The following is a 72,089-nucleotide window of genomic DNA, read 5'->3' as shown; positions in this document are numbered from 1 at the left end:
CTGATCTCTCCCTTCAGCAGTCTCTCCATAGCATCCTCAGTGGCCACATCCAGAGGAAGCTCTCCTTCACTGTTCACCGCCCCCACACGTGCACCGTGCTCTATCAGGTACCTGCAACATACACACATGTTATAAAGGTTCCTACACACAGAACGGTTCCCACACCCAGAAAGGTTCCTACACACAGAACGGTTACTACACCAAGCACAGAACGGTTCCCACACCCAGGAAGGGTCCTACACACAGAACGGTTCCTACACCAAGCACAGAATGGTTCCTAGTCTATGCAGAAAGGTACCTAGTCCACACAGAAAGGTTCCTAGTCTACGCAGAAAGGTTCCTACTCCACGCAGAAAGGTTCCTACTCCACGCAGAAAGGTTCCTACTCCACGCAGAAAGGTTCCTACTCCACGCAGAAAGGTTCCTACTCCACGCAGAAAGGTTCCTAGTCTACGCAGAAAGGTTCCTAGTCTACGCAGAAAGGTTCCTAGTCTACGCAGAAAGGTTCCTAGTCTACACAGAAAGGTTTCTAGTCCACACAGAAAGGGTCCCTAGTCCACACAGAAAGGTTCCTAGTCCACACAGAAAGGTTCCTAGTCTACACAGCTATACTTGCACACAGAGAGAACGAGCTGGGGAATTGAAGTTCATCAGATATGATCATCAGCTGTGTAGATCTGTTAGTGCTGACGTTACCTCTCATGGTCATGCTATTCGCTGCCAAACGGTGTGACCATGACCACATGAGTTGGCTATAACAGCACAAACAGATACCGATCAGCTATCAGGCTCCAGTACACACTCAAAGTGACACATTTTGGTATACTATTGTATAGTAATATTACACAGCATCACATCTATGTCAATGCATTGTAAAGTGCAGTAGTGTTTCTTATCCTGTTGCTGGGGACACAAATGGGTGTACATTGTTGTTTTTTTTGCCCTAAAACGAACACACCTGATTTCACTAATCAAAGGCTTGATGATGAGTTGATTAGTGGAATCGTCTGTGTAGTACTAGGGGGGGGGAATCTACAATGTGCATCCATTTGGGTCCCCAGGACGAAGACACACAGGTATGATGTAAACATTGGAGAAGAGAGAGGACCCACTTGGTGATCTGTATGAACCCGCAGGAGGCAGCAGCGTGGAGGGGAGTCCATCCCTCATTGTCCCCCCTGTTCACATCACTCCCACTCTCCACCAGGAACTGGACCATCTCTGCATTCTCATCTATACACGCCTGGAGAAGACAGGACACACATGATCAAATGCTGAATCAGACAGGAGACACACGATCAAACGCTGAATCAGACAGGAGACACACGATCAAACGCTGAATCAGACAGGAGACACACGATCAAACGCTGAATCAGACAGGAGACACATGATCAAACGCTGAATCAGACAGGAGACACATGATCAAACGCTGAATCAGACAGGAGACACATGATCAAATGCTGAATCAAACAGGACAGGAGACACGATCAAATGCTGAATCAGACAGGACAGGAGACACGTGATCAAACGCTGAATCAGACAGGAGACACGTGATCAAACGCTGAATCAGACAGGGCAGGAGACACGTGATCAAACGCTGAATCTTGACACATTGATTAAAACCCTTTTTCTCATCCTAGAGATTGGCCATAGATATTTGATGTTCCAATGTCTAAGTGGGTTAGTGGGCTGGAGCATGGTGCTAGAAACACCAGGGTTGTTGGATCAACTCCAAGATGAATAAATACGGTCACTATCAATGTTTGAATTTGTGTCTCTTTGGATTAAAATAATCAGCTAAATTAGCATATTTCTTCTTCTGGACTAATTTGGACTATATGGGGCAGCAGTCTGCCTACAGATGACTATATAGGGCAATAGCCTGACTATGCAGGGCAGTAGTCTGACTATGCAGGGCAGTAGTCTGACTATGCAGGGCAGTAGTCTGACTATGCAGGGCAGTAGTCTGACTATGCAGGGCAGTAGTCTGCCTACAGAGGACTATGTAGGGCAATAGTCTGCCTACAGAGGACTATGTAGGGCAGTAGTCTGCCTACAGATGACTATGTAGGACAGTAGTCTGCCTAATGTGGACTATATGGGGCAGTAGTCTGCCTACAGAGGACTATGTAGGGCAGTACTCTGACTATGTAGGGCAGTAGTCTGCCTACCGTGGACTACGTAGGGCAGTAGTCTCTCTACCGTGGACTATGTAGGGTAGTAGTCTGCCTACCGTGGACTATGTAGGGTAGTAGTCTGCCTACTGTGGACTAGGTAGGCCAGTAGTCGGCCTACTGTGGACTATATAGGGCAGTAGTCTGACTATGTAGGGCAGTAGTCTGACTATATGGGGCAGTAGTCTGCCTACAGAGGACTATGTAGGGCAGTAGTCTGCCTAATTTGGACTATATGGGGCAGTAGTCTGCCTACAGAGGACTATGTAGGGCAGTAGTCTGACTATGTAGGGCAGTAGTCTGCCTACTGTGGACTACGTAGGCCAGTAGTCGGCCTACTGTGGACTATATAGGGCAGTAGTCTGACTATGTAGGGCAGTAGTCTGACTATATGGGGCAGTAGTCTGCCTACAGAGGACTATGTAGGGCAGTAGTCTGCCTAATGTGGACTATATGGGGCAGTAGTCTGCCTACAGAGGACTATGTAGGGCAATAGCCTGACTATGCAGGGCAGTAGTCGACTATGTAGGGCAGTAGTCTGCCTACAGAGGACTATGTAGGGCAGTAGTCAGCCTACGGTGGACTATGTAGGGCAGTAGTCTGCCTAACGTGGACTATGCAGGGCAGAAGTCTGCCTACCGTGGACTATGTAGGGCAGTAGTCTGCCTAACGTGGACTATGCAGGGCAGAAGTCTGACTATGTAGGGCAGTAGTCTGCCTAACGTGGACTATGCAGGGCAGAAGTCTGACTATGTAGGGCAGTAGTCTGCCTACCGTGGACTATGTAGGGCAGTAGTCTGACTATGTAGGGCAGTAGTCTGCCTACCGTGGACTATATAGGGCAGTAGTCTGACTATGTAGGGCAGTAGTCAGCCTACTGTGGACTATATAGGGCAGTAGTCTGACTACGTAGGGCAGTAGTCTGCCTCCGGTGGACTACGTAGGCCAGTAGTCGGCCTACTGTGGACTATATAGGGCAGTAGTCTGACTATGTAGGGCAGTAGTCTGACTACGTAGGGCAGTAGTCTGACTACGTAGGGCAGTAGTCTGCCTACTGTGGACTATATAGGGCAGTAGTCTGGCTACTGTGGACTACATAGGACAGTAGTCTGCCTACTGTGGACTATATAGGGCAGTAGTCTGTCAACCATGGACTATGTAGGGCAGTAGTCTGTCTACTGTGGACTACGTAGGGCAGTAGTCTGCCTACTGTGGACTACGTAGGGCAGTAGTCTGCCTACTGTGGACTACGTAGGGCAGTAGTCTGCCTACTGTGGAGTATATAGGGCAGAAGTCTGACTATGTAAGGCAGCATTCTGACTATGTAGGGCAGCAGTCTGACTATGTAGGGCAGTAGTCTGACTACTGTGGAGTATATAGGGCAGTAGTCTGACTATGTAGTGCAGTAGTCTGACTATGTAGGGCAGCAGTCTGACTATGTAGGGCAGCAGTCTGACTATGTAGGGCAGTAGTCTGCCTACCGTGGACTATGTAGGGCAGTAGTCTGACTACTGTGGAGTATATAGGGCAGAAGTCTGACTATGTAAGGCAGCATTCTGACTATGTAGGGCAGCAGTCTGACTATGTAGGGCAGTAGTCTGACTACTGTGGAGTATATAGGGCAGTAGTCTGACTATGTAGTGCAGTAGTCTGACTATGTAGGGCAGCAGTCTGACTATGTAGGGCAGCAGTCTGACTATGTAGGGCAGTAGTCTGACTACTGTGGAGTATATAGGGCAGTAGTCTGACTATGTAGGGCAGTAGTCTGACTATGTAGGGCAGCAGTCTGACTATGTAGGGCAGTAGTCTTACTATGTAGGGCAGTAGTCTGACTATGTAGGGCAGTAGTCTGACTACTTAGCAGACACGAGTAAGTGTTTCTGTTTTATTTCCAGCTATCCAGGAGTGTGCCCACTTGATTAGCGGGCACCCCTGGACAGCTGACTTTGGGTAGGTAGCTCATTAAAAAAACAGACACTTATAAAAACTGTGTTTGTCTGTGGGTAGAAGGTACTAGGTAGACAGAGACATTCTGTTTGACACACCTGGCAGAAAGACAGCTGTTACCAAGAGATTTTAGATTTGATTCCAAAAGGTTCATAACAGAGGAGAAGCATGTCTAATTGTTGCCTTGCCCATTTTTTATCCATTGGTTTATTTTTCTATATTTGTCAGAGACCATGCCCAACAAATATAGCTCCAGATGTAGCTACATACAGTAGTTCATTTCCATCTGCAGGGGAAATAGCATGCAGGGTATGATTTGGGACGCAACCCTAACAGTCCTATGTCCAAGAACTTATCTAAAAGCTAACTGGTGTTGTTGTTGAGACCAGATCGCACTGCGCTATGGGTAATAACAACCCATGCCTTATCTGTCCTGTATAGATAGACTGGGGCCAGAAGAACTAGCATGAATTAGGGCCGAGCTGCGACACATCCACAATCTCTCTTTTCAAATGTGATAGCAGTATAATGTAGAAACTCCCGACCTCACACTAAACCACTAACTCCTGATCTCACACTAAACCACTAAACCATTAACTCCTGATCTCACACTAAACCACTAACTCCTGATCTCACACTAAACCACTAAACCATTAACTCCTGATCTCACACTAAACCATTAACTCCTGATCTCACACTAAACCATTAACTCCTGATCTCACACTAAACCACTAACTCCCGACCTCACACTAAACCACTAAACCATTAACTCCTGATCTCACACTAAACCATTAACTCCTGATCTCACACTAAACCACTAAACCACTAACTCCTGATCTCACACTAAACCACTAACTCCTGATCTCACACTAAACCATTAACTCCTGATCTCACACTAAACCATTAACTCCTGATCTCACACTAAACCATTAACTCCTGATCTCACACTAAACCACTAACTCCCGACCTCACACTAAACCACTAAACCATTAACTCCTGATCTCACACTAAACCACTAACTCCTGATCTCACACTAAACCATTAACTCCTGATCTCACACTAAACCATTAACTCCTGATCTCACACTAAACCATTAACTCCTGATCTCACACTAAACCATTAACTCCTGATCTCACACTAAACCATTAACTCCTGATCTCACACTAAACCATTAACTCCTGATCTCACACTAAACCATTAACTCCTGATCTCACACTAAACCATTAACTCCTGATCTCACACTAAACCATTAACTCCTGATCTCACACTAAACCATTAACTCCTGATCTCACACTTGCCTACGGAGCTGTGAGGGGAACGGCACCTCCGTACCTTCAGGCTCTGATCAGGCCCTACACCCAAACAAGGGCACTGCGTTCATCCACCTCTGGCCTGCTCGCCTCCCTACCTCTGAGGAAGTACAGTTCCCGCTCAGCCCAGTCAAAACTGTTCGCTGCTCTGGCACCCCAATGGTGGAACAAACTCCCTCACGACGCCAGGTCAGCGGAGTCAATCACCACCTTCCGGAGACCCCTGAAACCCCACCTCTTTAAGGAATACCTAGGATAGGATAAAGTAATCCTTCTAACCCCCCCCCCCCCCCCCCCCCCCCCCTTAAAAGATTTAGATGCACTATTGTAAAGTGGTTGTTCCACTGGATATCATAAGGTGAATGCACCAATTTGTAAGTCGCTCTGGATAAGAGCGTCTGCTAAATGACTTAAATGTAATGTAATGTAAATGTAAACCACTAACTCCTGATCTCACACTAAACCACTAAACCATTAACTCCTGATCTCACACTAAACCACTAAACCACTAACTCCTGATCTCACACTAAACCACTAACTCCTGATCTCACACTAAACCACTAAACCATTAACTCCTGATCTCACACTAAACCACTAAACCATTAACTCCTGATCTCACACTAAACCACTAAACCATTAACTCCTGATCTCACACTAAACCACTAAACCATTAACTCCTGATCTCACACTAAACCACTAAACCATTAACTCCTGATCTCACACTAAACCACTAACTCCTGATCTCACACTAAACCACTAAACCATTAACTCCTGATCTCACACTAAACCACTAAACCACTAACTCCTGATCTCACACTAAACCACTAACTCCTGATCTCACACTAAACCACTAAACCACTAACTCCTGATCTCACACTAAACCATTAACTCCTGATCTCACACTAAACCACTAAACCATTAACTCCTGATCTCACACTAAACCATTAACTCCTGATCTCACACTAAACCATTAACTCCTGATCTCACACTAAACCATTAACTCCTGATCTCACACTAAACCACTAAACCACTAACTTCTGATCTCACACTAAACCACTAAACCATTAACTCCTGATCTCACACTAAACCATTAACTCCTGATCTCACACTAAACCACTAAACCATTAACTCCTGATCTCACACTAAACCATTAACTCCTGATCTCACACTAAACCATTAACTCCTGATCTCACACTAAACCATTAACTCCTGATCTCACACTAAACCACTAACTCCTGATCTCACACTAAACCATTAACTCCTGATCTCACACTAAACCCACTAAACCATTAACTCCCGATCTCACACTAAACCACAGACAGACATCACACTAAAGTTTAAACCACTGACTCCAGCTTCCGGACATCCCTGGTCTGCTCTGTCATCAGACTGGGTAGGCCCAACCGTCCGTAAAGCCATTCATAAGAAGCTTTCTTTTTTAAAAATCAACCAATTACAAAGCTATTTATGTCCCCTCCCTCGTTGACGAAGTGAGATAATTGGTTGACTGGAATAACAATGTAAACCTCTATAGCCACATCCGTTGGAGGACTCCTCAGGACTGGGGTGGTTCTCTGGGGTGGTTCTCTGGGGTGGTTCTCTGGGGTGGTTCTCTGGGGTGGTCGTCTGGGGTGGTCGTCTGGGGTGGTCGTCTGGGGTGGTCGTCTGGGGTGGTCCTCTGGGGTGGTCCTCTGGGGTGGTTCTCTGGGGTGGTTCTCTGGGGTGGTTCTCTGGGGTGGTTCTCTGGGGTGGTCCTCTGGGGTGGTCCTCTGGGGTGGTCCTCTGGGGTGGTCCTCTGGGGTGGTTCTCTGGGGTGGTTCTCTGGGGTGGTTCTCTGGGGTGGTTCTCTGGGGTGGTCCTCTGGGGTGGTTGTCTGGGGTGGTTGTCTGGGGTGGTTGTCTGGGGTGGTCGTCTGGGGTGGTCGTCTGGGGTGGTTCTCTGGGGTGGTTCTCTGGGGTGGTCGTCTGGGGTGGTCGTCTGGGGTGGTCGTCTGGGGTGGTCGTCTGGGGTGGTCGTCTGGGGTGGTCGTCTGGGGTGGTTCTCTGGGGTGGTTCTCTGGGGTGGTTGTCTGGGGTGGTTCTCTGCTGGCTGAACTAGACTAGAGCCTCGTAAAACCCAGTACTCATTTGCTGCAGAGAGAGAGAGAGAGGGGGGGGGGACCCACTACTTAACTACAGGCTAGTAGTCTACTCCCATCCCAGCTAGCTGAATGGACAGAGGACATTTCTCTTCTTTTCCACTGCTCCTTGTTGTGCATGTGGTTGTGCTACAGAGAGTTTTCTACCACTGGTTCAGTGGTTCCTACATTGGGTCATCAAGTGACTCATTCGTTGTGGAAATGGCCTTTTGACAACAGCAGTCAGAACGAGAATGTTTTCCATTTCTTCATCTGAAATCCCCAAAGTCCCCACCATGGGGATTTGGCAAGGAGGAACAGACAGACAGACAGAGAGAGAGAGAGACAGAGAGAGAGACGGAGAGAGAGAAACAGAGAGAGAGACAGAGAGAGAGAGAGAGAGAGAGAGAGAGAGAGAGAGAGAGAGAGAGAGAGAGAGAGAGAGAGACAGAGAGAGAGAAACAGAGAGAGAGACAGAGAGAGAGAGAGAGAGAGAGAGAGAGAGGAGGGGGCAGAGGACGGGGCAGAGAGGAGTGGGCAGAGGGGAGCGAGAGAAAGGAGAGGGAGAGAGAGAAAGACGTGAGGAGAGCGAGGGAGAAGACAGAGAGGCTTTGGACGGAAGGGATGGAAAGTTTGGGCCTATTTAATGCCGGTTGCCAGGCAACTAGTGAGCAACAGGGTAGAAAGGGATGAACAGCAGGGGAATGACCACACTGGGTGACAGCAGGACCAACATATAGTCTACTTCCAAAATGGCACCCTACTCCCCATATAAGGCCCTTAAGACTCTGGTCAAAAGTAGTGTCCTATATAGGGGTCCATTTGGGACGCAGACATAGCCTAGAGAGCAGAGCACTTCAACGTGTGGTGTTGTGAAAGCCAGGCTAATCTACTATAACTGATTATGATCATACTGATTGTGTCGCTGAAGGGGGAACACAAATAGCCTAGTCCACTGCAGTGACAATACACATAGCGTAGTCTACTGCAGTGGCAATACACATAGCCTAGTCTACTGCAGTGACAATACACATAGCGTAGTCTACTGCAGTGACAATACACATAGCCTAGTCCACTGCAGTGACAATACACATAGCGTAGTCCACTGCAGTGGCAATACAAATAGCCTAGTCTACTGCAGTGACAATACACATAGCCTAGTCTACTGCAGTGGCAATACACATAGCCTAGTCTACTGCAGTGGCAATACACATAGCCTAGTCTACTGCAGTGGCAATACACATAGCCTAGTCTACTGCAGTGGCAATACACATAGCCTAGTCTACTGCAGTGGCAATACACATAGCCTAGGCTACTGCAGTGACAATACACATAGCCTAGGCCACTGCAGTGACAATACACATAGCCTAGCCTACTGCAGTGACAATACACATAGCCTAGTATACTGCAGTGGCAATACACATAGCCTAGTATACTGCAGTGGCAATACACAGACTACTGCAGTGACAATACACATAGCCTAGCCTACTGCAGTGACAATACACATAGACTACTGCAGTGACAATACACATAGCCTAGCCTGCTGCAGTGACAATACACATAGCCTAGCCTACTGCAGTGACAATACACATACTACTGCAGTGACAATATACATAGCCTAGTCCACTGCAGTGACAATACACATAGCCTAGCCTACTGCAGTGGCAATACACATAGCCTAGCCTACTGCAGTGACAATACACATAGCCTAGCCTACTGCAGTGACAATACACAGACTACTGCAGTGACAATACACATAGCCTAGTCTACTGCAGTGACAATACACATAGCCTAGCCTACTGCAGTGACAATACACATAGCCTAGTCTACTGCAGTGGCAATACACATAGCCTAGCCTACTGCAGTGACAATACACATAGCCTAGCCTACTGCAGTGACAATACACATAGCCTAGCCTACTGCAGTGACCATGTTAGAGGAAGGTAAGAGATAAACATGGCTCAAGGTTCTCATCAGAAGGTGGTATAATGAGCTTTATAACATACAGGCCTTTTTAGTAGTCTTCATGTATATTCATTAGCCCAGCACAGAGGAGGTGTGTCACCTCAACCCCTTTTTCAAGCTGGTTTCCGGCTAATCAAACACGACTCTAATCCCTCGTTATAAAAGGTTGGAGCCTTTACGTAAGGAGACAGCTATGTGTTTATGTATGACTGTATAAAAAGGGGGTATCATAAAAGCAGAGGAAATACTGTATGTGTGGGTCGGTCCAGTCACAGTCTGACAGTGATGGAGTCCAGACTAGTGGTGGTGGTGGTTGTCCCCACCACCTCCCCCCCAAGCAAGGTGGTTGGGAGGGACATTACATGATGAAACATGGAGAGAGTGTGTGTGGGGGGGGGGGGGGGGGGGAATACAACAGGGGACTAAATGGCAAAAAGTCCTACTTTCTTCATTTCAATGTCATTTTCATCTGAAACAGGATCTATGACACATAGAAACAGGATCTTCTACACATAGAACCAATTACAGACACCCTCTCCAATTACAGACATCCTCTCTGCTGGACTGAGGGGGTTGTCAGACATCCTCTCTGCTGGACTGAGGGGGTTGTCAGACATCCTCTCTGCTGGACTGAGGGGGTTGTCAGACATCCTCTCTACTAGACTGAGGGGGTTGTCAGACATCCTCTCTGCTGGACTGAGGGGGTTGTCAGACATCCTCTCTACTAGACTGAGGGGGTTGTCAGACATCCTCTCTACTGGACTGAGGGGGTTGTCAGACATCCTCTCTACTGGACTGAGGGGGTTGTCAGACATCCTCTCTACTAGACTGAGGGGGTTGTCAGACATCCTCTCTACTGGACTGAGGGGGTTGTCAGACATCCTCTCTACTGGACTGAGGGGGTTGTCAGACATCCTCTCTACTAGACTGAGGGGGTTGTCAGACATCCTCTCTACTGGACTGAGGGGGTTGTCAGACATCCTCTCTACCGGACTGAGGGGGATGTCAGACATCCTCTCTACCGGACTGAGGGGGTTGTCAGACATCCTCTCTACCGGACTGAGGGGGTTGTCAGACATCCTCTCTACTAGACTGAGGGGGTTGTCAGACATCCTCTCTACTGAGGGGGTTGTCAGACATCCTCTCTACTAGACTGAGGGGGTTGTCAGCCATCCTCTCTACTAGACTGAGCGGGTTGTCAGACATCCTCTCTACTAGACTGAGCGGGTTGTCAGACATCCTCTCTACTAAACTGAGCGGGTTGTCAGACATCCTCTCTACTAGACTGAGCGGGTTGTCAGACATCCTCTCTACTAGACTGAGGGGGTTGTCAGACATCCTCTCTACCGGACTGAGGGGGTTGTCAGACATCCTCTCTACTAGACTGAGGGGGTTGTCAGACATTCTCTCTACTAGACTGAGGGGGTTGTCAGACATCCTCTCTACTAGACTGAGGGGGTTGTCAGACATCCTCTCTACCGGACTGAGGGGGTTGTCAGACATCCTCTCTACTTGACTGAGGGGGTTGTCAGACATCCTCTCTACCGGACTGAGGGGGTTGTCAGACATCCTCTCTACTAGACTGAGGGGGTTGTCAGACATCCTCTCTACTAGACTCAGGGGGTTGTCAGACATCCTCTCTACTAAACTGAGCGGGTTGTCAGACATCCTCTCTACTAGACTGAGGGGGTTGTCAGACATCCTCTCTACTAGACTGAGGGGGTTGTCAGACATCCTCTCTGCTGGACTGAGGGGGTTGTCATATGCCTTTTGTAGTAAACAATCACACAGACAACAAAACAATAGCAACAGAGTACTTATATCTGTTGAACATTCAAATTCTGTTCACATTAAAATGATCTTTAAGGATTTAAAATAATCATGTTTATCTGAAATAAACACTACAATGTATTAGGTTATCATCAGACCTATTAGTAAGCATACAGTGTATATACTGCCATAACAACTGATAACGTTATAACGTTGATTGTTGTAATGAGCACACGCAAAAAAAAATCTAAAGTCTACCAAGATCCAATCACAGGCTTCATCTGAAAGATTTGAATAAATGATTGTCAACATCCTGGAGGTCACAAATCTTGTGTGGATGTAAATATGAAAATAGTTGATAAACAGTTATATTTTTCATATTTTCTGATCTTGAAAAACTCTTGATTAGATTACATTCTTCTACAAGCAACACTCTTTTCCGTCTTTTGTCGAGTTCACCCGAGAGAAAAACACGAACTGGAACGCAACAGTTCAAAAGGACCCAACCTACTTATAGAACACATAGCGGAATGATTACCATCACAATGGCCCCTAAGATCGCGACTAGAAAGTTATGTGTGGTTTCATAAACATATTATAATCACCGACTTTCTTAGATTGGACGAGATAAAAAGTTGTGTTGACAGTGTTTTCTGCCTACTAGTCGATTATCGATGCGATGTTCACTCAAAGGGTTACTTTGTTACAGTAGCTAATTTAACATTTTTGTTTCGCCGTAGGGCTACAACACAGATCGCTACACTGTTTCCACCCTGCCATTCCACTACTCAAACAACCCGTAACGAAGTAGCAACTTTATACCCGCTGGTCAAGCTGAAGTAGCTAGTTGAGTACCTGATGAAGCGCAGTCAGTCCGTCTATATTGGCGTGGTTGATGTCAGCGCCCTGTCGTAGGAGTAACGCTACCTCCTCTCTGTCCCCGGCCGAACAGGCTGCCATAAACACGGCACCCTGAGCGAACCGAACCCGGGCCCTCCGCGTCCCGGTTCCCGTCGACCCGTCCCGCGTCCCCGGTCCCGTCTGATCGGTTTCCGAGCCTAGCCATCGCTGTAACTGATCCTGCCTACGCTGCTTTGCAGCTTCGGATCGGGAACGATCAGTCGCCGCCATCTTCCTCGGTCTCTCCCGGGTAGATTCAGTTCATGTTGCCGGCGGAGCCAAAGTAGAGCTGCATTAGGGATGTCCTTTCCGAGAGACTGCGCCCCCTGGCGGTAACAACTCATACGACAGTCGAACTTTGGAAGGCCAGAACAGGGCATTCTCTCAAAAGTGTGTCAGGCCGGGCCAATGGTGATTTGAGTAGGCTACTGTAAAAAAAACCCAGCAGGCATGCTGATGACGCATTGTAGGACTCCCACGCGGGCAAGAACGTCTTGGATATAAGCTGTCCAGTGTGTGATGCAAATACTGTGAAGCTTCCATATTAGTCTAGGGCCCTAGGCAAACCATGCAGAAAAAAAACAACTTTACTTATGCACCAAAGTGTAGCCTAAGTGCTGCAATTTGTCAACAGCTGGCCCTTGAGGATCTCTAATTTAGAAATGGTTAAATTGAGTGGCCAATGGAAAGCTAACCTTTTTTTTTATATGACAAACATACAGTAAATGATTCTCTGCAATATTGTAGCCAACCTTAACCCACAAATTTGCTATGTTGGTGTCAGAAGTGGGATTAGGCCCGTGAGGCCATCGGGAGAGGCGTGTACACGTGAGGAATTTGGTATAGAGAACCGTGGGGACACGCTCTCCCGGAAGGAAGGGGGTAAATGTACTGTAGCGACCTGAACACAACAGCTAGCGACTTTATCGAAAGGTCCGAAACGTGTTGGTGTAACGGTTAACGTGTCATCTCACCAGTTTGCTGGCCCCGGGTTCGAGTCCCTGAAACAACTTTTTTCCCCCCCTGCATAATCATCATGAACAATTCTATTCCACACATTCCAGAGGGTGTCATTCTGACTGTTGTCTATGAAACATATCAATATACTGCACTAACACGTCTGGGATATTACCTCCAAATTACAACACAGTACATGGGATCATAACACACACTATCAATATACTGCACTAACACGTCTGGGATATTACCTCCAAATTACAACACAGTACATGGGATCATAACACACACTATCAATACACTGCACTAACACGTCTGGGATATTACCTCCAAATTACAACACAGTACATGGGATCATAACACACACTATCAATATACTGCACTAACACGTCTGGGATATTACCTCCAAATTACAACACAGTACATGGGATCATAACACACACTATCAATATACTGCACTAACACGTCTGGGATATTACCTCCAAATTACAACACAGTACATGGGATCATAACACACACTATCAATACAGACACATAGCATGATATCATGATCAATACACACATATTATGATATTATCACAAGGTGCCAGGTGACATTTAAACCTAGTATTTTCCTGCGTATCTAAGCACTCCTCTTGAGCTGTCTGTATCCTGACTGGCTGGTGGTTATTTCATTTTTTTTTTAAAGAAACGAAATATTTCTGTTGTCTGATGAAAACCTAGTAACTAGATTTTATTTATTTTTTATTTATTGAAAAACAGTAACCTCCCTCAGTGTACTTTGAACATTTCATGAATCTAGGACCAAGAAAATGCATTCAAAATAGCTTCTGTAGTTTCATAATTGTATATTAGTTCATGGGGAAAATATGGTAATTTTCATCAGACAGCGACAATACGCTTCTTCTGTATCTCTGCCTAAAATCTGGGTTGAAGATTGAAATTAATATGAGCTTTATTCAGTACATTTAGTTATTGCTTGCTTTTCTAAAGTCTAGCAACCTTGCCAGCAGGCATACCGGTTTAGTTAGACAAGCTACTCTAAATGGATTGATAGCCTGAAATGGCTTGGTAGCTAGTTATGAGGTTAGGAGAATGTGAATCCATATGGCTGCCTAGCTAAAGCTAACTTCATCAAATTGCTAGGTGGCTAGTATTACAGAGAAACAACAAAACATATTTTTTTGTATTATTTATTCATCAAGGAATCAATAGGTTACATAGCTTGATCAAATAAATTTATAAACATGAGTCCTGCCCGTCAAGGACCCCTCTCTCTCTCTCTCCTCCTCCTCTACCGACGATACTGCTCTCTAGACCAGGGGTGTCATTCCATGGAGGGCATAGTGTCTGCGTTTTTTTTGGGGGGGGGGGGTTCCTTTCAATGAAGCCCTAGAAAACCAGGTGAGGGGAGTTCTTTACTAACTAGTGACCTTAATTCATCGCTCAAGTACAAAGGAGGGGCGAACCCCCGCAGACACTCAGAGTTTGACATGTGCACTAGAGTTATACGGTATCTAGTATTCTGTCTAGCATATCTGCGCTCCGTGCACCTTGGACTGAACCATTTACTTGGGAAAATAAGGGGCGGGGGGGTACTCTTTGCCTTCTCCAGTTAGTGTGCCCCCTCCACAAAACACCAGACAGACAAATAATGATGATAAAATGTGGTCAAAAAACAAATGAAGTTTAGTAAATTAATTTAACATCTGAAAAATAACAAAAAACAGCACAAATGTGATGGGGGTACATGCCCTGGTTCCCCCTATGGGTATGACACTCCTGTAGCTGAATTAACATTTTATTGAAATATGAGGCACTTAATTAAAGCACTTAGAAATTCTAAGATTTAGTCAACATTGTAAACATTTATAGGTATTTTAAACCCTGCTCATAACTTACTTTATTTCATCTGCAGTGAAAGCATATGTACGTGAACCATGCATCAGAATCATCACCTTTATTCAGTACATTAGCACATAACCAGGACGTGCCTTGGTGAGAAGCTGCTGCCAGCAATACACTAAACAGAATACAGACATTACAGTCCACATTACACATATCGTTCACATCTAGCCCTTTCCTGTGATTTCCTACAGTCAGATGGTGAACAACAGTAACAAGCAGTGTTGGAGATGAATAACACTACAGCTGTTAAAATATACAGTATACTGCAGTATTGACAAATGTGTGCAATAAGAACGTGAATTAACATATTCGTACTTAGCTAATAACAGACATGTTTCTATTTTCAGTATTTCTCCCATGTGTTCACTCATGTAGTCTTTATTATATTGCAGTCGGGTGCAGTAATATCTGGTGATATGTGAAATGTATTCCCATTGGATCTCCTTGTATATCCTCCCCCTTCAGAGCCATGCTGATTGTTGTTAAGACAGAATCAGGTGTCCATGTACATTTTAAATACTGTAATAGCAAGGTATTGGCATATTACTCATATAAATATTGGTAAAACAAGTTGACCTATACATAGAAAAACACAGAAACAGAAACAGTACAATTGGTTTCAGAATGAATAGTACATTAGTTGGGCATTGGTTTCAGAATGAATAGTACATTAGTTGGGCATTGGTTTCAGAATGAATAGTACATTAGTTGGGCATTGGTTTCAGAATGAATAGTACATTAGTTGGGCATTACGTCCCTCTGTCAGAAGCCACCCACACATAACCTGTCAGTCATTCAGAGCTCTCCTTCCCTTCTTCTCCTTCCCTCTTCACTAGTCCACCAGAACACAAACATTCTATAAACAGAACACAAACATTCTATAAACAGAACACAAACATTCTATAAACAGAACACAAACATTCTATAAACAGAACACAAACATTCTGAAAACAGTCCACCAGAACACAAACATTCTGAAAACAGTCCACCAGAACACAAACATTCTAAAAACAGTCCACAAACATTCTGAAAACAGTCCACCAGAACACAAACATTCTAAAAACAGTCGACCAGAACACAAACGTTCTAAAAACAGTTGGTTGTATATAAGTGTTGATAAACTGAAACAAAATAGGAGATCCAATTTCCCCACTGATGAGCACTACCCTTATGGCCCTGTCAAACTGTATGATTATAGCTTAAAATGATATTATATATATATTATATATAACATATTGGAATATAAAATACTGTTGGTTTTTCCTTTTAGAAAGTTCTGTTAGGTTATAATCAGACTAGGGTGCCATCGTGACTTGACTAATTGGGCTCTATTTTCGTGCCAAACGTACATTAGTGGGCAATTTCAGCATGTTAAAACTGGCACGCTGGCATTTTCCACCCCATGCGCCAGGTTCAGCAATTTACCTGTCTAATATCAGCTTGCTTGTCCTGAGGTGGGAGGGGTGGCAATATTTTAAGGTGTGTCCTTGAAAACAAGCGCAAACATTTCATGCAGCGCATATCAGGAGATTTAAGATCAACCAAAAAGCAGGTCTTAGTGGGGCCCTTACAGTATGCTCATGGAACAACAGGTCTTAGTGGGGCCCTTACAGTATGCTCATGGAACAACAGGTCTTAGTGGGGCCCTTACAGTATGCTCATGGAACAGCAGGTCTTAGTGGGGCCCTTACAGTATGCTCATGGAACAACAGGTCTTAGTGGGGCCCTTACAGTATGCTCATGGAACAACAGGTCTTAGTGGGGCCCTTACAGTATGCTCATGGAACAACAGGTCTTAGTGGGGCCCTTACAGTATGCTCATGGAACAGCAGGTCTTAGTGGGGCCCTTACAGTATGCTCATGGAACAACAGGTCTTAGTGGGGCCCTTACAGTATGCTCATGGAACAACAGGTCTTAGTGGGGCCCTTACAGTATGCTCATGGAACAGCAGGTCTTAGTGGGGCCCTTACAGTATGCTCATGGAACAGCAGGTCTTAGTGGGGCCCTTACAGTATGCTCATGGAACAACAGGTCTTAGTGGGGCCCTTACAGTATGCTCATGGAACAGCAGGTCTTAGTGGGGCCCTTACAGTATGCTCATGGAACAACAGGTCTTAGTGGGGCCCTTACAGTATGCTCATGGAACAGCAGGTCTTAGTGGGGCCCTTACAGTATGCTCATGGAACAACAGGTCTTAGTGGGGCCCTTACAGTATGCTCATGGAACAACAGGTCTTAGTGGGGCCCTTACAGTATGCTCATGGAACAGCAGGTCTTAGTGGGGCCCTTACAGTATGCTCATGGAACAGCAGGTCTTAGTGGGGCCCTTACAGTATGCTCATGGAACAGCAGGTCTTAGTGGGGCCCTTACAGTATGCTCATGGAACAACAGGTCTTAGTGGGGCCCTTACAGTATGCTCATGGAACAACAGGTCTTAGTGGGGCCCTTACAGTATGCTCATGGAACAGCAGGTCTTAGTGGGGCCCTTACAGTATGCTCATGGAACAACAGGTCTTAGTGGGGCCCTTACAGTATGCTCATGGAACAGCAGGTCTTAGTGGGGCCCTTACAGTATGCTCATGGAACAACAGGTCTTAGTGGGGCCCTTACAGTATGCTCATGGAACAACAGGTCTTAGTGGGGCCCTTACAGTATGCTCATGGAACAGCAGGTCTTAGTGGGGCCCTTACAGTATGCTCATGGAACAACAGGTCTTAGTGGGGCCCTTACAGTATGCTCATGGAACAACAGGTCTTAGTGGGGCCCTTACAGTATGCTCATGGAACAGCAGGTCTTAGTGGGGCCCTTACAGTATGCTCATGGAACAACAGGTCTTAGTGGGGCCCTTACAGTATGCTCATGGAACAGCAGGTCTTAGTGGGGCCCTTACAGTATGCTCATGGAACAGCAGGTCTTAGTGGGGCCCTTACAGTATGCTCATGGAACAGCAGGTCTTAGTGGGGCCCTTACAGTATGCTCATGGAACAACAGGTCTTAGTGGGGCCCTTACAGTATGCTCATGGAACAACAGGTCTTAGTGGGGCCCTTACAGTATGCTCATGGAACAGCAGGTCTTAGTGGGGCCCTTACAGTATGCTCATGGAACAGCAGGTCTTAGTGGGGCCCTTACAGTATGCTCATGGAACAGCAGGTCTTAGTGGGGCCCTTACAGTATGCTCATGGAACAACAGGTCTTAGTGGGGCCCTTACAGTATGCTCATGGAACAACAGGTCTTAGTGGGGCCCTTACAGTATGCTCATGGAACAGCAGGTCTTAGTGGGGCCCTTATAGTATGCTCATGGAACAGCAGGTCTTAGTGGGGCCCTTACAGTATGCTCATGGAACAACAGGTCTTAGTGGGGCCCTTACAGTATGCTCATGGAACAGCAGGTCTTAGTGGGGCCCTTACAGTATGCTCATGGAACAACAGGTCTTAGTGGGGCCCTTACAGTATGCTCATGGAACAACAGGTCTTAGTGGGGCCCTTACAGTATGCTCATGGAACAGCAGGTCTTAGTGGGGCCCTTACAGTATGCTCATGGAACAACAGGTCTTAGTGGGGCCCTTACAGTATGCTCATGGAACAGCAGGTCTTAGTGGGGCCCTTACAGTATGCTCATGGAACAACAGGTCTTAGTGGGGCCCTTACAGTATGCTCATGGAACAGCAGGTCTTAGTGGGGCCCTTACAGTATGCTCATGGAACAGCAGGTCTTAGTGGGGCCCTTACAGTATGCTCATGGAACAGCAGGTCTTAGTGGGGCCCTTACAGTATGCTCATGGAACAACAGGTCTTAGTGGGGCCCTTACAGTATGCTCATGGAACAGCAGGTCTTAGTGGGGCCCTTACAGTATGCTCATGGAACAGCAGGTCTTAGTGGGGCCCTTACAGTATGCTCATGGAACAACAGGTCTTAGTGGGGCCCTTACAGTATGCTCATGGAACAACAGGTCTTAGTGGGGCCCTTACAGTATGCTCATGGAACAGCAGGTCTTAGTGGGGCCCTTATAGTATGCTCATGGAACAGCAGGTCTTAGTGGGGCCCTTACAGTATGCTCATGGAACAGCAGGTCTTAGTGGGGCCCTTACAGTATGCTCATGGAACAACAGGTCTTAGTGGGGCCCTTACAGTATGCTCATGGAACAACAGGTCTTAGTGGGGCCCTTACAGTATGCTCATGGAACAACAGGTCTTAGTGGGGCCCTTACAGTATGCTCATGGAACAACAGGTCTTAGTGGGGCCCTTACAGTATGCTCATGGAACAGCAGGTCTTAGTGGGGCCCTTACAGTATGCTCATGGAACAGCAGGTCTTAGTGGGGCCCTTACAGTATGCTCATGGAACAACAGGTCTTAGTGGGGCCCTTACAGTATGCTCATGGAACAGCAGGTCTTAGTGGGGCCCTTACAGTATGCTCATGGAACAGCAGGTCTTAGTGGGGCCTTTATAGTATGCTCATGGAACAACAGGTCTTAGTGGGGCCCTTACAGTATGCTCATGGAACAGCAGGTCTTAGTGGGGCCCTTACAGTATGCTCATGGAACAACAGGTCTTAGTGGGGCCCTTACAGTATGCTCATGGAACAACAGATTAGATGTGTTTTTTTTGTGTGCAGGTAACCCTCTTATTAATAAACAAATGTTTTATGCCATTTGGTTTCATTTTTATTAAAAACCAAGCATTTATTTGTCCTGCCCAATGCATTTGCCAAGCAGCCAAGCCTATCAATAAAAGGTTTGGCTCGTGAGACTGCTTTGAAATAAATCTTAAATCACCAAAACTTTATTAAGTTTGGCAGCATCCCGTTCTTATCTACAGTTGAAGTCTGAAGTTTACATACACCTTAGCCAAATACATTTAAACTCAGTTTTTCACAATTCCTCACATTTAATCCTAGTAAAAATTCCCTGTCTTAGGTCAGTTAGGATCATCACTTTATTTTAAGAATGTGAAACGTCAGAATAATAGTAGAGAGAATGATTTATTTCAGCTTTTATTTATTTCATCACATTCCCAGTGGGTCAGAAGTTTACATACACTCAATTAGTATTTGGTAGCATTGCTTTTAAATTGTTTAACTTGGGTCAAACGTTTCGGGTAGCCTTCCACAAGCTTCCCACAATAAGTTGGGTGAATTTTGGCCCATTCCTCCTGACAGAGCTGGTGTAACCGAGTCAGGTTTGTTGGCCTCCTTGCTCGCACATGCTTTTTCAGTTCTGCCCTCAAATTTTCTATAGGATTGAGGTCAGGGCTTTGTGATGGCCACCCCAATACCTTGACTTTGTTGTCCTTAAGCCATTTTGCCACAACTTTGGAAGTATTCTTGGGGTCATTGTCCTTTTGGAAGACCCATTTGCGACCAAGCTTTAACTTCCTGACTGATGTCATGAGATGTTGCTTCAAAATATCCACATAATTTTCCTCACTCATGATGCCATCTATTTTGTGAAGTGCACCAGTCCCTCCTGCAGCAAAGCACCCCCACAACATGATGCTGCCACCCCCGTGCTTCATGGTTGGGATGGTGTTCTTCGGCTTGCAAGCCTCCCCCTTTTTCCTCCAAACATAACGATGGTTATTATGGCCAAACAGTTCTATTTTTGTTTCATCAGACCAAAGGACATTTCTCCAAAAAGTATGATCTTTGTCCCCATGTGCAGTTGCAAACCGTAGTCTGTTTTTTTTATGGCGGTTTTGGAGTAGTGGCTTCTTCCTTACTGAGGGGATGTTTCAGGTTATGTTGAATAAGGACTCGTTTTACTGTGGCTATAGATACTTTTGTACCTCTTTCCTCCAGCATCTTCACAAGGTCATTTGCTGTTATTCTGGGATTGATTTGAACTTTTCACACCAAAGTACGTTCAGAACACGTCTCCTTCCTGAGCGGCAGGACGGCTGCGTGGTCCCATGGTATATCCCATGATGTCAAGCAAAGAGGCACTGAGTTTGAAGGTAGACCTTGAAATACATCCGCAGGTACACCTCCAATTAACTCAAATGATGTAAATTAGCCTATCAAAAGCTTCTAAAGCTTGTAAACTTCTGACCCACTGGAATTGTGATACAGTGAATGATAAGTGAAATAATCTGTCTTGAAACAATTGTTGGGAAAATGACTTGTGTCATGCACGAAGTAGATGTCCTAACCGACTTGCCAAAACTATAGTTTGTTAACAAGAAATTTGTGGAGTAGTTGAAAAACGAGTTTTAATGACTCCAACATAAGTGTATGTAAACTTCCGACTTCAACTGTATGTATTTTGTAGACCTACAATATTTTAACTCCCTCATTGGACACGACGTCATGCGACATGCGTAAAAAACCTTCATGTCCATATTCCCATCAGGGTAGCTTACCCTCGGCCTATGGGCTACCCTTACCCTCGGCCTATTGGCTACTCTTACCCTCGGCCTATTGGCTACCCTTACCCACGGCCTATGGGCTACCCTTACCCTCGGCCTATTGGCTACCCTTACCCTCGGCCTATTGGCTACCCTTACCCACGGCCTATTGGCTACCCTTACCCACGGCCTATTGGCTACCCTTACCCTCGGCCTATTGGCTACCCTTACCCACGGCCTATTGGCTACCCTTACCCACGGCCTATTGGCTACCCTTACCCACGGCCTATTGGCTACCCTTACCCTCGGCCTATGGGCTACCCTTACCCTCGGCCTATTGGCTACCCTTACCCACGGCCTATTGGCTACCCTTACCCTCGGCCTATGGGCTACCTTTACCCTCGGCCTATTGGCTACCCTTACCCTCGGCCTATTGGCTACCCTTACCCACGGCCTATTGGCTACCCTTACCCACGGCCTATTGGCTACCCTTACCCTCGGCCTATTGGCTACCCTTACCCTCGGCCTATTGGCTACCCTTACCCACGGCCTATGGGCTACCCTTACCCTCGGCCTATTGGCTACCTTTACCCTCGGCCTATGGGCTACCCTTACCCTCGGCCTATTGGCTACCTTTACCCTCGGCCTATAGGCTACCCTTACCCTCGGCCTATGGGCTACCCTTACCCTCGGCCTATGGGCTACCTTTACCCTCAGCCTATGGGCTACCTTTACCCTTGGCCTATGGGCTACCCTTACCCTTACCCTCGGCCTATAGGCTATGGGCTATACCCAGCTAAGGCTGGTTCATTATTAGGGTCATTATTGTTTATTCATATAATTTTCTATTTATCGTGATTATGATCTTGTCTCATCACTGCAACTCCCCAAACCGCACTCCTTAACAGCCAAACCGCCAGCATAACCCGGAAGCCAGCTTCACCAATGTGTCAGATGAAACACCGTTCAACTGACGACCGAAGTCAGCCTGCAGGCGCCCAGCCCGCCACGAGGAGTCGCTAGAGCGCGATGAGCCAAGTAAAGCTGACCCCGGTCAAATCCTCCCCTAACCCAGATGACGCGGGGCCAATTGTGCGCCGCCCTATAGGACTTCCGGTCACAGCCGGGATCGAACCACCAGGCTGTAGTGATGCTGTAACACTGCGATGCAGTGCCTTAGACCACTGCGCCACTCGAGAGGCCGACCGCCCTATCTTTTTTATCCTGTGAATTTGATGATATCATGTGTCTGACTCCAAGCTATTTCAAACTATTGATGTTAAAAAAAAAAACATAAAAAATAAACAGATATCTAGTTTTTAATCAAATAAAATGAAAATCAAGACTTGAACGTCGAGTTCGCATGAAATGCAATCTGCTATTTCTGGAAAAGTGTGAATGCGATCAGTAAGATGGTTCCATCTATGACGTTTTCTAAAACATTCTATTGGGAAGCAGTAAAATGGTGAGTGGACATTGTCTTCATATTGGATATTCATCCAGCTTGTGTAAAATGTTTGGATGTGTGTAAAAACCTCCACCGTCTCCGTTGGCTTAATATTATACGCCCACAGGGTATGGTGCCTCTGACTGTTTTTAGAGAAAGACTTTTAAAAACAAGTGGTTTGGTTTTGATTAGAATTTGATTCAAATTATTCACCCTCTTTTTAAGTGAATCAAAAGGGAATATAATATTGCTTATTGACAACTTTTGCCATGTCCATGGCTCAGACATGGCAGACATAATGCCCATTTTTAACCTAGCACCCATATCAACGTGAATGCTATGTTTAACAATATACAGTATTTCCATATTGAAGCCATATTGCAATTTGGCTTCTTACAATGTGGACTGTGTAGTGGCTTCCTTTCCTCTTTACCATGGCCACTGCCCTGGCCTGAAGCGGGGTTGTTTCTATAGGTCTCTATAGGTGTAGAGGCTTCCTTTCCTCTTTACCACAGCCACTGCCCTGGCCTGAAGCGGGGTTGTTTCTATAGGTCTCTATAGGTGTAGAGGCTTCCTTTCCTCTTTACCACAGCCACTGCCCTGGCCTGAAGCGGGGTTGTTTCTATAGGTCTCTATAGGTGTAGTGGCTTCCTTTCCTCTTTACCATGGCCACTGCCCTGGCCTGAAGCGGGGTTGTTTCTATAGGTCTCTATAGGTGTAGAGGCTTCCTTTCCTCTTTACCACAGCCACTGCCCTGGCCTGAAGCGGGGTTGTTTCTATAGGTCTCTATAGGTGTAGAGGCTTCCTTTCCTCTTTACCACAGCCACTGCCCTGGCCTGAAGCGGGGTTGTTTCTATAGGTCTCTATAGGTGTAGAGGCTTCCTTTCCTCTTTACCACAGCCACTGCCCTGGCCTGAAGCGGGGTTGTTTCTATAGGTCTCTATAGGTGTAGTGGCTTCCTTTCCTCTTTACCACAGCCACTGCTCAAGCCTGAAGTGGGGTTGTTTCGTACGCATACAGTCCACACTCAACGTTTCCAAACGGCCAAACATTCAATGAGATCCAGGGATATGGTGCAACAAAAATGTTTATTCTTCTTATATCTAACAAGGAAATGATTCTCCAATCAACTTAAAGCATAGATTACTTGATATGGAAAATACATAATATAACCTGTCTGCATGTCTGTATGGTCAAAAAACTATACCACTCCCACATCTAGCAAGGACTCCTCCCCCCGAAGGCCCAACTTCCTGCCTTTATACTAACACAATTAACACAGTACAATGAATGGGCAAGGGGGGGGGGGGGCAAACTGAGTTACACTAACAACAAATTAATATATCTCAATCAGGTAAATATAAATCATAAAGGTACGTACCTAATATTTCATCATATACATTAATATTTAATATATTTACACAAATGTACATGGAGCTCAGTATGTTCAGTCTTTTAAACAAATATGTCCAAATCGGCTCTAACAGACTGCAAACATGTTCAACATATTTAGCCAAGATGGGATAGGGCTAAATACATGTTTTTGTTATTTTGATTCTGTAGGCTATTTAATAAACTATAACGGACTAACACCCAAATAAAAGACTGTAAAATACACAACTTGAAACAACCACATTATTGAGCCATGGAGCACGTTCTGATTGGCCAGTGAGGGATCAAGCCTCAGCACACACCACAACTTGTTTATTCATTTCGCAACACAGCCAGCTACTGTGCTCATAATTCCGGTTGTGAAAAATAGCAACAACAAAAAAAATTCTGACCCCCCCCCCCCTGAACCTATAGCGATACTGCCAGCGCTAAGATTTACAATTGCGTTAGGTCTTGTTAAAAATAGAGTCCGTTGTATGCCACTCAAATGACACCCTATTCCCTATTAAGGCCACTTCTTTCGTAGCGCACTATGGGCAAAGGTTGGCTACTTTGAAGAATCTAAAATCTAAAATATATTTTGATTTGTTTAACACCTTTTTGGTTACTACATGATTCCATATGTGCTATTTCATAGTTTTGTTGTCTTCACTATTATTCTACAATGTAGAAAACATTATAAAATAAAGAAAAACCCTTGAATGAGTAGGCGTGTCCAAACTTGTAAATGGTACTGTATGTCAAAGTACTGTGAGGCACTGTGTAACGATGAGCTGACGGGCTTATTATCAGAGTCTGAGGGCGGATAACAACTCAATGAAAAGAAGTTTAAATGTCATTCTAAGGCGCTGTGTGAACAGACGAGATTCTGCAGATCGGTGCAAGGTCGTTGAATGTCCCTGTAGGTGCCTAGGCATCGACAGTCTGTGGTCCTAATAGACATTCCACGAGGGCTTTAACAGCTACCAACAGCTCCTAGAGATCCTGTGTGGCTCAGTCGATAAATCAAATCAAAGTTTATGTGTCACATGCGCCTAATACAACAGGTGTAGTAGACCTGACAGTGAAATGCTTACTTACAAGCCCTTCTAACCAACAGTGTAGTTTTAAGATAATACAGATAATAATGGTAACAGTGTGGTGTCAGCGATGTCATCATGGGTTTGATTCCCGCTGGGGCCACATACAATTAAATATATGCACTCAGTCTACTGAACGTGGGTTTGACTCGGTGTACTGAACGTGGGTTTGACTCGGTGTACTGAACGTGGGTTTGGTTCGGTGTACTGAACGTGGGTTTGGTTCAGTGTACTGAACGTGGGTTTGGTTCGGTGTACTGAACGTGGGTTTGGTTCAGTCTACTGAACGTGGGTTTGGTTCAGTGTACTGAACGTGGGTTTGGTTCGGTGTACTGAACGTGGGTTTGGTTCAGTCTACTGAACGTGGGTTTGGTTCAGTGTACTGAACGTGGGTTTGATTCGGTGTACTGAACGTGGGTTTGGTTCAGTGTACTGAACGTGGGTTTGGTTCGGTGTACTGAACGTGGGTTTGGTTCGGTGTACTGAACGTGGGTTTGGTTCAGTGTACTGAACGTGGGTTTGGTTCAGTCTACTGAACGTGGGTTTGTTTCGGTGTACTGAACGTGGGTTTGGCTCGGTGTACTGAACGTGGGTTTGGTTCAGTGTTCTGAATGTGGGATTGGTTCAGTCTACTGAACGTGGGTTTGACTCGGTGTACTGAACGTGGGTTTGGTTCAGTGTACTGAACGTGGGTTTGGTTCAGTGTACTGAACGTGGGTTTGGCTCAGTGTACTGAACGTGGGTTTGGTTCAGTGTACTGAACGTGGGTTTGGCTCAGTGTACTGAACGTGGGTTTCGCTTAATGTACCCTCTGGACACACCCTATTTTCCCTCTGGACACACCCTCATTTTCCCTCTGGACACACCCTAATTTACCCTCTGGACACTCCCTAATTTACCCTCCAGACACTCCCTAATTTACCCTCTGGACACACCCTAATTTACCCTCTGGACACTCCCTAATTTACCCTCTAGACACTCCCTAATTTACCCTCTGGACACACCCTAATTTACCCTCTGGACACTCCCTAATTTACCCTCTGGACACTCCCTAATTTACCCTCTAGACACTCCCTAATTTACCCTCTGGACACACCCTAATTTACCCTCTGGACACTCCCTAATTTACCCTCTGGACACTCCCTAATTAACACTCTGGACACACCCTAATTTACCCTCTGGACACTCCCTAATTTACCCTCTGGACACACCCTAATTTACCCTCTGGACACTCCCTAATTTACCCTCTGGACACGCCCTAATTTACAGTCCACCCTCGTCCTTTTCTTTAGGGATACATTATAATATTAGAGTGAGGATGGAGTAGAGTTATGGTTTTCATTGAGCCTCCTCATCATCAGCCCCATCCCCTCTACCTCCTCTGGGTCTATCATGGAGGCCATAGGGGCCAGGGCTGGTCCTGGTCTTCCTTCCCCAGCTTTAGGGCATCTTCCTGGGCCTGGGGTCCCGCTGGTGTATAAGGCGCCCTGGAGGTCCAGGTTGACACAGAAGGAGCCCGGCAGCAGCTGCCTCTGGTACTGGTCCAGACGACCGATAACATCCAGGACAGAGGAGCTGCCTCCTCTCACCCAGCTAGGGAGCAGTCTGGCAGGGTTGAGTTGGGCAGGCAGGGACTGGCAGTGGCGCAGCTCCAACTGGTAGTAACAGCTGAAGAGAGAGACTCATTAGACTTCAGGTGTCTCTACCAGCGGTAGAGAAAGACATTCTTCTCAGACCACGCTGAAGTCAGACTTCTGGTTGTTGTTTGTGTGAAACAGCAATACAAATTGATCATAAAAATGTTTACAAACAGTAAGTGAGAATGTCTGTCTGTCTGTCTGTCTGTCTGTCTGTCTGTCTGTCTGTCTGTCTGTCTGTCTGTCTGTCTGTTTCTGTCTGTCTGTCTGTTTCTGTCTGTCTGTCTGTCTGTCTGTCTGTCTGTCTGTCTGTCTGTGTCTGTCTGTCTGTCTGTCTGTCTGTCTGTCTGTCTGTCTGTCTGTCTGTGTCTGTGTGTCTGTTTCTGTCTGTTTCTGTCTGTCTGTCTGTCTGTCTGTCTGTCTGTCTGTCTGTTTCTGTCTGTCTGTCTGTCTGTCTGTCTGTCTGTCTGTCTGTCTGTCTGTCTGTGTCTGTCTGTGTCTGTGTGTCTGTTTCTGTCTGTTTCTGTCTGTCTGTCTGTTTCTGTCTGTCTGTCTGTCTGTCTGTCTGGCCATTGTCTGTCTGTCTGTCTGTCTGTCTGTCTGTCTGTCTGTCTGTCTGTCTGTCTGTCTGTCTGTCTGTCTGTCTGTCTGTCTGTCTGTCTGTTTCTGTCTGTTTGTCTGTCTGTCTGTTTGTCTGCTGTCTGTTTCAGTCTGTTGTCTGTTTCAGTCTGCTGTCTGTTTCAGTCTGCTGTCTGTTGCTGTCTTTCTGTCTGTCTGTCTGTCTGTCTGTCTGTCTGTCTGTCTGTCTGTCTGTCTGTCTGTCTGTCTGTCTGTCTGTCTGTCTGTCTGTCTGCCTGTCTGCCTGCCTGCCTGTCTGTCTGCCTGCCTGTCTGTCTGTCTGTCTGTCTGTCTGTCTGTCTGTCTGTCTGTCTGCCTGCCTGTCTGCCTGTCTGTCTGTCTGTCTGTCTGTCTGTCTGTCTGTCTGCCTGTCTGTCTGCCTGCCTGCCTGTCTGTCTGTCTGTCTGTCTGTCTGTCTGTCTGTCTGTCTGTCTGTCTGTCTGTCTGTCTGTCTGTCTGTTTCTGTCTGTTTCTGTCTGTTTCTGTCTGTGTCTGTCTGTTTGTTTGTGTGTCTGAATCCTTACTTTGCAGAGACAGTCTTGGTGGCCCGGTTCACAGCACACTGCAACACCTTAACGACCTGCTCCCTGATCCATCCAACATCCTCCTGAACATCAGGCAGCCACTCTAACAGTCTGACAGAGACAGGCCATTAGTAATATATAATAATACAGTCACTCTAACAGTCTGACAGAGACAGGCCATTAGTAGTATATAATAATACAGTCACTCTAACAGTCTGACAGAGACAGGCCATTAGTAATATATAATAATACAGTCACTCTAACAGTCTGACAGAAGAGATAGGCCATTAGTAATATATAATAATACAGTCACTCTAACAGTCTGACAGAGACAGGCCATTAGTAATATATAATAATACAGTCACTCTAACAGTCTGACAGAAGAGACAGGCCATTAGTAATATATAATAATACAGTCACTCTAACAGTCTGACAGAGACAGGCCATTAGTAATATATAATAATACAGTCACTCTAACAGTCTGACAGAAGAGACAGGCCATTAGTAATATATAATAATACAGCCACTCTAACAGTCTGACAGAAGAGACAGGCCATTAGTAGTATATAATAATACAGCCACTCTAACAGTCTGACAGAGACAGGCCATTAGTAATATATAATAATACAGTCACTCTAACAGTCTGACAGAGACAGGCCATTAGTAATATATAATAATACAGCCACTCTAAAAGTCTGACAGAGACAGGCCATTAGTAATATATAATAATACAGCCACTCTAACAGTCTGACAGAGACAGGCCTTTAGTAATATATAATAATATAGCCACTCTAACAGTCTGACAGAAGAGACAGGCCATTAGTAATATATAATAATACAGCCACTCTAACAGTCTGACAGAGACAGGCCATTAGCAATATATAATAATACAGTCACTCTAACAGTCTGACAGAAGAGACAGGCAATTAGTAATATGTAATAATACAGCCACTCTAACAGTCTGACAGAAGAGACAGGCAATTAGTAATATGTAATAATACAGCCACTCTAACAGTCTGACAGAAGAGACAGGCCATTAGTAATATATAATAATACAGCCACTCTAACAGTCTGACAGAAGAGACAGGCCATTAGTAATATATAATACTACAGCCACTCTAACAGTCTGACAGAGACAGGCCATTAGTAATATATAATAATACAGCCACTCTAACTGTCTGACAGAAGAGACAGGCCATTAGTCATATATAATAATACAGCCACTCTAACAGTCTGACAGAGACAGGCCATTAGTAATATATAATAATACAGCCACTCTAACAGTCTGACAGAAGAGACAGGCCATTAGTAATATATAATAATACAGCCACTCTAACAGTCTGACAGAAGAGACAGGCCATTAGTAATATATAATAATACAGCACCTCTAACAGTCTGACAGAGACAGGCCATTAGTAATATATAATAATACAGCCACTCTAACAGTCTGACAGAAGAGACAGGCCATTAGTAATATATAATAATACAGCCACTCTAACAGTCTGACAGAAGAGACAGGCCATTAGTAATATATAATAATACAGTCACTCTAACAGTCTGACAGAGACAGGCCATTAGTAATATATAATAATACAGCCACTCTAACAGTCTGACAGAAGAGACAGGCCATTAGTAATATATAATAATACAGTCACTCTAACAGTCTGACAGAAGAGACAGGCCATTAGTAATATATAATAATACAGTCACTCTAACAGTCTGACAGAAGAGACAGGCCATTAGTAATATATAATAATACAGCCACTCTAACAGTCTGACAGAGACAGGCCATTAGTAATATATAATAATACAGCCACTCTAACAGTCTGACAGAGACAGGCCATTAGTAATATATAATAATACAGCCACTCTAACAGTCTGACAGAGACAGGCCATTAGTAATATATAATAATACAGCCACTCTAACAGTCTGACAGAAGAGACAGGCCATTAGTAATATATAATAATACAGTCACTCTAACAGTCTGACAGAAGAGACAGGCCATTAGTCATATATAATAATACAGTCACTCTAACAGTCTGACAGAAGAGACAGGCTATTAGTAATATATAATAATACAGTCACTCTAACAGTCTGACAGAAGAGACAGGCCATTAGTAATATATAATAATACAGCCACTCTAACAGTCTGACAGAAGAGACAGGCCATTAGTAATATATAATAATACAGCCACTCTAACAGTCTGACAGAGACAGGCCATTAGTAATATATAATAATACAGTCACTCTAACAGTCTGACAGAAGAGACAGGCCATTAGTAATATATAATAATACAGCCACTCTAACAGTCTGACAGAAGAGACAGGCCATTAGTAATATATAATAATACAGCCACTCTAACAGTCTGACAGAGACAGGCCATTAGTAATATATAATAATACAGCCACTCTAACTGTCTGACAGAAGAGACAGGCCATTAGTCATATATAATAATACAGCCACTCTAACAGTCTGACAGAAGAGACAGGCCATTAGTAATATATAATAATACAGCCACTCTAACAGTCTGACAGAAGAGACAGGCCATTAGTAATATATAATAATACAGCCACTCTAACAGTCTGACAGAAGAGACAGGCCATTAGTAATATATAATAATACAGCCACTCTAACAGTCTGACAGAGACAGGCCATTAGTAATATATAATAATACAGCCACTCTAACTGTCTGACAGAAGAGACAGGCCATTAGTAATATATAATAATACAGTCACTCTAACAGTCTGACAGAAGAGACAGGCCATTAGTAATATATAATAATACAGTCACTCTAACAGTCTGACAGAAGAGACAGGCCATTAGTAATATATAATAATACAGTCACTCTAACAGTCTGACAGAAGAGACAGGCCATTAGTAATATATAATAATACAGTCACTCTAACAGTCTGACAGAAGAGACAGGCCATTAGTAATATATAATAATACAGTCACTCTAACAGTCTGACAGAAGAGACAGGCTATTAGTAATATATAATAATACAGTCACTCTAACAGTCTGACAGAAGAGACAGGCCATTGGTAATACATAATAATACAGCCACTCTAACAGTCTGACAGAAGAGACAGGCCATTAGTAATACATAATAATACAGCCACTCTAACAGTCTGACAGAGACAGGCCATTAGTAATATATAATAATACAGTCACTCTAACAGTCTGACAGAAGAGACAGGCTATTAGTAATATATAATAATACAGTCACTCTAACAGTCTGACAGAAGAGACAGGCCATTAGTAATATATAATAATACAGTCACTCTAACAGTCTGACAGAGACAGGCCATTAGTAATATATAATAATACAGCCACTCTAACAGTCTGACAGAGACAGGCCATTAGTAATATATAATAATACAGCCACTCTAACAGTCTGACAGAGACAGGCCATTAGTAATATATAATAATACAGCCACTCTAACAGTCTGACAGAGACAGGCCATTAGTAATATATAATAATACAGTCACTCTAACAGTCTGACAGAAGAGACAGGCCATTAGTAATATATAATAATACAGTCACTCTAACAGTCTGACAGAAGAGACAGGCCATTAGTCATATATAATAATACAGTCACTCTAACAGTCTGACAGAAGAGACAGGCTATTAGTAATATATAATAATACAGTCACTCTAACAGTCTGACAGAAGAGACAGGCCATTAGTAATATATAATAATACAGCCACTCTAACAGTCTGACAGAAGAGACAGGCCATTAGTAATATATAATAATACAGCCACTCTAACAGTCTGACAGAGACAGGCCATTAGTAATATATAATAATACAGTCACTCTAACAGTCTGACAGAAGAGACAGGCCATTAGTAATATATAATAATACAGCCACTCTAACAGTCTGACAGAAGAGACAGGCCATTAGTAATATATAATAATACAGCCACTCTAACAGTCTGACAGAGACAGGCCATTAGTAATATATAATAATACAGCCACTCTAACTGTCTGACAGAAGAGACAGGCCATTAGTCATATATAATAATACAGCCACTCTAACAGTCTGACAGAAGAGACAGGCCATTAGTAATATATAATAATACAGCCACTCTAACAGTCTGACAGAAGAGACAGGCCATTAGTAATATATAATAATACAGCCACTCTAACAGTCTGACAGAAGAGACAGGCCATTAGTAATATATAATAATACAGCCACTCTAACAGTCTGACAGAGACAGGCCATTAGTAATATATAATAATACAGCCACTCTAACTGTCTGACAGAAGAGACAGGCCATTAGTAATATATAATAATACAGTCACTCTAACAGTCTGACAGAAGAGACAGGCCATTAGTAATATATAATAATACAGTCACTCTAACAGTCTGACAGAAGAGACAGGCCATTAGTAATATATAATAATACAGTCACTCTAACAGTCTGACAGAAGAGACAGGCCATTAGTAATATATAATAATACAGTCACTCTAACAGTCTGACAGAAGAGACAGGCCATTAGTAATATATAATAATACAGTCACTCTAACAGTCTGACAGAAGAGACAGGCTATTAGTAATATATAATAATACAGTCACTCTAACAGTCTGACAGAAGAGACAGGCCATTAGTAATACATAATAATACAGCCACTCTAACAGTCTGACAGAAGAGACAGGCCATTAGTAATACATAATAATACAGCCACTCTAACAGTCTGACAGAGACAGGCCATTAGTAATATATAATAATACAGTCACTCTAACAGTCTGACAGAAGAGACAGGCTATTAGTAATATATAATAATACAGTCACTCTAACAGTCTGACAGAAGAGACAGGCCATTAGTAATATATAATAATACAGTCACTCTAACAGTCTGACAGAGACAGGCCATTAGTAATATATAATAATACAGCCACTCTAACAGTCTGACAGAGACAGGCCATTAGTAATATATAATAATACAGCCACTCTAACAGTCTGACAGAGACAGGCCATTAGTAATATATAATAATACAGCCACTCTAACAGTCTGACAGAGACAGGCCATTAGTAATATATAATAATACAGTCACTCTAACAGTCTGACAGAAGAGACAGGCCATTAGTCATATATAATAATACAGCCACTCTAACAGTCTGACAGAAGAGACAGGCCATTAGTAATATATAATAATACAGCCACTCTAACAGTCTGACAGAGACAGGCCATTAGTAATATATAATAATACAGTCACTCTAACAGTCTGACAGAAGAGACAGGCCATTAGTAATATATAATAATACAGCCACTCTAACAGTCTGACAGAAGAGACAGGCCATTAGTAATATATAATAATACAGCCACTCTAACAGTCTGACAGAGACAGGCCATTAGTAATATATAATAATACAGTCACTCTAACAGTCTGACAGAAGAGACAGGCCATTAGTAATATATAATAATACAGTCACTCTAACAGTCTGACAGAAGAGACAGGCCATTAGTAATATATAATAATACAGCCACTCTAACAGTCTGACAGAGACAGGCCATTAGTAATATATAATAATACAGCCACTCTAACAGTCTGACAGAGACAGGCCATTAGTAATATATAATAATACAGCCACTCTAACAGTCTGACAGAGACAGGCCATTAGTAATATATAATAATACAGCCACTCTAACAGTCTGACAGAGACAGGCCATTAGTAATATATAATAATACAGTCACTCTAACAGTCTGACAGAAGAGACAGGCCATTAGTCATATATAATAATACAGCCACTCTAACAGTCTGACAGAAGAGACAGGCCATTAGTAATATATAATAATACAGCCACTCTAACAGTCTGACAGAGACAGGCCATTAGTAATATATAATAATACAGTCACTCTAACAGTCTGACAGAAGAGACAGGCCATTAGTAATATATAATAATACAGCCACTCTAACAGTCTGACAGAAGAGACAGGCCATTAGTAATATATAATAATACAGCCACTCTAACAGTCTGACAGAGACAGGCCATTAGTAATATATAATAATACAGCCACTCTAACTGTCTGACAGAAGAGACAGGCCATTAGTCATATATAATAATACAGCCACTCTAACAGTCTGACAGAAGAGACAGGCCATTAGTAATATATAATAATACAGCCACTCTAACAGTCTGACAGAAGAGACAGGCCATTAGTAATATATAATAATACAGTCACTCTAACAGTCTGACAGAAGAGACAGGCCATTAGTAATATATAATAATACAGTTACTCTAACAGTCTGACAGAAGAGACAGGCCATTAGTAATATATAATAATACAGCCACTCTAACAGTCTGACAGAGACAGGCCATTAGTAATATATAATAATACAGCCACTCTAACAGTCTGACAGAGACAGGCCATTAGTAATATATAATAATACAGCCACTCTAACAGTCTGACAGAAGAGACAGGCCATTAGTAATATATAATAATACAGCCAGTCTAACAGTCTGACAGAAGAGACAGGCCATTAGTAATATATAATAATACAGCCACTCTAACAGTCTGACAGAAGAGACAGGCCATTAGTAATATATAATAATACAGCACCTCTAACAGTCTGACAGAGACAGGCCATTAGTAATATATAATAATACAGTCACTCTAACAGTCTGACAGAAGAGACAGGCCATTAGTAATATATAATAATACAGCCACTCTAACAGTCTGACAGAAGAGACAGGCCATTAGTAATATATAATAATACAGCCACTCTAACAGTCTGACAGAGACAGGCCATTAGTAATATATAATAATACAGTCACTCTAACAGTCTGACAGAAGAGACAGGCAATTAGTAATATGTAATAATACAGCCACTCTAACAGTCTGACAGAGACAGGCCATTAGTAATATATAATAATACAGTCACTCTAACAGTCTGACAGAAGAGACAGGCCATTAGTAATATATAATAATACAGCCACTCTAACAGTCTGACAGAGACAGGCCATTAGTAATATATAATAATACAGCCACTCTAACTGTCTGACAGAAGAGACAGGCCATTAGTAATATGTAATAATACAGCCACTCTAACAGTCTGACAGAGACAGGCCATTAGTAATATATAATAATACAGCCACTCTAACAGTCTGACAGAAGAGACAGGCCATTAGTAATATATAATAATACAGCCACTCTAACAGTCTGACAGAAGAGACAGGCCATTAGTCATATATAATAATACAGTCACTCTAACAGTCTGACAGAAGAGACAGGCCATTAGTAATACATAGTAATACAGTCACTCTAACAGTCTGACAGAAGAGACAGGCCATTAGTAATACATAATAATACAGCCACTCTAACAGTCTGACAGAAGAGACAGGCCATTAGTAATATATAATAATACAGTCACTCTAACAGTCTGACAGAAGAGACAGGCCATTAGTAATACATAGTAATACAGTCACTCTAACAGTCTGACAGAAGAGACAGGCCATTAGTAATACATAATAATACAGCCACTCTAACAGTCTGACAGAAGAGACAGGCCATTAGTAATATATAATAATACAGTCACTCTAACAGTCTGACAGAAGAGACAGGCAATTAGTAATATATAATAATACAGCCACTCTAACAGTCTGACAGAGACAGGCCATTAGTAATATATAATAATACAGCCACTCTAACAGTCTGACAGAAGAGACAGGCCATTAGTAATACATAATAATACAGCCACTCTAACAGTCTGACAGAGACAGGCCATTAGTAATATATAATAATACAGTCACTCTAACAGTCTGACAGAAGAGACAGGCCATTAGTAATATATAATAATACAGCCACTCTAACAGTCTGACAGAGACAGCCCATTAGTAATATATAATAATACAGCCACTCTAACTGTCTGACAGAAGAGACAGGCCATTAGTAATATATAATAATACAGCCACTCTAACAGTCTGACAGAGACAGGCCATTAGTAATATATAATAATACAGCCACTCTAACAGTCTGACAGAAGAGACAGGCCATTAGTAATATATAATAATACAGCCACTCTAACAGTCTGACAGAAGAGACAGGCCATTAGTCATATATAATAATACAGTCACTCTAACAGTCTGACAGAAGAGACAGGCCATTAGTAATACATAGTAATACAGTCACTCTAACAGTCTGACAGAAGAGACAGGCCATTAGTAATACATAATAATACAGCCACTCTAACAGTCTGACAGAAGAGATAGGCCATTAGTAATATATAATAATACAGTCACTCTAACAGTCTGACAGAAGAGACAGGCCATTAGTAATACATAGTAATACAGTCACTCTAACAGTCTGACAGAAGAGACAGGCCATTAGAAAAGACAGACTCCAGGGTCTAGTCTTACCTAACAGTCATAGACAGAGCAGACTCCAGGGTCTAGTCTTACCTAACAGTCATAGACAGAGCAGACTCCAGGGTCTAGTCTAACCTAACAGTCATAGACAGAGCAGACTCCAGGGTCTAGTCTTACCTAACAGTCATAGACAGAGCAGACTCCAGGGTCTAGTCTTACCTAACAGTCATAGACAGTGCAGACTCCAGGGTCTAGTCTTACCTAACAGTCATAGACAGTGCAGACTCCAGGGTCTAGTCTTACCTAACAGTCATAGACAGAGCAGACTCCAGGGTCTAGTCTTACCTAACAGTCATAGACAGTACAGACTCCAGGGTCTAGTCTTACCTAACAGTCATAGACAGAGCAGACTCCAGGGTCTAGTCTTACCTAACAGTCATAGACAGTGCAGACTCCAGGGTCTAGTCTTACCTAACAGTCATAGACAGAGCAGACTCCAGGGTCTAGTCTTACCTAACAGTCATAGACAGTGCAGACTCCAGGGTCTAGTCTTACCTAACAGTCATAGACAGAGCAGACTCCAGGGTCTAGTCTTACCTAACAGTCATAGACAGTGCAGACTCCAGGGTCTAGTCTTACCTAACAGTCATAGACAGAGCAGACTCCAGGGGAAGGGTGTATGGAAGCATCATAGCCGTCGCCATCCTGACTGGCAGCAGGTTGCTTAGCGACTGGGCCAGACTGTATCTCTCCTTGCAGGCTTCCACCAGAGCTACAGAGAGAGACAGAGAGGACAACTCACTAACGTCATATAGACTACAATACACCACAATAAATACAGAGGGAGACAGAGAGGACAACTCACTAACGTCATATAGACTACAATACACCACAATAAATACAGAGGGAGACAGAGAGGACAACTCACTAACGTCATATAGACTACAATACACCACAATAAATACAGAGGGAGACAGAGAGGACAACTCACTAACGTCATATAGACTACAATACACCACAATAAATACAGAGGGAGACAGAGAGGACAACTCACTAACGTCATATAGACTACAATACACCACAATAAATACAGAGGGAGACAGAGAGGACAACTCACTAACGTCATATAGACTACAATACACCACAATAAATACAGAGGGAGACAGAGAGGACAACTCACTAACGTCATATAGACTACAATACACCACAATAAATACAGAGGGAGACAGAGAGGACAACTCACTAACGTCATATAGACTACAATACACCACAATAAATACAGAGGGAGACAGAGAGGACAACTCACTACAGACTGGCTGACTGGTTGGCTGGCTGACTGGCTGACTGACTGGCTGACTGGCTGCCTGGCTGGCTGACTGGCTGGCTGACTGGCTGACTGGCTGGCTGACTGGCTGACTGGCTGGCTGACTGGCTGGCTGGCTGGCTGGCTGACTGACTCACTCACATTCCCCATTGCAGAAAATAGTTGAAGCAAGGCCAGGGTTACACATTGGATCCCCTAACCTAACAAGGCCAGGGTTACACAGTGGATCCCCTAACCTAGCAAGGCCTGGGTTACACAGTGGATCCCCTAACCTAACAAGGCCTGGGTTACACAGTGGATCCCCTAACCTAGCAAGGCCTGGGTTACACAGTGGATCCCCTAACCTAACAAGGCATGGGTTACACAGTGGATCCCCTAACCTAACAAGGCCAGGGTTACACAGTGGATCCCCTAACCTAACAAGGCCTGGGTTACACAGTGGATCCCCTAACCTATCAAGGCCTGGGTTACACAGTGGATCCCCTAACCTAACAAGGCCTGGGTTACACAGTGGATCCCCTAACCTAACAAGGCCAGGGTTACACAGTGGATCCCCTAACCTAACAAGGCCTGGGTTACACAGTGGATCCCCTAACCTATCAAGGCCTGGGTTACACAGTGGATCCCCTAACCTAACAAGGCCTGGGTTACACAGTGGATCCCCTAACCTATGGCTACAACTATAGTAGAAACAAGAGCAAGAGATCTGATTGGCCAGCTTCTTCTCTACACCATTCTCTGGTTGGTTGGATATTCTTCAGTAGTGTAGGGTTTTTCTGAGACTTCCTCTGGAGACTGGTCTGGAGACTGGTCTGGAGACTGGTCTTGAGACTGGTCTGAAGACTGGTCTGGAGACTGGTCTGGAGACTGGTCTGGAGAAAGGCCTTGCGCTGAGAAGTTGACATCTCCCCTGATCATGTATGTTAGGGGATCCACTGTGTATGTTAGGGGATCCACTGTGTATGTTAGGGGATCCACTGTGTATGTTAGGGGATCCACTGTGTATGTTAGGGGATCCACTGTGTAAGTTAGGGGATCCACTGTGTATGTTAGGGGAATCCACTGTGTATGTTAGGGGAATCCACTGTGTATGTTAGGGGAATCCACTGTGTATGTTAGGGGATCCACTGTGTATGTTAGGGGAATCCACTGTGTATGTTAGGGGAATCCACTGTGTATGTTAGGGGGATCCACTGTGTATGTTAGGAGATCCACTGTGTATGTTAGGGGATCCACTGTGTATGTTAGGGGGATCCACTGTGTATGTTAGGGGAATCCACTGTGTATGTTAGGGGATCCACTGTGTATGTTAGGGGAATCCACTGTGTATGTTAGGGGGATCCACTGTGTATGTTAGGGGAATCCACTGTGTATGTTAGGGGGATCCACTGTGTATGTTAGGGGATCCACTGTGTATGTTAGGGGGATCCACTGTGTATGTTCTAAATACATGACAACAATACATCACTAATATTTAGCGGTGTTTGTGTTCGTTTTTTTATCCATTTTTCTGTTTTCCTCTCTTTATAGCTGTACACTGTCCTTGTTATTTTTTTTTAAAGGTGCTTAAATACAATGTATTATTAATCTGATGTATTATTTTGGTGCGTTCCATCCTACCTTTGTGTAGTCTGGGTGGCAGGTGTTCAAAGATATGATCCTCGATGTTGGATTTGGACTCGGCGGGGGCCACCACTGACTCTTTCTCAATGGGTCTGATCTCGTTCTGTACAAGACGGTCCACGTGTTCTTCATCATCATCATCATCATCCTCGATGACGTCATCTTCCTCACCATCGGCTATTAGAGGTCTGTGGGGTCCTTGGTGATTCAACAGTCCTGAAACATTAAAAAACACAGTCAAGCAAACACACACGCACACGCACACGCACACACACACACACACACACACACACACACACACACACACACACACACACACACACACACACACACACACACACACACACACGACCAAGACAGCCAAACCACACACAGTTTATATCTTTGGTTGGACATTTGTCAGTCATTTCCTAGTGCCTTTCTGACAATTCATTCTCACTTGTAAAACTACTCTATACCGAGCCTGATCTAGTATTTAATAATATAACTACTCTATAGCAAGCCTGATCTAGTATTTAATAATATAACTACTCTATACCAAGCCTGATCTAGTATTTAATAATATAACTACTCTATACCAAGCCTGATCTAGTATTTAATAATATAACTAATCTATACCAAGCCTGATCTAGTATATAATAATATAACTAATCTATACCAAGCCTGATCTAGTATATAATAATATAACTAATCTATACCAAGCCTGATCTAGTATAGAGTCATATAACTACTCTATAGCAAGCCTGATCTAGTATTTAATAATATAACTACTCTATAGCAAGCCTGATCTAGTATTTAATAATATAACTACTATATACCAAGCCTGATCTAGTATATAATAATATAACTACTCTATACCAAGCCTGATCTAGTATTTAATAATATAACTACTCTATACCAAGCCTGATCTACTATATAATAATATAACTAATCTATACCAAGCCTGATCTAGTATATAATAATATAACTACTCTATACCAAGCCTGATCTAGTATTTAATAATATAACTACTCTATACCAAGCCTGATCTAGTATATAATAATATAACTAATCTATACCAAGCCTGATCTAGTATATAATAATATAACTACTCTATACCAAGCCTGATCTAGTATTTAATAATATAACTACTCTATACCAAGCCTGATCTAGTATATAATAATATAACTAATCTATACCAAGCCTGATCTAGTATAGAGTCATATTACTACTTTATACCAAGCCTGATCTAGTATAGAGTCATATAACTACTCTATACCAAGCCTGATCTAGTATATAATAATATAACTACTCTATATCAAGCCTGATCTAGTATTTAATAATATAACTACTCTATACCAAGCCTGATCTAGTATATAATAATATAACTACTCTATACCAAGCCTGATCTAGTATAGAGTCATATAACTACTCTATACCAAGCCTGATCTAGTATAGAGTCATATAACTACTCTATACCAAGCCTGATCTAGTATATAATAATATAACTACTCTATACCAAGCCTGATCTAGTATATAATAATATAACTACTCTATACCGAGCCTGATGTAGTATAGAATAATAGAACTAATATAAAGGTCTCTTACCGTTCTTCTTTAGAAAGTGAAGAGCATCTTTGTACCCCTGTTTACACATGGCCTTCATAACCTGAAACAAACACAGACAGACACATTAGACATCTTCCCAGAGACACATTCAGAGGTCATGTCTGTCTGCCTGGTGGCTCAGTTGGTAAAACTATGGCACTAGCAAGTCAAAGGTCATGGGTTCAATACCCCCAGTGATCACTGACTGAAACATGTATACAGTCTGTAAGTCTATTTGGATAATAGTGTCCGTTAAGTATGTCTGTGAGCTACAGTACCTGTGGATCAGGGGGGAACAGAGCTCTGAACACTTTTTATTTATTTCACCTTTATTTAGCCAGGTCGGCTAGTTGAGAATAAGTTCTCATTTACAACTGTGACCTGGCCAAGATAAAGCAAAGCAGTGCGACACAAACAACAACACAGAGTTACACATGGAATAAACAAAACATACAGTCAATAATACAATAAGTCTATATACAGTGAGTGCAAATGAGGTGAGATAAGGGAGATAAGGCAATAAATAGGCCATGGTGGCGAAGTAATTACAATATAGCAATTAAACACTGGAGTGGTAGATGTGCAGAAGATGAATGTGCAAGTAGAGATACTGGGGTGCAAAGGAGCAAGATAAATAAATAAATAAATACAGTATGGGGATGAGGTAGATAGATGGGCTGTTTACAGATGGGCTATGTACAGGTGCAGTGATCTGTGAGCTGCTCTGACAGCTGGTGCTTAAAGTTAGTGAGGGAGATATGAGTCTCCAGCTTCAGTGATTTTTGCAGTTCGTTCCAGTCATTGGCAGCAGAGAACTGGAAGGAAAGACGACCAAAGGAGGAATTGGCTTTGGGGGTGACCAGTGAAATATACCTGCTGGAGCGCGTGCTACGGGTCGGTGCTGCTATGGTGACCAGTGAGCTGAGATAAGGCTTTACCTAGCAAACACTTATCGATGACCTGGAGCCAGTGGGTTTGGCGACGAATATGAAGCGAGGGCCAGCCAACGAGAGTGTACAGGTCGCAGTGGTGGGTAGTATATGGGGCTTTGGTGACAAAACGGATGGCACTGTGATAGACTGCATCCAATTTGTTGAGTAGAGTGTTGGAGGCTATTTTGTAAATGGTCAGTTTTACGAGGGTATGTTTGGCAGCATGAGTGAAGGATGCTTTGTTGGGAAATAGGAAGCTGATTCTAGATTTAATTTTGGATTGGAGATGCTTAATGTGAATCTGGAAGGAGAGTTTACAGTCTAACCAGACACCTAGGTATTTATAGTTGTCCACATATTCTAAGTCAGAACCGTCCAGAGTAGTGATGCTGGACGGGCGGGCAGGTGCGGGCAGCGATCGGTTGAATAGCATGCATTTAGTTTTACTTGCATTTAAGAGCAGTTGGAGGCCACGGAAGGAGAGTTGTATGGCATTGAAGCTCGTCTGGAGGTCAGTTAACACAGTGTCCAAAGAAGGGCCAGAAGTATACAGAATGGTGTCGTCTGCGTAGAGGTGGATCAGAGAATCACCAGCAGCAAGAGTGACATCATTGATGTATACAGAGAAAAGAGTCGGCCCGAGAATTGAACCCTGTGGCACCCCCATAGAGACTGCAAGAGGTCCAGACAACAGGCCCTCCGATTTGACACACTGAACTCTATCAGAGAAGTAGTTGGTGAACCAGGCGAGGCAATCATTTGAGAAACCAAGGCTGTTGAGTCTGCCGATGAGAATCTGGTGATTGACAAGAGTCGAAAGCCTTGGCCAGGTCGATGAAGACGGCTGCACAGTACTGTCTTTTATCGATGGCTGTTATGATATCGTAAAGGACCTTGAGCGTGGCTGAGGTGCACCCATGACCAGCTCTGAAACCAGATTGCATAGCGGAGAAGGTACGGTGGGATTCGAAATGGTCAGTAATCTGTTTGTTAACTTGGCTTTCGAAGACCTTAGAAAGGCAGGGTAGGATAGATATAGGTCTGTAGCAGTTTGGGTCTAGAGTGTCATCCCCTTTGAAGAGGGGGATGACCGCGGCAGCTTTCCAATCTTTGGGAATTTCAGACGATACAAAATAGTTGTTGAACAGGCTAGTAATAGGGGTTGCAACAATTTCAGCAGATCATTTTAGAAAGAGAGGGTCCAGATTGTCTAGCCCGGCTGATTTGTAGGGGTCCAGACTTTGCAGCTCTTTCAGAACTTCAGCTATCTGGATTTGGGTGAAGGAGAAATGGGGAAGGCTTGGGCGAGTTGCTGTGGGGGGTGCAGGGCTGTTGACTGTGGTTGGGGTAGCCAGGTGGACACTCTGTAGAGGTGTGTGTGTGTACCTGTGGCTCAGGGGGGAACAGAGCTCTGGACACTGTAGAGGTGTGTGTGTGTACCTGTGGCTCAGGGGGGAACAGAGCTCTGGACACTCTGTAGAGGTTGGTGAGTGTAAACTGGATGGAGGTGTTGGTGAATCGTAGTTCATGCATGTTGGTGGATCTATCTCTAGGACAGATGTCACTCTCTCCAGAGAACGGAGACACAGTTATGGTGTTCTTTAGCTCATACTGAGGCAGATTATCACTGATACCACCGTCCACGTAACGCTGGAGGGGGAGAGAGAGGGAGGGAAAGAGGAGAAAGAGAGGGAGGGAAGGAGAGAGAGAGGGAGGGAGAGAGAGGGAGGAAAGGAGAGAGAGAGGGAGGAGAAAGAGAGGGAGGGAAGGAGAGAGAGAGGGAGGAGAAAGAGAGGGAGGGAAGGAGAGAGAGAGAGGGAGGAGAAAGAGAGGGAGGGAAGGAGAGAGAGAGGGAGGGAGAGAGAGGGAGGAAAGGAGAGAGAGGGAGGAGAAAGAGAGGGAGGGAAGGAGAGAGAGAGGGAGGAGAAAGAGAGGGAGGGAAGGAGAGAGAGAGAGGGAGGAGAAAGAGAGGGAGGGAAGGAGAGAGAGAGGGAGGGAGAGAGTTAGACACAGAGAGATAACTAAATACCAACGATTTTAAGTCAGTGAGACAATATATTATAAGCTTTATAATGTCAAAATATAAAGACTACCGCAAGTTCTCAAGCATCATCTTGCCATGCTTTAAGTAAATACCCTGTGGGGTTGAAGTGTGAAAACTGACGGGGGCCATGGGGTGTGTTCTACAGTGACGTCTGGTCCAGTGTCCAGACATTCAGAGGACAGGAGAGGACAACCTTGAGAGAGTTGGCTTGGCGTGTCTCAATAATAGATCCTAGGAAAGCCCTGTACCAAACTGAGAGATGGTCCAGTCCTAGGAAAGCCCTGTACCAAACTGAGAGATGGTCCAGTCCTAGAAAAGCCCTGTACCAAACTGAGAGATGGTCCAGTCCTAGAAAAGCCCTGTACCCAACAGAGACATGGTCCGGTCCTAGAAAAGCCCTGTACCAAACTGAGAGATGGTCCAGTCCTAGAAAAGCCCTGTACCCAACAGAGACATGGTCCGGTCCTAGAAAAGCCCTGTACCAAACTGAGAGATGGTCCGGTCCTAGAAAAGCCCTGTACCAAACTGAGAGATGGTCCAGTCCTAGGAAAGCCCTGTACCAAACTGAGAGATGGTCCAGTCCTAGGAAAGCCCTGTACCAAACTGAGAGATGGTCCAGTCCTAGGAAAGCCCTGTACCAAACTGAGAGATGGTCCAGTCCTAGGAAGGCCCTGTACCAAACTGAGAGATGGTCCAGTCCTAGAAAAGCCCTGTACCAAACTGAGAGATGGTCCAGTCCTAGGAAAGCCCTGTACCAAACTGAGAGATGGTCCAGTCCTAGGAAAGCCCTGTACCAAACTGAGAGATGGTCCAGTCCTAGAAAAGCCCTGTACCAAACTGAGAGATGGTCCAGTCCTAGAAAAGCCCTGTACCAAACTGAGAGATGGTCCAGTCCTAGGAAAGCCCTGTACCAAACTGAGAGATGGTCCAGTCCTAGGAAAGCCCTGCACCAAACTGAGACATGGTCCGGTCCAACTCCACAAATACTATCTTCCACTCATGACGTCTAATTCTGAACTAATGTTAACGCCAATACATATGGGTACTTAACTTATATTCCAGAGAAGATGACAGAGAGGGATCCACCCAGAGAGAGAGAGAGAGGATAGAAGGTGAAAGAGGGGGATCCACCCAGAGAGAGAGAGAGAGAGAGAGAGAGAGAGAGAGAGAGAGAGGATAGAGGGGAAAGAGAGGGATCCACCCAGAGAGTGAGAGAGGATAGAAGGTGAAAGAGGGGGATCCACCCAGAGAGAGAGAGAGAGAGAGAGAGAGAGAGAGAGAGAGAGAGGATAGAGGGGAAAGAGAGGGATCCACCCAGAGAGTGAGAGAGGATAGAAGGTGAAAGAGGGGGATCCACCCAGAGAGAGAGAGAGAGAGAGAGAGAGAGAGAGAGTGAGAGAGAGGATAGAGGGGAAAGAGAGGGATCCACCCAGAGAGAGAGAGGATAGAAGTGAAAGAGAGGGATCCACCCAGAGAGAGAGAGAGGATAGAAGTGAAAGAGAGGGATCCACCCAGAGAGAGCGAGAGAGAGAGAGAGAGAGGGAGGATAGAAGGTGAAAGAGGGGGATCCACCCAGAGAGAGAGGGATGGTAGAAAAGGAGAACACTGAGCCAAGAACAATGACAACGACAACAATACAAGGAAACCATAGCCAGGGAACAGGATAAAAGGGCAATAGGCTGAGTTGGAGAGAGGGGAGCAACAGACCAGTAAGATTTGGGATGAGGGGAGAGTCAACAATGACTTCTGAAAACGATCACATCTGTTCTGATATTGTTGCTACTGACAACAGCTGTGCTTTCTCAAAACTAATTTTTGCACCAAACATGTGGTTTGTTTGGCAACAGAAAAGTGTATGTACAGATGTAAGATCTTAATTTGAGCCAGTTTGCTACAGCAGGAAAATAATCCTGCAGCCACAGGAAATGTTAATTAGTATGTAGATTATAACTAATGGACATTCTTTGTAGGGGTTGATACATTTTTCATTAGGGAAAATCAAGTCTGAAATTTAAAAACTTTAAAAACTTTTTAAAACCCTGAATCCACTACAAGTTTGCAAATTCTCAGCAACAAAAGACTGATCAAATTAAGATCCATCTGTTTGTTTTGATATTGTGAGAAGTATATCCTCTTTGAACGTACAGTAGGTTAATCACACACACACACACACACACACACACACACACACACACACACACACACACACACACACACACACACACACACACACACACACACACACACACACACACACACACACACACACACACAGAAAGATAAGATGGTAGTGTACTCACCACACCCTGCAGTGTAGGGGGGATCAGTCCACAGTACACTGGGATGTAAGCACTGCAGACACACGCCTAGGTAAAGAACACACAATGCATTGTTATGAGTCCACAGGACACAGACACACAATGCATTGTTATGAGTCCACAGGACACAGACACAGTATTATGAGTCCACAGGACACAGACACACAACACATTATTATGAGTCCACAGGACACACAACACATTATTATGAGTCCACAGGACACACAATGCAGTATTATGAGTCCACAGAACACAGACACACAACACATTATTATGAGTCCACAGGACACACAACGCAGTATTATGAGTCCACAGGACACAGACACATTATTATGAGTCCACAGGACACACAACACATTATTATGAGTCCACAGGACACAGACACACAACACATTGTTATGAGTCCACAGGACACACAACACATTATTATGAGTCCACAGGACACACAACACATTATTATGAGTCCACAGGACACACAACACATTATTATGAGTCCACAGGACACAACGCAGTATTATGAGTCCACAGGACACACAACGCAGTATTATTGTTAGAGAACATTGCAACAACACAAATTAGTGTGTGTGTGTGTGTGTGTGTGTGTGTGTGTGTGTGTGTGTGTGTGTGTGTGTGTGTGTGTGTGTGTGTGTGTGTGTGTGTGTGTGTGTGTATGTGTGTGTGTGTGTGTGTATAACTGCGTAAAACACACTCATTCTGACATGAACTCAACAGGTCTGGATCCAAGTACTGTTTGTGTCTCGAACTCTCACAATTTATGTCAGTTTATGTTTCTGAGTTTTAGTACAGTTATCTGTCAGACAGTCAGAATGAGTGTTTGTTCAGGTCAATGTCTGAGTTTATGGGATGTGCCCACCGGTATGTAACTAATAGGCATGAATACTGAGACACATAGCTATCAGTTTCAGATCATAAAATAGCCTACTTTGTCAGCAAGTCACTATTTGTGACACTCACCTGCCCTAGCCAATGAGTCAGCAGGAGTATCCTATTTGTGACACTCACCTGCCCTAGCCAATGAGTCAGCAGGAGTATCCTATTTGTGACACTCACCTGCCCTAGCCAATGAGTCAGCAGGAGTATCCTATTTGTGACACTCACCTGCCCTAGCCAATGAGTCAGCAGGAGTATCCTATTTGTGACACTCACCTGCCCTAGCCAATGAGTCAGCAGGAGTATCCTATTTGTGCAAGTCAATGTCTGGGTTTATAGTTATGAGATGAGATCATTGATGTGGGCTCCCGAGTGGTTCAGCGGTCTAAGGCACTGCTAGAGGCGTCACTACAGACACCCTGGTTCGATTCCAGGCTGTATCACAACCGGCTGTGATTGGGAGTCCCATAGGGCGGCGCACAATTGGCCCAGCGTCGTCCGGGTTTACATAAGTATTCAAACCCTTTGCTAAGAGACTGAAAATTGAGCTCAGGCGCATCCTGTTTCCATTGATCATCCTTGAGATGTTTCTACAACTTGATTGGAGTCCACCTGTGGTAAATTCAATTGATTGGACATGATTTGTAAAGGCACACAACTGTCTATATAAGGTCACACAGTTGGCAGTGCATGTCAGAGCAAAAAACCAAGCCATGAGGTGGAAGGAATTGTCCTTTGAGCTCCGAGACAGGATTGTGTCGAGACACAGATGTGGGGAAGGGTACCAAAAAATGTCTGCATTATTGAAGGTCCCTCAAGAACACAGTGGCCTCCATCATTCTTAAATGGAAGAAGTTTGGAACCACCAAGACTCTTCCTAGAGCTGACTGCCTGGCCAAACTGAGCAATCGGGGGAGAAGGGCCTTGGTCAGGGAGGTGACCAAGAACCCGATGGTCACTCTGACAGAGCTCCAGAGTTCCTTTGTGGAGATGGGAGAACCTTCAGTGGCAGGGACTGGGAGACTCGTCAGGGTCGAGGGAAAGATGAGCGGAGGAAAGTACGGAGAGATCCTTGATGAGTTCTGGCTTCTGTTGCTAGGGCTGTTGCTAGAATTTGCAACATTCTGACCGGATTACGTAATGAACCAAAGCGTCCATTGCTATACTGGTTGGCCGGAGGACATTATTTGGCATGACAGGCCTCATTTCTTTATCTACGTGAAAAACTTTGTCACAGAGTTGGGGTAAAATACATTTACATTTAAATTACAGTCAATTCAGGAAGTACATTAAAATTCCAATTCCAATTCCCTTCAATTAGACACATTTTGAATCAGAATTGTAATTTGGTTTACTTTCTGAATTGACTGGAATTCAAATTAAATTGACCTCAACCCTGCTTTGTCAACAAGTCAGTGTTTGAGGTAGGAGACCCTCACCTGCACCAGTTCCTCCTTGCTGTTAAAGTGGGACACCAAGACATTCTCTCCGTCGGTCACCCTGGTGAGTGATATGCCCAGCCTCCCCGTGGCACGATGGTGGGCATCGGGTGGCAGGGTTTTATACAGCATATTACGCATGATCTTGACCAGGTTGAAGGATGGGTGCATAGGCCCCAGGAAACGCTTCCGGGCATCCTTGGCCACATCAATGATGTTGGCACCTGCCTCACCTGATGAGGAAACAATAAGGTACAGAATATTGTTAATATCAGAGACGGTCTATCAGCCAATAGCATTGCTATTGCTGGCAATTGGGGGGAAATAGATAGTGTGTACTCATTTCACAAGGATAATGTCAAGGAAAACAGGGGATGGGTAAAAGTAGACAATCGATATACAGACAGTGCACAGGCACAACAAGGGACAACAAGGGACACAACAAAGCAAGACAATAAACTGACACACACACAGTGTCATTTCTATGCAATAAATAGAGGAAAGTTCATCACTGCCTACCTAAACAAGCTCCGCTGACCAGCGCGGAGGCGGTGAGCGCCCCGGCTGATGCCCCGTAGATGTGCCGGGCATTATGGACTAGAAACGGACATTGTTCCTGTAAACAACTCGCTACACCGATATGATAGATGCCTAAGAAACCGCAACCTGCAAATGAAATGTTCCACGTCGAATCTAACGGAAACATAATTACTGAGGAAAATAATGCCTCTCTTAACTCAAGACAGAAAGCTTTGTTCACAGTTCACAGCTGTCGAGTTAGTTAACTACCTAACTAGCTAAAGTAATGGTAATATCACGGTCTTAAGCGTCCAAAATGTATGAAATATATCAGCTATTGGTGACGGACGGTCCCTTGCGGTCCAATAGATTGCAAAGCGATCTCTATTCACATTGTTAACGTTAGCGAGCAAGTTCAACACTTGTCTGGCTGTCAACAAGTTGATTTGTCTTCAGTTCTTGAGGACATCTTCACCATTTCATATTCTTTAAAAGTTGTCTCTTTGTTTCTTCTATTTGTAAGACAGTTGCTTGTTGAAAACAGTAACTTATTTTTTTTCTTCCAAAAAACAATAACTTTATCCAGACGAAATTGTTCAACAGCTTTGTCCCAACCTTTTAAATATCACTTTCGTTCATCTGTTGAATTTGTACACACACCGTGGAGGCGGGCGTATTCCCGTGGGTTTGACGTTTCAGCCCAATGTCCAATCAGAATCGCTCTCTCTGATACAGCCGTCCTATCAGTGTCTGAGTTCTCTGTGACCTATTCTTCACCCTCTATCAGCTGTCACTAGAAATGTTTTGGTTTTCCGAGAGGGGTTTGCCGGTGTCTGCTTTGGCAACGCGTATCTGTCAAATTTTAATATTTTATTTATTTCAACAGGGAAATCCCATTGAGACCAAGGCCTCTTTTACATGGGAGCACATTTTGCCTCTATTAGCTTGCTCTTGATTTTAATTGTTTAACAAATTACATAATACTTTTATTATTAAGTTAGACAACATTAAGTTATACTCACTTTATACACAGGAATCTAATTTCTCTCTAATAAACTGTCTGTTTATAACAAAACAAAGTCAACAACTACCTCTAGGGAAAATAGATACATTCCACATCAGAAGGAATGTGTTTACATAGTTTAAAGACTCAATTGGCAATGATATTGTTTTTTATAGCCATTTTTGGCCAACAGAAAAACAAGTCTGACTGTGTTTATCGAGCAAATATTCCACTCATTTTGGGCTTGCTTTTGTTTACATTTGTTTAAATGATCTATGATCTTCCAAATAACAATTAATGTGATCAACCTGTTGCAGAATAACTTCCCTGTAACGTAGAACATTTAAAACGTGTAGTGTACTTGAGGTTTAAAAAGTTTGATTTTCACTTACACATTTTTTTTTATCAACCCCTACAAAAATGTCCACATAATAATTCAGATGTCCTGTTGCTGTAGGATTATTTTCCTGCTGTAGCAAACTGGCTCAAATGAAGATCCTACACCTGTATAGGTGCAATGAAATATACTGTACATTTGCCTATACATTTTTCATTACAGTATATATATATACATCGTTTTTGCATATTTGGAGTGTTATTAATGGCATGGAAAGAACAGAGCATATTGCAAGATATTTATATCTTATAAAACAACAGTGCATTGAACAACTGTAAAAAAAAGAAAAAAACTTGGAAACATTTACCACATAAGCCAAGTAACGTTTTCTGCAATTCTCTAATGGATTATTTTAGAACATTAGGTTTAAAAACTATTCACAGAACACATTCCTGACGAGAATAACAACATCATTTCATGGATTTGTTCCTGGATTGTCTCTTAGCACATCTTGCACTAAGAGGATATCCTATTGTGAAACTACCCTACTGTGACAACACACACACACACACACACACACACACACACACACACACACACACACACACACACACACACACACACACACACACACACACGCACGCACGCACGCACGCACGCACGCACGCACGCACGCACGCACGCACGCACGCACGCACGCACGCACACGCACGCACACACACATTATTTCCCAATTACTCATAAACAGATAGACATTCTGCTAGAAATAGACATTTTAGTAGTCCTAATCTTGACAACCCCAGAACCAAATCTCAAGTGAACTCTGGCCCCCTGGGGATCCATCATAAATTCAAATACTGGGCACACACACACACACACACACACACACACACACACACACACACACACACACACACACACACACACACACACACACACACACACACACACACACACACACACACACACACACACACACACACACACACACACACACACACACACATTTAAAATGTTGTCATATTTCGTGAGAGACTACCATAATAAATATCTCTCTGTTGTTGGTGTTTACCACGAGCACAGTGACTCTGTCAAAGGTTCAGGGTAGATTTATAATACACCCTGTTCAATGGTCTTCAGGGTAGGATTATAACACACTCTGTTCAATGGTCTTCAGGGTAGGATTATAACACACCCTGTTCAATGGTCTTCAGGGTAGGATTATAATACACCCTGTTCAATGGTCTTCAGGGTAGGATTATAATACACCCTGTTCAATGGTCTTCATGGTAGGATTATAATACACCCTGTTCAATGGTCTTCATGGTAGGATTATAACACACCCTGTTCAATGGTCTTCAGGGTAGGATTATAATACACCCTGTTCAATGGTCTTCAGGGTAGGATTATAATACACCCTGTTCAATGGTCTTCAGGGTAGGATTATAACACATGACTCAAAGTAACCCGAGATCACTTTTATAGGATTTATGTGAGCAGCGCTCAAAGCTGACATCCCCTTCTGCAAAAATATCAATAATTGGCATATATATTGGCGGTAGGTATGCTATACATTCAGGAAATGAACACACCGAAGAGAGATAAGTAATGACTTTGACAAAGAACAAAATAGATAAAGTTGTGTTTATCAGGTAAAAGTAACAGATACATTATCAGGGACCAGGGACACGTCATTTTTCCTGTGTTTACCAGAGATAACTCTTTGACTATTCGTTTTATTTTTCTGCTCTGAAAGTTATTGATTAAAGCGTCTGGAAAGCCATTTTCTCAGTATTCCCCTAGCCTGATCCTAGATCTGTTTGTGTTGGGTTTTTTTTGCAAGTGAAAGTGATGTTGAGAGTTGAAAGGGAGAGTTTAAACGTGGCACTGTCCTTTTAAGACGAGTGTCCCTCCCCGGGTTGAAGGTTTGACGGAGCCGCTGCCTCTGGCATCCTCATTGGTCTGGCTGATGACAACAAGCTGTTTGAAAAAGGTGTAGCCACGGCCACCAAGGAAATAGTGAACCTTGCACTTTATAACAAATCAATCTGGCGTAGACGAGAAACAGTGGTTATCGCCGTGAACAGGAAACATTACTGCATGGTACAGTACATTTGTTAAATCCATAGTTAGTTTGTTCCGTGAACTTTCAAGTGGCATAGTAAATCAAAGCAGTTAGCTAATGTTAGCTTGTTGCTAACTAGGCTAGCTAGCAGTAGTTTACTAAGAAACTTCTAATCTTTCACCATTACTGTCATACAATAATATTTAGACATTTTATCCTAAATAAACATAGCTATGTAACGTTATGTGTTTACTGTTAGTGAATTATAGGCTATGTTATTGTACTGGCTAGACAATCAATGTTCTGGGAATTGTATCCTAGGACGCTCAAGTCCCAACATGCCCAAGTGCAGCAGGCAGCAGGTGTCCCTTGAAGATTGGCCCGTCTAATAAATGAGAAAAAAGAAATGTGTTTGGATTTCAATTGAACACCTCCACAAAAACAAGGTCCTCCGAGAGAAGAGGTGTGAGATGGAGAGAGAGAAGAAGAAGAAGAGGGAATGGAGGAGAGGAAAAGGACAAGAGAAAGCGGAGGGTGAGAATCGAGCCGGTGGTGGAACCATGGAGACGGGACATGATCCTCTTGATCAGATGAGGAATAAGACTGTCAACTTTCCCATAGATAAGATGACCCACCATCTTGGAGAGGAACTGTCACGTAGCGAAGGACAGACAGAGGGAGAAACTGACAGTGTGTCTCAAGTTAGAAACAAAGAAGAAATGGGAATCCAAACGGGGACGGAGAAGATGGACGAAATGAATAAAGGACTGATAACAGTTACAGACCGAGATAAAGATGACGACCCTGTCTCCATCCCTCCTGCTCCCTCCATCCCTCCTGCTCCCTCCATCTCTCCTCCCTCCATCTCTCCTCCTCTCTCCATCTATCCTCCTCTCTCCATCTCCACCTTCTCATCCCCCTCTCCCTCCTTCCTGCCTCCTCTCTCCTCCTCGTTCTCTCCCGTCCCGTCCCTCACCCCTCCCCTTCCCCCGTCAGTAGAGCTGTGTGCGGTGCTCACCGACACTAGACTGACTCTGGATGTATACCAGGGCGGGACTGCTGTGCTCCAGGTACTGTGGGTGTCTGTCCCTGGGCAGCTGAGGGGCCTGCAGTACCTCCGACTGGGCTCGGAGGACAAGGGGGCGCTAGAGGGAGCCCTGGAGGTCCTACCGCACCTCACACAGCTACGCTCACTGGCTATTAGAGGTACTGAGTACTAGTGCTGAATGCTGATACGTTCATTAATGCTGTGTAACGTGCTTGTAAAGTATCATTTGATCGATTCAGATTGATTATTTAGTAGACGCTGAACATCAGACTCACAGTATAGCACATAGTATAAACACTACAACGTTATCATACAATGTGTGTCTTTACATGTTAATAATTATGTTGCTATTTTCACACCCTTTTCAATCATTTGTCCCTTGCTCTTGTCTGTCCTTGCTCTCTCCTCCTGTCTGTCCTCTCTCTCCTCCTGTCTGTCTTTCTCTCTCTCTCTCCTCCTGTCTGTCCTCTCTCTCTCTCTCTCTCTCTCTCCTTGTCTGTCCTCTCCCCTTGTCTGTCCTCTCTCTCTCTCCTCCTGTCTGTCTTCTCTCTCTCTCCTCCCTCTCTCTCCTTGTTTGTCCTCTCTCCTCTTGTCTGTCCTGTCTGTCCTCTCTCTCTCTCCTCCTGTCTGTCTTCTCTCTCTCCTCCTGTCTGTCTTCTCTCTCTCCTCCTGTCTGTCCTCTCTCTCCTCTTGTCTGTCCTCTCTCTTTCTCTCCTCTTGTCTGTCCTCTCTCTCTCTCTCTCCTCTTGTCTGTCCTCTCTCTCTCTCTCTCTCTCTCTCCTCTTGTCTGTCCTCTCTCTCTCTTTCCTCTTGTCTGTCCTCTCTCTCTCTCTCATCTTGTCTGTCCTCTCTCTCCTCTTGTCTGTCCTGTCTCTCTCTCTCTCTTCTTGTCTGTCCTCTCTCCTTGTCTGTTCTCGCTCTCGCTCTCCTCATGTCTCTCCTCTCTCTCCATGCCTGCTCATCTTCTGACTCCTCCTCAGGGCACTGTTTCCATGACGCCCATGGTGACCCCCTCCCCGGCCTCCTCACCTCTCTTCCTCCCTCTCTCTCATCCCTTTCTCTCCTCGTCCACCTGGACCTCTCCTTCAACCTCCTCTCCTCCTTCCCTCCCTGCCTCCTCACCCTCCCCCTCCTCTCCACCCTCTTCCTGGGTCACAACCACCTCACGGTTCTCCCTCCTTCTTCGGTCCTCTCCCTGCCCTCCGCTACCTCTCTCTCCTGGGGAACTGTCTGGCCTCTCTCCCCCCCAGCCTGGGCCAGCTGAAGAGCCTCCGCACCCTGGATGTCTCCAATAACCTCCTGGAGACATTACCTGAGGAGATCGGTGCGCTGGAGGAGCTGGTTAAACTGGAGCTGTCACACAACAGGCTAAAGAGGCTGCCTGAGACCATGGGTAAGGGGTGGAGGGTGAGTCTAGAGAGGCTGCCTGAGACCATGGGTAAGGGGTGGATGGTGAGTCTAGGGGGAAGATAGATAACAATAAGTTAGGAGACTGGAGAGTTCTTAAAAAAAAAGATTTATCTGACACAGCATTAACCATTGACATATTTATTGTGTATGACTATGATGTAAGCCTAAATATTACTGTGATACAATGGCAATAAAAAAATTAATGCAAGGGTCAAAGGTTAGGAACATTCCCTCTATCTTCGTCTGTATGTCTACATCACCCCTCTCTGTCTCCTCTCCTCTTGTTTCCTCTTTCCTTTCCTTTTCTCGTCTCCTCTCTCATCTCCTCTCATCTCATCTCCTCTTTCCTCTCCTCTATCGTCTCCTCTCGTCTCCACTCTCCCTTTGTCTTGTCTCCGCTCTCCCTTTGTCTCCTCTTTCCTCTCCTCCTCTCGTCTCCTCTCTCATCTCCTCTTTCCTCTCCTCTATCATCTCCTCTCGTCTCCGCTTTCCCCCCGTCTCATCTCCTCTCTCCTCTCCTCACCTCTTTCCTCTCCTCTCCTCTCCTCTCCTCTCCTCTCCTCTCCTCTCCTCTCCTCTCCTCTCCTCTCCTCTCCTCTCCTCTCCTCTCCTCTCCTCTCCTCTCCTCTCTCAGGCTGTCTCCTGTCTCTCAGGGACCTGGTGATCCACAGTAATGACCTGCGTTTTCTCCCCGTCTGTCTCTGTCTGGACAAACTGGATAAGTTAAAGGTAGATGTAAGGAACAACCCCCTGGGAAGACCCCCAACCCCTCCACCACTACCACCCACACCTGGTGAGTACCACTCTACCCCCTCCACCACTACCACCCACACCTGGTGAGTACCACTCTACCCCCTCCACCACTACCACCCACACCTGGTGAGTACCACTCTACCCCCTCCACCACTACCACCCACACCTGGTGAGTACCACTCTACCCCCTCCACCACTACCACCCACACCTGGTGAGTACCACTCTACCCCCTCCACCACTACCACCCACACCTAGTGAGTACCACTCTACCCCCTCCACCACTACCACCCACACCTGGTGAGTACCACTCTACCCCCTCCACCACTACCACCCACACCTGGTGAGTACCACTCTACCCCCTCCACCACTACCACCCACACCTGGTGAGTACCACTCTACCCCCTCCACCACTACCACCCACACCTGGTGAGTACCACTCTACCCCCTCCACCACTACCACCCACACCTGGTGAGTACCACTCTACCCCCTCCACCACTACCACCCACACCTAGTGAGTACCACTCTACCCCCTCCACCACTACCACCCACACCTGGTGAGTACCACTCTACCCCCTCCACCACTACCACCCACACCTGGTGAGTACCACTCTACCCCTCCACCACTACCACCCACACCTGGTGAGTACCACTCTACCCCTCCACCACTACCACCCACACCTGGTGAGTACCACTCTACCCCCTCCACCACTACCATCCACACCTGGTGAGTACCACTCTACCCCCAACCCCTCCACCACTACCACCCACACCTGGTGAGTACCACTCTACCCCCTCCACCACTACCACCCACACCTGGTGAGTACCACTCTACCTCCTCCACCACTACCACCCACACCTGGTGAGTACCACTCTACCCCCTCCACCACTACCACCCACACCTGGTGAGTACCACTCTACCCCCTCCACCACTACCACCCACACCTGGTGAGTACCACTCTACCCCCTCCACCACTACCACCCACACCTGGTGAGTACCACTCTACCCCCTCCACCACTACCACCCACACCTAGTGAGTACCACTCTACCCCCTCCACCACTACCACCCACACCTGGTGAGTACCACTCTACCCCCTCCACCACTACCACCCACACCTGGTGAGTACCACTCTACCCCTCCACCACTACCACCCACACCTGGTGAGTACCACTCTACCCCCTCCACCACTACCATCCACACCTGGTGAGTACCACTCTACCCCCAACCCCTCCACCACTACCACCCACACCTGGTGAGTACCACTCTACCCCCTCCACCACTACCACCCACACCTGGTGAGTACCACTCTACCTCCTCCACCACTACCACCCACACCTGGTGAGTACCACTCTACCCCCTCCACCACTACCACCCACACCTGGTGAGTACCACTCTACCCCCTCCACCACTACCACCCACACCTGGTGAGTACCACTCTACCCCCAACCCCTCCACCACTACCACCCACACCTGGTGAGTACCACTCTACCCCCTCCACCACTACCACCCACACCTGGTGAGTACCACTCTACCCCCTCCACCACTACCACCCAGACCTGGTGAGTACCACTCTACCCCCTCCACCACTACCACCCACACCTGGTGAGTACCACTCTACCCCCAACCCCTCCACCACTACCACCCGCACTTGGTGAGTACCACTCTACCCCCTCCACCACTACCACCCACACCTGGTGAGTACCACTCTACCCCCTCCACCACTACCACCCACACCTGGTGAGTACCACTCTACCCCCAACCCCTCCACCACTACCACCCACACCTGGTGAGTACCACTCTACCCCCTCCACCACCCACACCTGGTGAGTACCACTCTACCCCCAACCCCTCCACCACTACCACCCACACCTGGTGAGTACCACTCTACCCCCTCCACCACTACCACCCACACCTGGTGAGTACCACTCTACCCCTCCACCACTACCACCCACACCTGGTGAGTACCACTCTACCCCCTCCACCACTACCACCCACACCTGGTGAGTACCACTCTACCTCCTCCACCACTACCACCCACACCTGGTGAGTACCACTCTACCCCCTCCACCACTACCACCCACACCTGGTGAGTACCACTCTACCCCCTCCACCACTACCACCCACACCTGGTGAGTACCACTCTACCCCCAACCCCTCCACCACTACCACCCACACCTGGTGAGTACCACTCTACCCCCTCCACCACTACCACCCACACCTGGTGAGTACCACTCTACCCCCTCCACCACTACCACCCACACCTGGTGAGTACCACTCTACCCCCTCCACCACTACCACCCACACCTGGTGAGTACCACTCTACCCCCAACCCCTCCACCACTACCACCCACACCTGGTGAGTACCACTCTACCCCCTCCACCACCCACACCTGGTGAGTACCACTCTACCCCCAACCCCTCCACCACTACCACCCACACCTGGTGAGTACCACTCTACCCCCTCCACCACTACCACCCACACCTGGTGAGTACCACTCTACCCCTCCACCACTACCACCCACACCTGGTGAGTACCACTCTACCCCCTCCACCACTACCACCCACACCTGGTGAGTACCACTCTACCCCTCCACCACTACCACCCACACCTGGTGAGTACCACTCTACCCCTCCACCACTACCACCCACACCTGGTGAGTACCACTCTACCCCTCCACCACTACCACCCACACCTGGTGAGTACCACTCTACCCCTCCACCACTACCACCCACACCTGGTGAGTACCACTAACTCTACCCCCTCCACCACTACCACCCACACCTGGTGAGTACCACTCTACCCCCTCCACCACTACCACCCACACCTAGTGAGTACCACTCTACCCCTCCACCACTACCACTACCACCTGGTGAGTACCACTAACTCTACCCCCTCCACCACTACCACCTGGTGAGTACCACTAACTCTACCCCCTCCACCACTACCACCTGGTGAGTACCACTAACTCTACCCCCTCCACCACTACCACCTGGTTAGTACCACTAACTCTACCCCCTCCACCACTACCACCTGGTTAGTACCACTAACTCTACCCCCTCCACCACTACCACCTGGTGAGTACCACTAACTCTACCCCCTCCACCACTACCACCTGGTGAGTACCACTAACTCTACCCCCTCCACCACTACCACCTGGTGAGTACCACTAACTCTACCCCCTCCACCACTACCACCTGGTTAGTACCACTAACTCTACCCCCTCTACCTGGTGAAGGAAGGTCTAAGTGCCGGTCCTGTAGGTATTGACTATTTGCAGTGTGATCCTAGTTTTTTAAATCGTTCCTTAGTTTAATCGTCCTCTGTCCTCCTCAGACCAGGTGGAAACCGGCATCCCAGAGCTACACCTTGGACCGAATCGACACAGGTACAACACAGTATTACTTTGACCTGATGCTGTTCTCAGATATCAACACAGTTGTTTCCTTGTGTAGTTGTCAGTTAAAGCTAGGTGGTGTTGTTATTTGTATTGTTGTTGTTCCTGTCCCGCCAGGTTCTGTGTGTCGTCTGCTGGTTGTCATGTGTTCCTCCCAGGGGGAGCGGAGCTACTGTTTCCCGCGGGTTGCCTAGCGACGACCACCACGCTGCAGTGGGCGGAGCGTATGCCAGACAGGAAATGGGTGTGGCTAGAGGAGCATGACTTCCTGCTGAGTCGATCACTGGAACTCCTCCCACACAGGATCTCCTTCTTAAAGGTAGTTTGGAAACGGTAGTCGTGTAATTAATTAGTTTAATTTAGAAAGAACTGTATGTTCACACACAAAGTCGACAGACACCGGTGTCTTCTTTTCAGGAGTCGACAGACACCGACGTCTTCTTTTCAGGAATCGACAGACACCGATGTCTTCTTTTCAGGAATCGACAGACACCAATGTCTTCTTTTCAGGAATCGACAGACACCGATGTCTTCTTTTCAGGAATCGACAGACACCGATGTCTTCTTTTGAGGAGTCGACAGACACCGATGTCTTCTTTTGAGGAGTCGACAGACACCGATGTCTTCTTTTCAGGAGTCGACAGACACCGATGTCTTCTTTTCAGGAATCGACAGACACCGATGTCTTCTTTTGAGGAGTCGACAGACACCGATGTCTTCTTTTGAGGAGTCGACAGACACCGATGTCTTCTTTTCAGGAGTCGACAGACACCGATGTCTTCTTTTCAGGAGTCGACAGACACCGATGTCTTCTTTTCAGGAGTCGACAGACACCGATGTCTTCTTTTGAGGAGTCGACAGACACCGATGTCTTCTTTTCAGGAATCGACAGACACCGATGTCTTCTTTTGAGGAGTCGACAGACACCGATGTCTTCTTTTGAGGAGTCGACAGACACCGATGTCTTCTTTTGAGGAGTCGACAGACACCGATGTCTTCTTTTGAGGAGTCGACAGACACCGATGTCTTCTTTTGAGGAGTCGACAGACACCGATGTCTTCTTTTGAGGAGTCGACAGACACCGATGTCTTCTTTTCAGGAGTCGACAGACACCGATGTCTTCTTTTCAGGAGTCGACAGACACCGACGTCTTCTTTTCAGGAATCGACAGACACCGACGTCTTCTTTTCAGGGGTCGACAGACACCGACGTCTTCTTTTCAGGGGTCGACAGACACCGACGTCTTCTTTTCAGGGGTCGACAGACACCGACGTCTTCTTTTCAGGGGTCGACAGACACCGACGTCTTCTTTTCAGGAATCGACAGACACCGACGTCTTCTTTTGAGGAGTCGACAGACACCGACGTCTTCTTTTCAGGAGTCGACAGACACCGACGTCTTCTTTTCAGGAGTCGACAGACACCGACGTCTTCTTTTCAGGAGTCGACAGACACCGACGTCTTCTTTTCAGGAGTCGACAGACACCGACGTCTTCTTTTGAGGAGTCGACAGACACCGACGTCTTCTTTTGAGGAGTCGACAGACACCGACGTCTTCTTTTGAGGAGTCGACAGACACCGACGTCTTCTTTTCAGGAATCGACAGACACCGACGTCTTCTTTTCAGGAGTCGACAGACACCGACGTCTTCTTTTCAGGGGTCGACAGACACCGACGTCTTCTTTTCAGGGGTCGACAGACACCGACGTCTTCTTTTCAGGGGTCGACAGACACCGACGTCTTCTTTTCAGGGGTCGACAGACACCGACGTCTTCTTTTGAGGAGTCGACAGACACCGACGTCTTCTTTTGAGGAGTCGACAGACACCGACGTCTTCTTTTCAGGGGTCGACAGACACCGATGTCTTCTTTTCAGGGGTCGACAGACACCGATGTCTTCTTTTGAGGAGTCGACAGACACCGATGTCTTCTTTTGAGGGGTCGACAGACACCGATATAGTCGACAGACACCGATGTCTTCTTTTCAGGGGTCGACAGACACCGATATAGTCGACAGACACCGGTGTCTTCTTTTCAGGAGTCGACAGACACCGATATCTTCTTTTCAGGGGTCGACAGACACCGATATCTTCTTTTCAGGGGTCGACAGACACCGATATCTTCTTTTCAGGGGTCGACAGACACCGATGTCTTCTTTTCAGGGGTCGACAGACACCGATATAGTCGACAGACACCGGTGTCTTCTTTTCAGGAGTCGACAGACACCGATATCTTCTTTTCAGGGGTCGACAGACACCGATGTCTTCTTTTCAGGGGTCTACAGACACCGATATAGTCGACAGACACCGATGTCTTCTTTTCAGGGGTCGACAGACACCGATATAGTCGACAGACACCGGTGTCTTCTTTTCAGGGGTCGACAGACACCGATATAGTCGACAGACACCGGTGTCTTCTTTTCAGGGGTCGACAGACACCGATATAGTCGACAGACACCGGTGTCTTCTTTTCAGGGGTCGACAGACACCGATATAGTCGACAGACACCGATATAGTTGACAGACACCGACGTCTTCTTTTCAGGAATCGACAGACACTGATATAGTTGACAGACACCGATGTCGTCTTTTCAGGGGTCGACAGACACCGATATAGTCGACAGACACCGATATAGTCGACAGACACCGATATAGTCGACAGACACCGATGTCTTCTTTTCAGGAGTCGACAGACACCGATATAGTCGACAGACACCGATATAGTCGACAGACACCGATATAGTCGACAGACACCGATATAGTCGACAGACACCGATGTCTTCTTTTCAGGAGTCGACAGACACCGATATCTTCTTTTCAGGAGTTTTAAATGTATTTTTTTTTTTTTTTTTTCTCTCACAAAGCCTTTTTCAGTGTGTATCTACGAGCTTCTCTCATTGGTCTCTTATACTCTGATACTCATCTTTTTTCTGAACTTATTCCTCCCCTCTCTTCTCCTCTTCTCCTCTTCTCCTCTTCTCCTCTCCCCTTTACTCTCCTCCTCTTCTCCTCTTCTCTTCTCCTCTTCTCCCCTCCCCTTTACTCTCCCCCTCTCCCCTCTCTTCTCCTCTCCCTTTCTCTTTACTTCTCTTCTCCCCTCCTCTTCTCCTCTCGCCTCTGCTAATCTCCTTTCTCTTCTCCCCTCCCCTTTACTCTCCTCCTCTCCCCTCCTCTTCTCCCCTCCCCTTTACTCTCCTCCGCTCCCCTCCTCTTCTCCCCTCCACTCCTCCCCTTCTCCCCTCCTCTTATCCTCTTCTCCTCTCCAGCCAGTGGAGGTGTGTGTACCGTACCACCGGTCCAGGAGAGGGGAGGTGGTAGTGAGGAGGTTTGATGGACATCAGTGGAGTACACTATCCACTGAGACCAGAAGGGGCAGTATAGGACACAGCAGCCACCCCGGAGGACGACCTGCCAGGGTAGTGTACAGAACACAACACTGCTTTATAATATGGCATGCAAGGAAATGTGATCGACCCCCTAGACCCTACGTCCTGTTCACTTCTGGAGAGCTGAGATTTGAAGAGAGAGATCTGTATTTGATTGTTGCTGTCCGGGTTGAGTGTTTAGCTATATTGCTTATACCAAACAAACCCTGTCCGATCTCCAGAAGTTCACACGTGTGAGGTTGAGGTTCTGATTTGAACAGCAGACAAATATCTCGTCTGTCTGTCTGTCTGGTCTGGTCTGGTCTGTCTCTGTCTGTATAAGAATTTATTCTTAATTGACATTCCTATTTTTATTTTATTTTAAATAATACTTTTGTCCCCTTAGCTGGCCTGCGTCTCAGTGAGACAATTCTCCTGGTTTGTGGCAGTGGGTCGTCCAGTCAGGGACAGTTGCTCTGTGACACCAGAGGGGGCGCTGTTGGTGTCACGTACAGACGCAGGCATCAAACTGACATTCCCCCCGGACTGCACTGTTCAGACACGCACCATCACTCTACAGGTACAGTCCAGTATTCACCATCACTCTACAGGTACAGTCCGGTATTCACCATCACTTTACAGGTACAGTCCAGTATTCACCATCACTCTACAGGTACAGTCCGGTATTCACCATCACTCTACAGGTACAGTCCGGTATTCACCATCACTTTACAGGTACAGTCCAGTATTCACCATCACTCTACAGGTACAGTCCGGTATTCACCATCACTCTACAGGTACAGTCCGGTATTCACCATCAGTCTACAGGTACAGTCCAGTATTCACCATCAGTCTACAGGTACAGTCCAGTAATCACCATCAGTCTACAGGTACAGTCCAGTATTCACCATCACTCTACAGGTACAGTCCGGTATTCACCATCACTCTACAGGTACAGTCCGGTATTCACCATCACTCTACAGGTACAGTCCGGTATTCACCATCACTCTACAGGTACAGTCCGGTATTCACCATCACTCTACAGGTACAGTCCGGTATTCACCATCACTCTACAGGTACAGTCCGGTATTCACCATCACTCTACAGGTACAGTCCGGTATTCACCATCACTCTACAGGTACAGTCCAGTATTCACCATCACTCTACAGGTACAGTCCAGTATTCACCAGACACTGTCCAGACGTATTCACCATCACTCTACAGGTACAGTCTAGTATTCACCATCACTCTACAGGTACAGTCCAGTATTCACCAGACACTGTCCAGACGTACTCACCAGACACTGTCCAGACGTACTCACCAGACGCTGTCCAGACGTACTCACCAGACACTGTCCAGACGTACTCACCAGACACTGTCCAGACGTACTCACCAGACACTGTCCAGACGTATTCACCAGACACTGTCCAGACGTATTCACCAGACACTGTCCAGACGTATTCACCAGACACTGTCCAGACGTACTCACCAGACACTGTCCAGACGTACTCACCAGACACTGTCCAGACGTACTCACCAGACACTGTCCAGACGTACTCACCAGACACTGTCCAGACGTACTCACCAGACACTGTCCAGACGTACTCACCAGACACTGTCCAGACGTATTCACCAGACACTGTCCAGACGTATTCACCAGACACTGGTTCTTCCAGAGAGCATCGTTTGTTAGAACTTTTGAAAAACAACCCTAGCTAGTATCCTCTGTATTTTGGAAACGTTTACTGTGCTTTCCTGCTAATCTTTTTAGCAGTGGGTATGTAGATCCACTCCCTGCTCACTCCCCTTGTGTCTACAGGTGTTACAGGTGTCTGTCACTGAGGTCCAGACGTTGTGTGGAGACCCTCAGGCCAAAGTCAGTCCCCTCCTCTGTCTCTCTCAAGACCCCAGCATCCAATTCCTCCAGCCAATCAAGGTGCAGGTCCCTCTGCCGACTGGACTCACTGGTAGGTCTACTGGGTCCTGTGTGAAAACTGCTCAACGCTTTCATTCCTTTCCTCTCCACTTCAGATCCGACATGATTGGATAGGTGTTAGCAGAATGGTTATTCCACTTGGCTTTCAACCCTTCTAGCCGTTTCAGAAATGACTTCAAGTAGACCTGTCCTGTCTCCATGGAGACCCCAGCTCTACCTTTATTCATTTAACCATGTTGATGTCCCAGGTCATACAGTAGACCTGTCCTGTCTCCATGGATACCCCAGCTCTACCTTTATTAATGTAACCATGTTGATGTCCCAGGTCATACAGTAGACCTGTCCTGTCTCCATGGAGACCCCAGCTCTACCTTTATTAATTTAACCATGTTGATGTCCCAGGTCATACAGTAGACCTGTCCTGTCTCCATGGATACCCCAGCTCTACCTTTATTAATTTAACCATGTTGATGTCCCAGGTCATACAGTAGACCTGTCCTGTCTCCATGGAGACCCCAGCTCTACCTTTATTAATTTAACCATGTTGATGTCCCAGGTCATACAGTAGACCTGTCCTGTCTCCATGGAGACCCCAGCTCTACCTTTATGCATTTAACCATGTTGATGTCCCAGGTCATACAGTAGACCTGTCCTGTCTCCATGGATACCCCAGCTCTACCTTTATTAATTTAACCATGTTGATGTCCCAGGTCATACAGTAGACCTGTCCTGTCTCCATGGAGACCCCAGCTCTACCTTTATTCATTTAACCATGTTGATGTCCCAGGTCATACAGTAGACCTGTCCTGTCTCCATGGAGACCCCAGCTCTACCTTTATTAATGTAACCATGTTGATGTCATACAGTAGACCTGTCCTGTCTCCATGGAGACCCCAGCTCTACCTTTATTAATTTAACCATGTTGATGTCATACAGTAGACCTGTCCTATCTCCATGGATACCCCAGCTCTACCTTTATTAATTTAACCATGTTGATGTCATACAGTAGACCTGTCCTATCTCCATGGAGACCCCAGCTCTACCTTTATTAATTTAACCATGTTGATGTCATACAGTAGACCTGTCCTATCTCCATGGAGACCCCAGCTCTACCTTTATTAATTTAACCATGTTGATGTCCCAGGTCATACAGCAGACCTGTCCTGTCTCCATGGATACCCCAGCTCTACCTTTATTAATTTAACCATGTTGATGTCCCAGGTCATACAGTAGACCTGTCCTGTCTCCATGGATACCCCAGCTCTACCTTTATTCATTTAACCATGTTGATGTCCCAGGTCATACAGCAGACCTGTCCTGTCTCCATGGAGACCCCAGCTCTACCTTTATTAATTTAACCATGTTGATGTCCCAGGTCATACAGTAGACCTGTCCTGTCTCCATGGAGACCCCAGCTCTACCTTTATTAATTTAACCATGTTGATGTCCCAGGTCATACAGTAGACCTGTCCTGTCTCCATGGATACCCCAGCTCTACCTTTATTAATTTAACCATGTTGATGTCCCAGGTCATACAGTAGACCTGTCCTGTCTCCATGGATACCCCAGCTCTACCTTTATTAATTTAACCATGTTGATGTCCCAGGTCATACAGTAGACCTGTCCTGTCTCCATGGAGACCCCAGCTCTACCTTTATTAATTTAACCATGTTGATGTCCCAGGTCATACAGTAGACCTGTCCTGTCTCCATGGATACCCCAGCTCTACCTTTATTCATTTAACCATGTTGATGTCCCAGGTCATACAGTAGACCTGTCCTGTCTCCATGGAGACCCCAGCTCTACCTTTATTAATTTAACCATGTTGATGTCCCAGGTCATACAGTAGACCTGTCCTGTCTCCATGGAGACCCCAGCTGTACCTTTATGCATTTAACCATGTTGATGTCCCAGGTCATACAGTAGACCTGTCCTGTCTCCATGGAGACCCCAGCTCTACCTTTATTAATTTAACCATGTTGATGTCATACAGTAGACCTGTCCTGTCTCCATGGATACCCCAGCTCTACCTTTATTCATTTAACCATGTTGATGTCCCAGGTCATACAGTAGACCTGTCCTGTCTCCATGGAGACCCCAGCTCTACCTTTATTCATTTAACCATGTTGATGTCCCAGGTCATACAGTAGACCTGTCCTGTCTCCATGGATACCCCAGCTCTACCTTTATTCATTTAACCATGTTGATGTCCCAGGTCATACAGTAGACCTGTCCTGTCTCCATGGATACCCCAGCTCTACCTTTATTCATTTAACCATGTTGATGTCCCAGGTCATACAGTAGACCTGTCCTGTCTCCATGGATACCCCAGCTCTACCTTTATTCATTTAACCATGTTGATGTCCCAGGTCATACAGTAGACCTGTCCTGTCTCCACCTGCTTCATGGAGACCCCAGCGCCCACACCTGGACAGACATAACCTCACAGGTGTCCCTCTACGTCACACAGCTCTACGCTATCTTCTACATCACCCACTTCTCCTGGTGAGTTCCTGTTATTCCAGACTACATGAACACACAGCTTTACAGTGGGAATGTCCTGTTATTCCAGACTACATGAACACACAGCTTTACAGTAGGAATGTCCTGTTATTCCAGACTACATGAACACACAGCTTTACAGTGGGAATGTCCTGTTATTCCAGACTACATGAACACACAGCTTTACAGTAGGAATGTCCTGTTATTCCAGACTACATGAACACACAGCTTTACAGTAGGAATGTCCTGTTATTCCAGACTACATGAACACACAGCTTTACAGTAGGAATGTCCTGTTATTCCAGACTACATGAACACACAGCTTTACAGTAGGAATGTCCTGTTATTCCAGACTACATGAACACACAGCTTTACAGTAGGAATGTCCTGTTATTCCAGTCTACATGAACACACAGCTTTACAGTAGGAATGTCCTGTTATTCCAGACTACATGAACACACAGCTTTACAGTAGGAATGTCCTGTTATTCCAGTCTACATGAACACACAGCTTTACAGTAGGAATGTCCTGTTATTCCAGACTACACGAACACACAGCTTTACAGTAGGAATGTCCTGTTATTCCAGTCTACATGAACACACAGCTTTACAGTAGGAATGTCCTGTTATTCCAGACTACATGAACACACAGCTTTACAGTAGGAATGTCCTGTTATTCCAGACTACATGAACACACAGCTTTACAGTAGGAATGTCCTGTTATTCCAGTCTACATGAACACACAGCTTTACAGTAGGAATGTCCTGTTATTCCAGACTACATGAACACACAGCTTTACAGTAGGAATGTCCTGTTATTCCAGTCTACATGAACACACAGCTTTACAGTAGGAATGTCCTGTTATTCCAGTCTACATGAACACACAGCTTTACAGTAGGAATGTCCTGTTATTCCAGTCTACATGAACACACAGCTTTACAGTAGGAATGTCCTGTTATTCCAGACTACATGAACACACAGCTTTACAGTAGGAATGTCCTGTTATTCCAGTCTACATGAACACACAGCTTTACAGTAGGAATGTCCTGTTATTCCAGTCTACATGAACAGTTTGTTTGTGTATATTATTCTAGGTAGTGGCTGTGGTCCACTACCCAGCTCTGTCGAAATAGTTTGTGTATATTATTCTAGGTAGTGGCTGTGGTCCACTACCCAGCTCTGTCTAAATAGTTTGTGTATATTATTCTAGGTAGTGGCTGTGGTCCACTACCCAGCTCTGTTTAAATAGTTTGTGTATATTATTCTAGGTAGTGGCTGTGGTCCACTACCCAGCTCTGTCTAAATAGTTTGTGTATATTATTCTAGGTAGTGGCTGTGGTCCACTACCCAGCTCTGTCTAAATAGTTTGTGTATATTATTCTAGGTAGTGGCTGTGGTCCACTACCCAGCTCTGTGGTCCGTACAGTGTACCTGAGCCTGAATCAGGTTCTATTGGCTACGTCTGTTAATAGTTTGTGTATATTATTCCAGGTACTGGCTGTGGTACACTACCCAGCGCTGTGTTAGCGGTGTGGTCCGTAGGGTCTATCAGAGACTGAAGCAGTTTCAGGTCCAGTTCCTGGTGCTACAGAGGAGAACAGACCCCAAACAGGTTCTGCTACAGTGCCTGCCTGCTGACAAGGTGGGTCCAATCAATCAATTAAGCCATTTATTGATCTTCAGTCTGACATTGATGATCTGTGTGGTAAGAGTTGGTGTTGGAGTAGCGAACCAACCTCAAACAGGTTCTGCTACAGTGCCGGGCCGGGCCAACAAGGTGGGTCGGTGTATATAAGAGACCAAGGACAGTCAGTGTTATAGCAGCATCACTTCCTGAGACCAAGGACAGTCAGTGTTACAGCAGCATCACTTCCTGAGACCAAGGACAGTCAGTGTTACAGCAGCATCACTTCTTGAGACCAAGGACAGTCCGTGTTATAGCAGCATCACTTCCTGAGACCAAGGACAGTCAGTGTTACAGCAGCATCACTTCCTGAGACCAAGGACAGTCAGTGTTACAGCAGCATCACTTCCTGAGACCGAGGACAGTCAGTGTTACAGCAGCATCACTTCCTGAGACTGAGGACAGTCAGTGTTACAGCAGCATCACTTCCTGAGACTGAGGACAGTCAGTGTTACAGCAGCATCACTTCCTGAGACCAAGGACAGTCAGTGTTACAGCAGCATCACTTCCTGAGACAGAGGACAGTCAGTGTTACAGCAGCATCACTTCCTGAGACAGAGGACAGTCAGTGTTACAGCAGCATCACTTCCTGAGACCGAGGACAGTCAGTGTTACAGCAGCATCACTTCCTGAGACCGAGGACAGTCAGTGTTACAGCAGCATCACTTCCTGAGACCGAGGACAGTCAGTGTTACAGCAGCATCACTTCCTGAGACCGAGGACAGTCAGTGTTACAGCAGCATCACTTCCTGAGACCGAGGACAGTCAGTGTTACAGCAGCATCACTTCCTGAGACCGAGGACAGTCAGTGTTACAGCAGCATCACTTCCTGAGACCGAGGACAGTCAGTGATGCACTTCCTGAGACCGAGGACAGTCTGTGTTACAGCAGCATCACTTCCTGAGACCGAGGACAGTCAGTGATGCACTTCCTGAGACCGAGGACAGTCAGTGTTATAGCAGCATCACTTCCTGAGACCAAGGACAGTCAGTGTTATAGCAGCATCACTTCCTGAGACCAAGGACAGTCAGTGTTATAGCAGCATCACTTCCTGAGACCAAGGACAGTCAGTGGCTGTATCAAATGCATTGTACATCAGACTTTCCACTGCAAGTTTTAGAAGTGCAGGAATGTTAGAAGATCCACCGTGTGTTGATGTCATAATGTGTGTTGATGTCATAATGTGTGTTGATGTCATAATGTGTGTTGATGTCATAATGTGTACAGTAAATATCTGATGTGCCGTATGACAATATGTAACAGGTGGACAACAGAGTACAGTCTCTGTCAGAGCAGTACGATGGCCCACAACCCTCAGACCTCTGTGACCTGTTGGAGGGAGAGCAGTTCTTCGCTGGCTTCGAGAGGGGCCTAGACGTCAGCGCAGGTACATTTGGGAAATAATGATACATTTTAAATAGAATTTGAAGGACATCTTCCCGGTGAAATACTACTACGTCCTCTCTCTTTCAGACAGACCAGACTGTGCGGAAGGGAGACTGTCGTTTGTCTTCTACTCTCGGTTGAAGAATCTCAAAGAGGTGTACGTCTGTCCTACACAGAAGCAGGAGGGGTCAATCAGGGGCCAGGTGAGAGACTAGTGACCCCTGACAGAGAGAGGGTCTACAGTAGATACAGACATTTTATAACTATGGTACATTATTCATAAAGTGCTTTATTAGGTAAGGGATAAACACCAACGTTTTGTACATTACCTTGGAAATAATGGAGGACACACCTGTTTTGAGCCCCATCTGTTTAGCTAAAAAAAAATGTTATTTGGGCGTTAATACGTGTCACATATCAGTTTGCAAACAATATAAAAAAATAAAATCTACAAAAAAATATTTGAATTAACGAAGCCGCTTACAAACATCGTCTCTTGTTTTGTTTTCTTGAGTAAGGCAGCTCCAAAATACAGCTGTTTCAGTCTAGCTCAGTGCTTTCTGTGGTGGTGGGGCAGCCAGCAGGAAATACAGTGTAGGGGTTGTTCTCTAGTTACGCCGTGATTGGCTCAGTGTTCTGAGAAATCTATGGGTAGAGCTCGAAAATTCAAGCCCCTTAAAATCAAAGTTTATTTATACCACAGGTGTACACCTTACTGTGAAATGCGTACTTACAAGCCCTTAACCAACAATGCAGTTCAAGACATAGAATTGATAAAATATTTATTAAATAAACTAAAGTAAACAGAAATAAAATCGAATCCCGGTACCGAGTCAGTGTATATTGAAATGTAATGCCCATTCTAGAATTCTCTTTTAGCCAATCAGAAACGAGTATGCAACAATGCTGTGGTACAAATGTTTCATAATTATTGTAATTAGATGATATATACACAGTAGGGATAACAAAAAAAATTTAAAAATATTTTAATGCCATCTAGTGGCCAAAATCTAAATTGCGTCTAAACTACTATAATATATTATGGCCTTTCTCTTGCATTTCAAATATTTTATTTATTTTACCAGGTAAGTTGACTGAGAACACATTCTCATTTACAGCAAAGACCTGGGGAATAGTTACAGGGGAGATGAAAGAGCCCATTGTAAGCTGGGGATGATTAGGTGACCGTGATGGTATAAGGGCCAGATTGGGAATTTAGCCAGGACACAGGGGTTAACACCTCTACTCTTATGATAAGTACCATGGGATCTTTAGTGACCACAGAGTCAGGACACCCGTTTAACATCCCAGCCAAAAGATGGCACCCTACACAGACCAATGTCCCCAATCACTGCCCTGGGGCATTGGGATATTTTTTTAGACCATAGAAAAGGGTGCCTCCTACTTGCCCTCCAACACCACTTCCAGCAGCATCTGGTCTCCCATCCAGGGACTGACCAGGACCAACCCTGCTTAGCTTCAGAAGCCAGCAGTGGGATGCAGGGTGGTATGCTGCTGGTTAAAGCCAGCAGTGGGATGCAGGGTGGTATGCTGCTGGTTAAAGCCAGCAGTGGGATGCAGGGTGGTATGCTGCTGGTTAAAGCCAGCAGTGGGATGCAGGGTGGTATGCTGCTGGTTAAAGCCAGCAGTGGGATGCAGGGTGGTATGCTGCTGGCAAAGATGATGGAACAAAAACAAACACATTGAAAACGCATGTTCTTTTTGTTTGTATTATCTTTTACCAGATCTAATGTGTTATATTCTCCTACATTAATTTCACATTTCCACAAACTTCAAAGTGTTTCCTTTCAAATGGTATCACGAATATGCATATCCTTGCTTCAGGTCCTGAGCTACAGGCAGTTAGATTTGGTCATTTTAGGTGAAAATTTAAAAAAAAGGGTCCGATCCTTAAGAGGTTATAAAGAACATATGTTTTATTATTTGGGGCAGCAGGTAGCCTAGTGGTTAGAGCGTTGGGCCAGTAACCAAAAGTTTGCTGGAGCTGACAAGGTAAAAATCTGTTGTTCTGCCCCTGAACAAGGCAGTTAACCCACTGTTCCCCGGTAGGCCGTCATTGTAAATAAGAACTTGTTCTTAACGAACTTGCCTGGTTAAATAAATAA

At 45.3% G+C, this 72,089-nt stretch overlaps 4 protein-coding genes across 4 annotated transcripts in view; 2 read left to right on the top strand and 2 right to left on the bottom strand.

Annotated features, from left to right (window-relative positions):
- Positions 1-12,436, bottom strand: part of LOC120051721 (protein phosphatase 1 regulatory subunit 12A-like) — a 15,070-nt gene extending 2,634 nt beyond the window's left edge. The window contains exons 1-3 of the mRNA XM_038998608.1: positions 12,138-12,436; positions 1,113-1,243; positions 1-111 (exon numbers count right to left, since the gene is read on the bottom strand). The exon at positions 1-111 is cut by the window's left edge and continues 8 nt beyond it. Of these exons, the coding sequence (XP_038854536.1) occupies positions 1-111; positions 1,113-1,243; positions 12,138-12,413 (518 nt within the window). The 5' untranslated portion in view covers positions 12,414-12,436. The remainder of the gene's footprint in view (positions 112-1,112; positions 1,244-12,137) is intronic.
- An 8,980-nt stretch (positions 12,437-21,416) lies between these two features.
- LOC120051649 (tetra-peptide repeat homeobox protein 1-like) lies at positions 21,417-23,448 on the top strand. The gene is made up of 2 exons (XM_038998542.1): positions 21,417-22,197; positions 23,432-23,448. Exons 1-2 carry the CDS (start codon positions 21,417-21,419, stop codon positions 23,446-23,448), a joined length of 798 nt encoding a protein of 265 aa, XP_038854470.1.
- Positions 23,449-25,712: 2,264 nt separating this feature from the next.
- pnpla2 (patatin-like phospholipase domain containing 2) lies at positions 25,713-49,735 on the bottom strand. The gene is made up of 9 exons (XM_038999152.1): positions 49,084-49,735; positions 48,565-48,797; positions 46,217-46,282; positions 43,313-43,522; positions 40,941-41,001; positions 39,351-39,569; positions 37,046-37,178; positions 28,090-28,200; positions 25,713-26,978 (listed from the first exon to the last, which is right to left on the bottom strand). The coding sequence occupies exons 1-9, from the start codon at positions 49,268-49,270 to the stop codon at positions 26,618-26,620; spliced, it is 1,581 nt and encodes a 526-aa protein (XP_038855080.1). The 5' UTR covers positions 49,271-49,735; the 3' UTR covers positions 25,713-26,617.
- Positions 49,736-52,402: 2,667 nt separating this feature from the next.
- Positions 52,403-72,089, top strand: part of pidd1 (p53-induced death domain protein 1) — a 41,154-nt gene continuing 21,467 nt past the window's right edge. Inside the window, 14 exon segments of the mRNA XM_038999151.1 lie at positions 52,403-52,526; positions 52,810-53,694; positions 54,517-54,717; positions 54,720-54,929; positions 55,581-55,739; positions 59,035-59,086; positions 59,213-59,414; positions 62,358-62,507; positions 62,863-63,036; positions 64,276-64,423; positions 66,762-66,897; positions 68,385-68,535; positions 69,841-69,964; positions 70,051-70,166. Coding sequence (XP_038855079.1) covers positions 52,881-53,694; positions 54,517-54,717; positions 54,720-54,929; positions 55,581-55,739; positions 59,035-59,086; positions 59,213-59,414; positions 62,358-62,507; positions 62,863-63,036; positions 64,276-64,423; positions 66,762-66,897; positions 68,385-68,535; positions 69,841-69,964; positions 70,051-70,166 — 2,637 coding nt within the window. The 5' untranslated portion in view covers positions 52,403-52,526; positions 52,810-52,880.

Source organism: Salvelinus namaycush, chromosome 8 (genome assembly GCF_016432855.1).
Source record: "Salvelinus namaycush isolate Seneca chromosome 8, SaNama_1.0, whole genome shotgun sequence".
NCBI lineage: Eukaryota > Metazoa > Chordata > Actinopteri > Salmoniformes > Salmonidae > Salvelinus > Salvelinus namaycush.
The sequence above is the reverse complement of the archived record's forward strand: the minus strand, read 5'-3'. Positions and strand labels throughout refer to the sequence as shown.

Excerpts from the sequence above, each read along its gene's own strand:
- LOC120051649 (XM_038998542.1), top strand. The coding sequence starts at position 21,417 with ATGGGCTACCCTTACCCTCGGCCTATTGGCTACTCTTACCCTCGGCCT.
- pnpla2 (XM_038999152.1), bottom strand. The coding sequence starts at position 49,270 with ATGTTTCCGTTAGATTCGACGTGGAACATTTCATTTGCAGGTTGCGGT. Across the intron at positions 46,283-48,564 it reads GCAAGGAGGAACTGGTGCAG|GCGTGTGTCTGCAGTGCTTA; the intron begins GTGAGGGTCTCC and ends TTCTTTACCTAG. Across the intron at positions 26,979-28,089 it reads ACCAAGACTGTCTCTGCAAA|CTGTTACTACCAGTTGGAGC; the intron begins GTAAGGATTCAG and ends CTCTCTCTTCAG.